General features: G+C 37.7%; 2 protein-coding genes across 2 annotated transcripts; both read right to left on the bottom strand.

Annotated features, from left to right (window-relative positions):
• Positions 1-12272: 12272 nt before the first annotated feature.
• LOC109149044 lies at positions 12273-26825 on the bottom strand. The gene is made up of 5 exons (XM_019296668.1): positions 26304-26825; positions 26056-26206; positions 24728-25902; positions 12419-12475; positions 12273-12362 (listed from the first exon to the last, which is right to left on the bottom strand). Exons 1-5 carry the CDS (start codon positions 26823-26825, stop codon positions 12273-12275), a joined length of 1995 nt encoding a protein of 664 aa, XP_019152213.1.
• A 9547-nt stretch (positions 26826-36372) lies between these two features.
• On the bottom strand, positions 36373-39012 carry LOC109149043. The gene is made up of 3 exons (XM_019296667.1): positions 38946-39012; positions 36517-37311; positions 36373-36407 (listed from the first exon to the last, which is right to left on the bottom strand). Exons 1-3 carry the CDS (start codon positions 39010-39012, stop codon positions 36373-36375), a joined length of 897 nt encoding a protein of 298 aa, XP_019152212.1.
• Positions 39013-72089: the final 33077 nt, after the last annotated feature.

Below are 72089 nucleotides of genomic sequence, written 5' to 3'. Positions count from 1 at the left end.
ATTCTTGCTTGGGTATTAAAAAGATCTCCTTCGTGAATCAGTTTCTTCGACTCCACCGTGTTCCTTCGCAATTATACGGGTTCTCAAAAAGACATCCTGTCTAAGGTGTAATTTATCTGCTTATTATTGCTTGAGTATTAAAAAGATCTCCTTCGTGAATCAGCTTCTTCGACTCCACCGTGTTCCTTCGCAATTATACGGGTTCTCAAAAAGACATCCTATCTAAGGTTGTAGCATGATGTCATATCCCGTCTAAAACTTTAGCCCGTCTAACTTGTATCATGTCTAAGCACTCCGTGTCTAACATAAAAAATTACTTCAAGTGAGAGTTGAACCATATATCATTTAGTAACATTGCAAATCTACTTCTAACTTCACTAGTTAACCCTTTGATATATCTCATGATATTAATTTCTTTTGTCTCTTCTCTTCACATGGGTTCCATAACCCGTCTAATGGTGACATCATCACCCATCTAAAGTGACGTCATCATCTGTCTAAAAAATATCATGTCAAAAAAAAAAAAAAACTTTTCTTGATAATACTTCATGTCTTGGGTGATAGCACTTCCCGTCTAACATGGATTGATATCACAACCTGTATAACCATAGCTTGTCTAATGTTTTTAGACAAAAATGCTCTCGATAAGAATTAAACCATAAATCATCAAGTATCAAATATGCTTCAACAAGTTTCTTTCCATCTCATCCATCTCAACCTTTGATGACTTTAACGCTTCATAAATCTGTTAACCTATGATCCCGCTTACATTTATTCTTCTACCAATAAGGTGTTCACGTAGGCTTCATGGCAAGGGTGCACCATACTTTGTGAACCAGAACTGACTCAAATAAAATAAAGAGTAAATACCCAAAATGGTCCCTCGACTATAGCTAAATTCACAAAATGGTCATCGACTTTCAATTTCAACCAATTAAGTTATTAACTTTGCAATTTTGACATGATTTGGTCCTCCATCTATTTGACCGTTTGTTGACCGTGATCGACGATCTCCAGAAGAACCTTCAGCTCTCGTCGGAGCACGTGGAGGCTTCCAGGATGATGTTGCACTGGTTCGAAAACACACCGTCTTCTTTGCTCTGGTACGAACTCAACTACATTGAATCCAAAGGGAGGATGAAGAAAGACGACCGAATTTGGTAGATTGCTTTCGACAGTGGATTCAAATGTAACAGTGCGTCTGGAAATGCAACCAGAACCTTAAAAAACTGACGGTGGACCATGAAATTACATATATATCCTCAAAAATCACAGTCAACAAATGGTCAAATAGATGGAGGACCAAATCGTGTCAAAATTACAAATTTAAGGACTTAATTGGTTGAAATTGAAAGTCGAGGATCAATTTGTGAATTTAGCTATAGTCGAGGGACCATTTTGGGTATTTACTCTAAAATAAAATTGGGGACTACAAAAATACATTTTGGCTCATCAAAACTTTACAATATATTCCTAACTCTCTCTCTCTCTCTCTCTCTCTCTCTATATATATATATATATATATATATATATATATATATATATATATATATATATATATATATATATATATATATATATATATATATATATATATATATATATATATATATATATATATATATAACTAAATAGTTTTCAATTTGGTTTACACGAAATATTAGCAACCGATTATGAAGAATAAACATAATCGGTTTGATTCGATTCAGTTCATATAACCCGAATCGAAATGTGTTGACTCAAGGAGTCATTGTCAAAATTGTGTGCAAAAAGGATTACCAATCCTAATAAAGACAGTAAACAGCAGATATTCCTAATCTTAGACAGATTAGGATTATCAAGCTTTGTTCACAAATGAGTAGGGAGTATGTATTATAAATAGGAGCAACTCTTCATCACAAAGACTCACGCATTCAACATTAATCTTGTGAGGTATGAGAGTCATTGTCAAGAGTTACTAAATTCTCCTAGAAAGTAGTACATGTGTTTAGGTTATAATAGTACGATAGGAAAGATCATCTATTGTGTAATTTCTGATTTCAAACAATGTACTTTCAATACTGAGCTTTTAGTGGATTTAGGCAAATTCTCAATTTGAGAAGTGACTCGCAGATTAGGGTTCTTGCCCGAACTACGTTATAAACTACATGTGTTACAACTTCAGTTTCAACATCACTGTGTGCTGCATTTTACAAATTTCAATTAGTATTAGAGCCAAACTGCTTAAGTTATTAGCAGGACCATGATGGAATTTCCTAGAGAAGGCATTTCGAACAACAGACCACCTACTCTAGTTGGACTAATTTCTCCTACTGGAAAGCTAGAATGAAAATATATATTTTGGCACAAGGGGAAGGTGTCTGGAGTGCTGTAGAAAACGAGTGGAAAAATCCAGTTGATGATAATGGTGATCAAAAACCTAAAACACATTGGAGCGAAGAAGAACGAAGAGAATATGATTACAATTCAAAAGCCATGAATGCTTTCTATGGAGCCGTGAGTGAAGAAACCTTCAAACTAATTGCTACCACTGGTATAGCAAAGATTGCATGCGATATACTATGTGATCATCATGATGGAAATACATCTGTTAAGCAAACCAAGCTGCAAATGATACAAACACAGTTTGAGAACTTAAAAATGGAAGAAGATGAGAATATTTCACAGTTTAGTGCAAGAGTTTTGGGGATTGCTGGAGATGCGTTTAACCTAGACGAACCTATTCATGAACCTAGGCTCTTTAAAAAGGTTCTTCGTTCTCTACCTGAAAGATTCATGATGAAAGTTACAGCCATTCAAGAGAACAAAGATCTAAACACTTGCAAACTTAGTGATTTAATGGGAAATCTTCAAACCTATGAGCTTGAGATGCTACAAAACAAGAAGAGTAATGGCAAAGCAATAATATTCCAATCAAAACAAGAAGAGAGCCCAGAAATTGATATCGAGACCATGGAATAATCAATTGCTCTCTTAACAAAGAACTTCAACAGAGTACTCAAAAAATTCAACAAATTTAGAAACAAAAATTCTTCGAACAATCAAGGGAACTTCCCAACTGGACAAAATCACTACTGCAAAAAGAAGGGAGAGCCCAAAACCTGAAGAAGTACAATGCTATGAGTGCAAAGGGTTTGGACACATTCAATCCGAATGTCCAACATACTTAAAAAGAAAAAACAAGACATATGCGACAACCTTATGCTATAACTTAAACATTGAAGAAGAAACCAACACTAATTTTGTAGCTTTCACTGCAAGTCATGAGAATGATAATAGAAACGAAGATGATTTATAAGAACTGCTAGTTATATACTCAACTGCACGTAAAATGAGAACAAATCATTAAAGTGAGTCTAGGTCTCATGCAAGAAAATCAGTTTCTAAAGAATGAAAATGAGAGGGAGGGAAAACTCCTTAAAGAAGATCAAGAAGAGCTAATAAAAATACAAAACAGAGAGGCCAAACTATTATAAGAAATCAAACAGCTCATAGAAAGGCCTAAATCACCAAACTCAGCATCTGGTGAAAGTCATACAACTGAAAATTCTGAAGTGTCACAACATCACTTTCAACACCGAAGGAGAATCAGATGTTACTATTGTCATAGACTGGGACACATAAAAGCGTATTGCTATAAAAGACAAAACAACAGATATTGGGCAGTACAGAAGAAAAATAACATCAAGAAAATCTGGGTAAGAAAAGATCAAACACAGACTATTGCATATACCTCAAAAACTAGCAAAGAGCAAAATGTTTGGTACTTTGACAGTGGGTGTTCAAGGCATATGACTAGAAATCTAGAACATCTTGAGAACATCTAGTACAAAAGTGAAGGACATGTTACTTTTGGAGATGGAGGAAAAGGACATATTATTGCAAGTGGTATCTTGAATGTACGTGGGCTGCCCAGGTTGCCAAAAGTCTTTTTGGTACAAGGCTTAAAAGCAAATCTAATCAGCATAATTCAACTTTGTGAAGATGAACTCAAAGTAGAGTTCTCTAGAGACAGTTGCAATGTTTTTAATCAAAATCACAAATGTGTTATGATGGGAAAAAGGTCTACAAACAAATGTTACACATTGGATGATGATCTAACTTGCCTACAGATAACCATCAATCAAACACAATTATGACACACCAACTTATGAGACACATAAATTTTCATGACATGAAAAAGGGGTTAAAGAAAGGAGTTTACAGAGGAATCCCAAAACTCAACATTGATGAAAATAAAAGGTGTGATGCATGTCTTGAAAATAATATTACAAAAACCTCCCACAAACAAACATCAGGGGTTCACACCTCCAGAATTATGGAGTTACTTCACATGGATTTATTCGGACCTACTCAAACAGAAAGTATAGGAGGAAAAAGATACGTATATGTAACTATAGATGACTACTCACGTTTCACATGGGTACACTTCCTCAAAGAAAAGTCAAGAGACATTCAGATGAGAACTGTAAATAATTGTATTAACAGTGATAAATTACAAGAGTACAGGGCCTAAGTATATATACAAGAGGAGACAGAGGGAGACTGGGATTGGGAATCATAAGTAGACTCAAATACATAGATAGAGTCTTAATACCCCTCCCCCTCAAGCACAGGGTGCGGATGTGACCTGTAGCTTGTCTCTAAGAAAATTAAACCTAGGACCTACTAAAGCTTTTGTAAATATATCAGCAAGTTGATCTTTAGTGGAGATAAAGTTAACTTGAATCTCTCCCGTGAGAACTCTGTCTCTACAAAATGATATTCAATCTCAGCATGTTTAGTACGAGCATGAAAAATAGGATTAGCACATAGATATGTAGCACCAAGATTATCACACCATAGCTTTGGAATAGAAACCCTAGTGAAGCCAATCTCTCGTAAGAGGGAGAGAACCCATATTACCTCAGCACAAACATCATTTAAACCCTTGTATTCAGCCTTCGTAGAGGATCTTATCACAATTCTTTACTTCTTGCACACCCAACATATAAGATTTGACCCAAGAAAAATAGCATAACCACTGGTTGACTTACGATCCTCAGGGCAGCCAGCCCAGGCTGAGTCAGAGAAGGCATGCAATTTTCTAGACTTAGATTTTCGAATACGTAAACCATAAGATAGAGTCTCCTTGACATACCTCAACACACGCTTGGCTTGTTCCCAATGAGTGGCCGTTTGAGCATGCATGTGTTGACAACGTTGATTGACTACAAAAGATAGATCTGGCCTAGTAATAGTAAGATACTTAAGAGCTCCAGCCAAGCTTCAATATTGCGTTGGATCATCATATAAATCTGTAGAGTGAGCAAGAGATTTCGAAACAGGTATTTTGGGGTGGACAGAGGTTTGTAATCAGTCATACCAGCATGTTCAAAATATCCATCATATATCGTTGTTGAGATAGAAGAATCTCATCACTACATTTAATGGTTTCAATGCCAAGAAAGAAACCTGGTTCACCGAGATCCCTAATCTTGAAAGTAGTAGATAATTTTGATAATAAATAACTCACAAGATTCAGATCACTGCCCATCACCAAAATATCATCAACATAAACAAGAAGATAAACATAGGTGGAACTCTGAGAGTAATAAAATAGTGACACATCTGTTTTCAAAGCCTGGAATCCAACATACAATAAAAAGCATGAAGACGGTTAAACCAAGTTCTTGGGGCTTGTTTCAACCCATACAAGGATTTCTTCAACAAACAGACATGATTAGGAAATTGAACATCAATATATCTAGGTGGTTGTCGCATGTAAGCAGTTTTAGTCAAATTACCATTGAGGAAATCATTATGAACATCTAGCTGTCTCACAATCCAACCAGAAGATATAGCTAAAGAAAGAAGTAACCTTACTGTGGTGGGTTTTACAACTGGACTGAATGTGTCAATAAAGTCTTGACCAGGAACTTGATTAAATCCCTTTGCTACCAACCTGGCTTTGTATATCTCAATTGAACCGTCCGCTTTTCTCATAGTTTGAAAGACCCATTTACAACCAATCACATTTTGATTTAGTTTAGAGGGAACCAAACACCATGTCTGATTCAGTAATAAAGCATTAAATTCCTCATCCATGTCTTGGCGCCATTCCAAGTGTTTGACAGCCTGTGTGTAACAAGTAGGATCAATGGTGCAAACCTGAGATTTCAAAAATGTATGGCGTGCGCGAGATTGGCTCTATGTCTCCATGTCATGCGTGCGAACTTTCAGTCGAGTAGACCAGTTACGTGGGCGCCCGCGCAAGCGAGCCGCTGCCATCGAGACAGCCTGCTGTGCATGAGGAGGGTGGAATGGGTGGATGCCCACTACCTAGTGTTGGAAGGTAAAGCTTTTGATCTCGACTCTTTTTCAAGTTCTTTGTTGGAAATGTTGAATTATCAGGGTTTGTTGGATGGGTTTCTCGCCATTAGGACCGAGACTTACCCAAGTTTGGTGAAAGAGTTCTACCGTCACATGACTTTGACTAAAGATGGTGGAAGGTTGGAGGTAACCTCTAAAGTGAGAGGTGTAAAGATTGTTTTGACTGAGAAAAGGTTGGCTCAGCTTCTGAGTTTAACAACTACGAGAGTCTCGCAGTATAGTGGGGACTCTTGGATTGGGACGGACAACATGAGTTATCGGGATTACCTGAGTTACTTGTTGGGGAGAACTAGTGGTTTTACCCAGGCCACGAGACCGGAGAGGAAGTGGTTATCTGCTGAGCAAAGGATTTTGGTTATGCTCATTTCTGACTGTTTGTTGCCCAATAATAATAAGAGTCGTTTGTCTGAAGAATATGGTGAAGTTCAACTTACCTGCGTTAATGCTGCAACACATGGTCTTTTGTCGAGATCATAACCGCAAGAGTTTGCCGTATGGCATGGTTTTAAGTTGGATCTTCTCTAAGAAGGGGGTGAGTGTTGTTGGTTGTGTGCCTAAGCCGGTGGGCAAGATGGTTTTGGACTCCACAAACCTCCGCAGTTGCAACCTGTTTCAGCTTGATGATGGTGAATACGTTACTCTTGAGGAGGTCACCAGAAAAGCCCCTACTGAGAGGAGTGCGTTGGTTGCAGAGCTCGAGATTCCTGTTGGGAAGTTGAACTTCGCAGTTCAGAGCCTGGGAGGAGATGTTGGGAACGAGGGAGAAGAGGAACGGGAAGAGGAAGAAGATGGAGAAGAATCCTAAGAGACCGAGGAGAGTGACTCCGAAAGTGAAGAAAACTTAAGGAGAAAGGAGGTGAGAACCAAATCGGAGCATGATGCTATGAAACACGAGGAGTTATGACACACGAGGAGAGTGTGGTCACCCTTCTTCGTCAGCAGAACCAGATGATAACGGAAGGTTTCGCTTACATGAAGACTCAGTTCGTCACTGTCAACCAGAGGTTGGATCAGTTAGAGGCCGGTTCTAGTCGTGGTGGAGCTGAGAAAGAGTCGGACGAGGATGCCGAGGAGTCAGAAAGTGAGTCCTTCTAGATCGGAGTTGGGGTAAACTCGTGCCTTTTCTCGTTTTGTTGTTGTCGTTCTGTGGTTGTCGCTTTTTGGCTGCGCTTAGTTGCTCGTTCTTGTTTATCTTGCTTGTTAGTTGTTGTTTGGGTAGTTGGGTTGCTTTGTTAGAATCTGGATGTTATAAGTTTAGGTGCGTTTAGAAGGCTCCTAGTTGTTGTCGTTGTCTTGGCCTTAGCGTTTGTGTTGCTTAAGAAGTTCTTTTGTGACCTTTTTAAACCTTGCAATTGCTTAATTGTTGCAAACCTTACACCTTTGTATCCTCAAATTTTTGGTTAAATGGTATCCTTGCTTTCTTTTGTCACATGGCTGATTCGTGTCTCCCGTTTCGTTTGAACTCGTCGTGCCCAAGCTTCAGGGACGAAACTTCTTGTTAGGGGGAGAGGATGTGACACCCCGTAAATCCAAACTCTAATCAAGGATTAATTAGAGAATTAATCCTAGTCTCATTGTTAATTTATTCCCAAAAATCCTGGAAATTCAATAGTCGAAGGACTAGAATTTGACTAAAGGGTTGTACCTTATGCTTATTGGGTTGTGCCCTTGTTTCCTTATTCTTCCAACTTTAGTAAGGGCAAAGATGTCTTTCTACGTAAGGTTTGTGGTTCAAGCTAACCTAGCAACATCTCTTCATTTTATTCACCAACAATCTAAACACAAAATCTCTAACTTCTCTCTAAGAAGTGGTAACTTCTTCTCCAAGCTAGAATTTGGGCATCCTAAATCTTGCAAGTTGTCTTCCAAGATTCCTACTTTCCTTATCTTGAGCATAGTGGAGGGTAAGATCCTTGATCTTTTGGTGTTTTTAACCTCCTTTTAGATGTCTTTTTCTAAAGATAGAATCTTTGTTGTCTTTTGGTTTGTTTATGAAGTTGGTGTGGAAGAAGAGCTTTAGGAGAGGCTTTCTAAGGGTGAGAAAGAGAAGTTTTCGGCTACAAAGGTAACCCATGCTTTACAAAACCTATTTTCTTATTTATATGATGATTTCTTGGCTTCTACTTGTGATTCTTGTGTTGAAATGTGAGATTTGATGCATTATCTTGTGGTGATTCATGTTTAGAGCTTGTTCTTAGGGTTCTTGTATGTCATTGCTTGGCTATTTCTTGGGTTAAGGTCATATTGTTGTTTTGAATGAGATTTTGGGTGTTTTAGACTTGAATTTGGACTTATTGTTGGAAATCCCCGAAGGGATTATTTTGGAGTACAGGGTGTACCCGCGAGCGGAACGGCGGGCAGAGGCCTACCCACCGCCCCACCCGCGGGGAACGTGGCCGCTCGGGTTGTGTACCCGCGGGCAGAACCTCGGGTGGTAGTCCACACGTGGCCCCACCCGCGGGGAACATGTATGATGATGGGCGGGGATTTGTTCCCCGTGATTCTTTTGACTCGGTATTGATGTTTTGACCTCCCGATGTTGTTTTATTGGGCTATTTGTGAGTCTTCTTGATGTTTAGTATGTCTAGAACGGTATGTTAGGAATCCATGTAGGATTTGGTGTCTTGAATCGTGCTAAGGGTCCAACTTTGTGATTCGTTGGACTAATGTGAGTCTTGTATGTTCTATGGAATTACTTTTGGTTTACCCGTTTGATAAGCATGCTAGTTTGATGTTGAAATGCTAGTGTGTGCGGTTTTTTCTTTCTTATTGAGATTGGCAACTTGTCTTGACCATCTTTTGGTGTCGGATTGTGATCCTTCGTTGTTGAGTATGGTTTCATATCTTCGTTGTGATCCATTGATTGATTCCTATGATGTGAACGTATGTAATCGTTGTACCCTTTGATTGATGCTTGATTAAGGTTATTGTTGAACCTTAGTCTTCTTGGTAATAATGATGACTTGTGTGACCATGATTGAAATTGGTGATGTGTTACCTGAGCAAAGGCTCATATGTTGGAGGCTATGTGATTGAAATTAATGGTACCCTCGTGTACTGAGAGTTCGGCGGTATGTTGGAGGCTATGTTGGAGGGGGGACGACGGTCCATGGCGGTACAAGGTTGGACTCAGAAGTACAGGGTGGCACTCATAGGTAAAGGTTGGAACTGAAATAAGGCCGGGGGTAGCCATAAGGTTGGAACATGGCATAAGGTTGGAACTTGGAACTATGATACTTGTGACATGTAGTTGTCACTGTGGCATGTAGTTGCCAATGTGTGATTGTGTACTCTTTGCTTTTGAGCATGTCTTGATGTATTCTACTTTGTGATCAGTAGAATGCATCTCGAGTTGTTTTGTCTTTCATGATTATTGTCTTGTTGTTGTCGTAAGGATGTTGACTTCCTTTTCCTTTTGAGAGTGTGAATGAGTCCTTGAAGTTGACTTCTCTCTATGGCTTTTGAAATGATATATACTATATTCTGTTTCGAAAATGGTTTGACTTATACTTATCTATATATGTTATTTAACGCGTATTGATGGGTTACCAGCAATATTCGTTGACCGGGTGTCATCCCCATGTTATGTTTTCCTTATTCTACAGGTTTTGAGTAGAGACCGAGAGCGCTAAACTTGGAGCATTAGATAGTTTTGTCCTTGTCTAGACGTTTTGTTGTTGGCCTGTGAGCCTTTTGAGCGGCCTGTGTGCCTTGACTCTTTATACTTTGATGAATGGTTTAGTTTTTCCTGCCTGTGCATCTTTTAGTATTTAAGATGTGGCATAATGCCCCCGTATAGACTTGCTTCCGCTTAATGTTTATGGTTTATTAGATTGTTTTTATCTTGCAATTAAGTTTTAAGAATATGGTAAAATCGGGGGTGTTACACGTGCGCCCTTGAGGCTCGGACACTCGGCCTCGTTACGATGCACTAGTAGAAGTTAGTTTCATTTGATTTGGAGTTAGAAAGCATGATTTACAATTTGAAATGTGAGAAATGAATACTCTATTGTTGTTTGTCTGTGAACTTGCATCAGAGAGTGAATTTGCTAGCAACTGAGTATGTTTTGAGTTGAGAAGCATGTCTAAATACTTGATTGTATTTATTGGGAAGTTTTACTAAGTGTTGATTTCCTTGTTTCACATTGAATGAAATGCAAAGTATATTTTCATAGTAAAGAGCATATTAGTAGATTTCTTTGCTTAAAGTGCATTATTGGCTCTAAGTAAAGCTTAAGTTCTATTTCAAAAACCTATATCTATTTTGGAAACTCAATATCTAGTTGCATTGAGAAGGTTGCATGATATTTGATTTCCAAAATGTGAGAAAGAGAAGTTGTTGAGAATTATATGCATGAGTAGAGTTGTTGCATGAGAAAGAAGTTGCATGAAATATATTTATATGTTATTTATTGTGAGAAAATAGTATTTTGGAGGCCCGTTAGGACTTGGTCCTTTCGGAAGAAAAGATAAAGAAAGAAAGTTTGAGAAAGGAAAAAAACGGTCAAAGAGGATCGACAGATTTTATGAAGTAACTTGGTCGATATTCCCGGGTTACTAGGTTGGATACTACCCGCCACGCTTGGAATCCTGGTTAGGGCGTGCGCACACTGACAAGTACGATACCTGATTCCACAGAGATTGAGATAAGAACCAAGAGAGTGGTTCTGTGGGCGAGATGAGTATTAGGCCGGCTAGATGCCGAGCCCGGATAGGTTCGTTCACTATTCGTGAAGTTCCTACCTCGCCCACGAGTACTGAAAGAAAGCAAGAAAGTAAAGAAGAGAAAATCGAGTCGAGAGACTCAAGAGAAAGATGAGAAAAGTGAGTCTATGTGACTCAACAGAAACCTCCATAGAAAAAGTATTTCTTTTTACATAAGAGCGAGAGTATATCTTACTATATAAAATAGCCACACCCCTAAGGAATCGTGTTAGAGCAAAAAACTCCCGCCTAGCAAAAACGCAGTCGTTTTGGACTGCTGTAATCAGAGATTGATTATTTAATGTTGTTCACATTAGAATTAAGAATTCGATGAGTCTCAGCCACTAATTGTATTGTTTTGTACAATAATTTTAAAATGCATTGTGTTACCCATGTATATAATATCTGAGTAATTAAATGCATCGTGACATTTCCAAGGTAGAATACATTGAAAAACTAAGTAAATATAATTAAAAATATATACACTATACCGTGATCACGTGTATATATATATATATATATATATATATATATATATATATATATATTACAGTATGTATATACTTTTAATTATTACAGACCAGGTAATTAAAAATAAATAAACAAATGAGATAATCAAATAAAATTTAAATTTAAAGCAACAGCATTTAATTCAAGCTTGCAATTCCAATAAGGTGGTTGGTCTTGAAAATTGTTAAAGGGCAGCAATGTAATATGGTCTTTAAGCCTATAAAAGGCTCACTTCAGAGATCAAATTCGTCCAGATTTTCAGCAGTTTTCATCAGCACATTGCATCTTCACCACCTGCAGAGATTCCTAAAAATGCCTTCGGTGTTTGTGCCTGTAAAAGAAATCCCTGAAGTGAAGTGAGATTAAGAGCACGTTGGTGTATGAAGTGCCTGAAACAAGGGGAGAGGCATACCGGCAAGAGCATTGAGTGTTTGCTTCATGATGATCAGGTAATGTTATCTTTCTTTATAGCATTTTCAGACCTGCTCAGGAGTGAGTACTTATTGTCCACCTACTGTTCTAGATTGGTTGAAAAATGGTAAGAAACATTTTAGGATGATAACCCATTTCTCTTTTTAGTATTTTAGGCAAATGAGTGAGAGTATTGGGTTTGTGAAGGAATGAGTCATAAAATGACTACAATGAATGTTAACAACATTCCTGAGAATTTCATGGATATTAAAAATTCAAGAAAGTAAAGCAGCTAAATATCTCTGAAATAGAAGACCCTTTACAAGATTTGAATAGGAGATGTTGTAATCCAACCTAAAATCAAACTGGAGCAAAGAAAATGAAATTCAAGCAAAACAGAATTCAAAATCATACCTCATACCTCTTCCCTCTTTTTCATTTCAGAATCACTAGCTAGAAACTCCTGCTCCTTTGAATCCTGAATTTATAGAAGAAAATAGATTGTTAAATCAATATATACACTCTAATAAATCATGAAAACATAACATACAAATTCTTTGATTCGTGGAAAACAGTGACATCAGATTGTTATCTCATTTGCCCCAACCTAAAGTATTTAAAAACAAATTATAGTAAGGCATTAAATTAAACTTATCTTCAAATTTTTTTTTTTAATGCCGGCAATGTTTTCTAGCAGAGAGTATGTGCTAGGTTTTTTGTTTTTGGCCCCCCTCATCTTATTCGGCCTCTGATTATCGCGTTTTTGCATTTCAAGAGAGAGGAACCTGTATATTTGCAATACAACGCCGTAGTGTGTATCGGTATATGTGTAGGGAAGATCTGAGGTCTAGCCAGCTATTGAACTCGAAAATCTGGGTAGAGGAAGGAAGAAGATGAAACCCATAAGCTACATAAAAAGGAACATACTTGAGAAGAAGAGCTTCGTTTGAGGATTGGTATCGGTGATTACGGATGTAAGGTTGGAGTACAAGCCGAGCCTGGTCACATGTTAGTTGGAGATGAAAACCCTAAGCGACAGGCGAGAGAATGAGAGCTGCAAAGTTTAGAGTGGAAAATTCGTGTAACTGTTTTTAGGCAAGTTACAGTTTATTATTGTGTAACTGTCTTAAATGATTATGGACAAAAAAAAATTAAAAAAAAAAATTTAGAGCAAAAAATACAATTGTGTAATTGTTTTAAGCAAGTTACATTTAATTATTTAGCTATTTAATGAAGAGGTAATAATCTTCAAAGTCACTGCATCTCTATTTTAATTAAATGTAATGGGTGTAATGGATGTTGAATGATTTATTATTGTGGAATAGAATAATATTTACATTACAGTTATATTTTATATTAAAATATTTGAAGTTATAATACAAAGTCTTAATTTATGAAAAAATAAATTATTTTAGTGAAGAAATAAAACTTTGTGTAATGGGTTGGAGAGAGAGAAATTTGATGTAAAAATATACTGAGATTTTTTTTTTTTTTTTTTTTTTTTTTGTGTGTAAAATTTGTTGTAGAAATTGGTGCAGAGGGTTAGAGATGGTCTTAATGTTAAGAGAAAACGTTTTATTAATGATTTTATTGGGTTCGGGTTAAAGGCTACATTAATGCGTTAGTTTTGGGCCGGATTATTTAAAAAAAAAATGAAAGAAATAAAGCTTATGCCAAGAATTTATTATATTAAGTACTATATTTGTTAATTTAATATTATAAAATAATATTGATGTAATGGGTTGGAGATGAAAAATTAGCTGTAAGAACATATGAAAAATATTTCTTTTAGTGTAAAATCTGATATACGAAATAAAATAATATTTTACATTATAATTAAATTTTATATTAAAATATTTAAATTTATATTACAAAGTCTTAATTTATGTAAAGAAAAACAAATTATTTTAGTGAAGAAATAAAACTTGGTACATAATTTTGTATAATGGGTTAAAGATAGAAAAAAATATACTTAAAATACGACTAAGAATACCGTATACAAAGACGTTTTCATTAATGTGTAATACAATTGCTAAATTTCATTTTTTCTTTATTTTTTAATTATTATTATTATGTTATATTGTTTAACTAGTAATTCACCCGCGCGATGCACGAAAAAATTTATGTTATTATAAATATAAATAAAAATAGAAAAACTAAAATATTTTAAATTGTTTAATATAATAATATTTTTGAGCTTCTATTGGTCAAGTTTTTATTATTTTTATAGAATACAAAATTACAATTAAAATTAAAATTAAAATTTTGTATGGTTAATATAATCTCTAATTATGTGCATATTCAAATAAACTTATAGAGAGAATTTACATAATTACATTGATTTATTTTTAATTGTATTTCATCTATATTATAATTTTCACAATATGAATAATAACTAAGATAATTACATTTGGAAAGCAAATTTCAAATTTTGTATGAGTAAATTTAAACTCTAATTGAACACATTTTTTATATGATTATATAATATATAGCTATTTTATTTTTCAAAAGTACATTTTTTATAGGATTATATAATATATAGCTATTTTATTTTTCAAAAGTTGTGTTTTTTTTTTGTTTTTTTATAATAAAGGATGTTGTGGCATTAATTGTAACATTAATTACTTCCAAAACCATATAGCTTTATTATAGTTAAGATTATAGAGTGAATTCCATTTTTGGTCCTACTCTTATAGGGGCGTTTCTAATTTCAGTCCACTTTTATTTTTTTGCCACTTTACAACCACTGTTATTAAATGTGTTCCACTTTTAGTCCACCGTTAATATTTCCGTCAAGAGGCCGTATAATCAAATGGTATTTTAGTCTTTTTATGTTTGTCTCTTCTCTTTTAATCTAGGCGCTTCGTCCTCCTCCGATATTCGAAGATGGCTCTTCGAACAACGAGAATGGGAAGCCAAAGCTACATCGTTTCGTTCGTTCCAACATGGGCCGGCGAAGTTTCTTAGGTTTTAGGTTTAATGTTCTCATTTCTTTAGTCAAACATAGTCTTGGATGAGAAGAAAGGTCAAAATACCCCTAGATATTACACGGCCTCTTGATGGAAATACTAACGGTTGAACTAAAAGTGGAATACATTCAATAATAGTGGTTATAAATTGGCAAAAAAAATTAAGGTGGACTAAAATTGAAAATGCCCATATAACAGTGGACCAAAAATGGAATTCACTCTTAATTATATTATTATTTTTATTATTATTATCTATGGTCGTGCATCGCACGGGTGCAAATACTAGTGTATATATATATAAATATATATATATATATATATATATATATATATATATATATATATATATATATATATATATATATATATATATATATATAGCATCTTGACATTTCCTGTTGTATGATTTGCATATAGGGTATGATGAGAAGTACAATACTTGTTGTTGTTTATGAGTTGGCATGATAGCATGAGCTTGCTTGTTGAGTTTTAAATATCTCTTTACCTATCAATTTGAGCATGAGTATTACATGATGAGTTATGATTAGAGATATCTGTTTAAAGCATGAGAATTGTGTTTAAGTTGAGTATTTGAGAAGAACTTGTTTATATGAAGCCTAGGATTCTAGCATATAGAGTTGTTTATGAGCATGTATTGAGATTGTTGTTTAAGTGTTTCAAAGTACTTGAGATTATGTGTGATTGTCAAACGTTTTCTAAATCTATATCTACCGTACTTTACAGGGTTGAGTGGCTTTATACTGAGCATTAATTGCTAACGGGTTTCTTTTCCTACTTGTTTTAATAACCTCGTTCAGGTGGGCCCAGTGTTTGAGAGCGTACGAGTTAGATTAGTGCGTAGTTATGTGATGGTAGATTCTAGCTTAGATTCTACTTTAGACATTGATGTTTAGATGTTTGACTGATCTTTTGTTGGTGTTTGAACACCGGGGTTTGTTCCCCAAGTATTGATGATGATTTTGATGAGCTTGACTCTAGATAGTTATCTTTTTGTAGCCTATGCAGTCACCATGTGGGGTAATTGTGGCGGTGACACCTGTATCTTTTGGTGTAACACCCCCGATTTCCATACTAATTTAAACCTTAATCATGCAGATAACTAGCCATAAAAACATACACAACGGAAGACTAAATATGGAATATATGAAAAACATAGGGTGCTATGTCACGCCCACCCAACAGTGAATGCACAGGCGTAAACGTCTGCAACATAATCCACTATTCAAAACAAAGCCAACGATAAGGAGTCTAAAGTCTAACAACGGCGCACAGGCCAAAACCATCACAAGGTTCAAGGGAATCTACACTATCTGTCACTAGAACGCGCTCTCGTCTACTCAGCACCTGAAAGAAAGACATAAATATATGGGACGACGCCCAGTCAACGAATAATGCTGGTAACCCACCAATACATGTGAAATATCATATGTATATAGCTTATTTATATAAAATCATTTGCGAAACGGATATAGTATATATATAAGTTCAAAGCTAAGAGTAGAAGTCAAACACAAGACTCTTATGCACTCACAACAAAGATAAGGGAACACATCCCAAAACAAAAAGAAGTACAACGACACACAAGAACGGCTCAAGGCGTAATCTACCATCACATAGTAGATTATCACCCGACATGCATAACACAAGAGAATAAGGATACAACCATTGGCAACACATGCCTTTGTGACAACACATGTCACAAATAGAGAATCACACACACAATGGCTACACAAGCCTTCCTGACATCACCCATCACGAATTGATATGCCTTCCTTATGCCCGGTTCCAACCTTATGGCTACCCCCAACCTTATAGCTAGTTCCAACCTGTACCTCCAGGACCCCTTATTCCCCCGAGGACCATCGTCCCCACTCCGACAATCTCCAACAATACCACAGATTTCATAGTACATGAGGGTACCGATCACACATGGCAACACATGCCTTGGTAACACATGTTACCCTTAACAAATACGTGAACCTTACACAAAGGTCACAAACTCCATAATCGCGTCATGGCCACCACGAGGACCACTACCGTACCTTGGTGACTAATGTCCCATACCATTAATCGTACAATCCAGGTACAGCCACACACACCACACCATGATAGGAATCAATCAACAGATCTCAACGAAGATATGAAACCACACTCAACAAGGAAAGGATCACAATCCGACTCCAACGATGATTAACACAAGTCATCATCCACAATAGGAAAGGACAAACAACACACACGCTAGCATTTAAACACCGAACTAGCATGCTTATCAAACGGGTAAACCAAACATAGTTCCGAAGAACACACAAGACTCATCACGGTTCAACGAATCACAAGGTTGAACACTTAGCACGATTCAAGACACCAAAACCTACATGGAATCCTACCATATAGTTCTAGACACACGAAACATCAAGAAGACACTCAAATAGTTCCACAAAAGAACATCGGGAAGTCAAAAGACCAAATACCGAGTCAAAAGAATCACGGGGAACAAATCCCCGCCCAAGTCCACATTGTACCCCGCGGGTGGGGCCACGGGTGGACCCCCACCCGTGATACCGCCCACGGGTACCACACCCACCAAGCCATGTACCCCGCGGGTGGGGCGGCGGGTGGTGCACTACCCACCGTTCCGCCTGCAGGTACATCCCTGTACCACAATTAATCCCTTCGGAGATTTTCAACTCCAAGCTCAAATTCAAGTCCAAAACATGCCAAATCTCACCAAATACAACAAAATGACTTGAATCAAAGGAATAGCCAAGCAATGACACACATGAACCCTAATAACAAGCTCTAGATATGCATTTTCACAAGACAATGCATCAGCACTCACATTTCCTAGCAAAATCACATGTAGAATCCAAGAAATCATCATATAGGTAAGCAAAATAGATTTTGTAGAGCATGTGTTACCTCTTGAAGACTCAACTTTCACTTTAACCACTCCACAAGGCTCCTAACAAGGTCCCCTCTCCACACCCACTTCAAGATTATACCAAAAGATCATAAAGATTTCATCTTTGAGAAAAGACACCTTAAAAAAATACTAAAAACACAAAAGGAACATAGATCTTACCCTCCTAGATGCTCAAGAGTAGGAAATGTGGAATCTTGGAGACAACCTTTGAAGATTTTGTAAAGCTTCAACTTGGCTTGGAAGAAAAGCTATCTAACTTTTAGAGAGAAGGAAGAACTCATGTTTAGAAAGTGTAAGGAAAAGAATGAAGGGTGTCTTCTAGGTTAGCTTGCAATACTAACATGAGGTGAAATGTCTTTATTACCCTTACTAAAATAAAGAAGTGTAAGGGAACAAGGGTACAATCCTCAAGGCTTTAGGTACAACACTTGACTTTGGTTTGACTAGTCAATTACTAGTACCCAACTATTGAATTTTCAGGAATTTAAGGAATTAAATTACCAATTGGATTAGGATTAATTACTTAATTAATCTCCTAATTGAATTTGGATTACGGGGTGTCACATTTGGATTAGTTGGTTTTTAAGTTAATTAATCTTACTTATCTATCTTGTTTAAGTTATATATTTGTGAATTAGATTCTAGAAAAGTGGGGTGTTACAACAAACTCGGAACTGGTAGTGCATATAACCCACCAGAACTATTGCCCCGAAGAAGAATCTCCTTGGTGTTGGTATCCTTCACAACAAAAAAAAGATGGTGAAATTCAAAGAATACTTTATTATCAGCTGCAAATTTTTGAACCAATAATAAAGAGGTAGATAATGTGGGGACATGAAGTATATTAGATAAATGAAACGACCTAGAGGGGGTATGAAAAGATGCATGATCAATATGACTAATAGGCAAATATGTACCATCACCGACACACAATGTGTCATTACCATTATACTCGTCTGAGATAGAGAGTGCCGCTATATCTGGAGTCGCATGATTTGTTGCACTCGTGTTTGGAAACCAAGTGTGAGAGTCTGGTGAGGATCTGAAGGAGTTCCGTGATAAACCATATTAGCCTGTGGATCCTTTTCATACCGTTTGTAACATGTATGCGCAGTGTGCCCTAGGATCCCACAAAGTTGACACTTAGGTTGGTGATTGACATTCCTACCACCATAGCCATGACCACCATTCCCGCAATGGCCGCCACCATCGCCACGAGACTGCCCGGACTGCCCGGAGCCACGCCCACCACCACGCGACTGGCCACCCTTGCCGCGTTGTTGCTAGCCGGTTTTCTGGACGGAGAATGCTGCCAGCGATGAACCCCCACTACCGGCGATGAACTCCTTGGCGCCAACGAGATTCAAGAGTTCATGAAGCGTTACTAGTGTGCCTCAAACATTGAGGGAAGATACAAGACTCCGAAATTTAGGCCGCAAACCCCGAAATACATAAAGGTTTTTTTCTTCAAGTGGAAGGTGCCGGCCAGCGAGAGTTAGGTCTTCAATGAGAACCTATGCCCAGCCGATATAATAAGTGACAGAGGCATCACCCTGTTGGAGCGTCTGAAGTTTCCCGGGAAGGTTCATCGAGTGAGACCGAGACGAAGAGGCAAGTGCGGACGTAATGGCAGTAGCCAAGGACATAACTTCATCAGACAACGATGACATGAGCATAGAGAGAAGTGCCTGATCCTGACGAACCCATGGATGATAAATAGGATTCGGTAAAGGCGACGCTCCCTCTTCGCCAGACGGGATCGTGGCCTGCGGGCAGGGATTGGTTCCATCGATGAAACCCATTAGGTCATGTTCGATGAGAAAAGGAACAACTTGAGCCCTCTAAAATAAGAAGTTCTGATGAGTCAATTTGACACTAATGAAGTGATGAGTCGTGGAGAGGGTGGTTACGGTTGAAACAACCGATGAGGGAGGGGTATTAGAAATGGTCCATTCAGAGGAATTGATATATCCGTCGGCCATTGGAAAAAACCTTAGCTAGCTGATACCATATGAGAAATGTAAATAATTGTATTAACAGTGATAAATTACAAGAGTACAGGGCTTAAGTATATATACAAGAGGAGACAGGGGGAGACTGAGATTGGGAATCATAAGTAGACTCAAATACATAGATAGAGTCCTAATAATTCATTGTATTTAAAACACTCATCATCAAGATACAGAATGAAAAAAGATGGAAAGATAGGGAAAATCATCCGAATAAGAAGTGATCACGAGAGAGAATTCGAAAGTTCCCAGTCAAAATCTTTTGTGAAGAAAATGGAATTCACCATGAATTTGCAACCCCAAAAACACCTCAACAGAATGGAGTAGTTGAAAGGAAAAATTGAACTATTCAGGAAATGGAAAGGGTTTTACTAAATCACAAAAGGATATCACCAAGGTTTTGGGCAGAAGCAGTAAAGACGACATGTTATTTGATCAATCGAGTATACATAAGGAGAGAAATCAATATGACACCTTATCAAATCTGGAAAGGAAAAATACCAAATCTAAAGCATACACAAGTATTTGGTAGCAAATGCTATATATTAAAAGACAGAGAACCACTGGGTAAATTTGATATTAAAGGGGATCAAGGAATATTCCTAGGCTACTCATCAAACAATAGGGCTTTTCGGGTGTTTAACCTCAGAACAAACAGTGTAATGGAATCCATAAATGTGGTCATTAATGACACAATTTCAATAGGAATGAAACACTAATGATGATGAAAACCCAGAAGTTGATGAAACAACTGTTCCAACACCTCCGGCTACTGTCACACAGGAATACAAAACAGAGACAGAATCTGAAGAAGCAAAGGAGACAGAAACCAAAAAGGAATTAGAGGAGGAGGAAAATTGGATTCATGAAGGAACAGATTCTGAAAGTGAAAGATCAAGAACTCATGCAATTTTCAAGAAAAGGAGAAAAGAAAAATGTCTGCTAAAGAAAAGGGAAAGAAAAAAGTGGAGCCTAGCTGAACTATTGTACAAAATTGGGAAAGGGTTCAAGATCAACATTGGAAACATCATCCACACACAGATTACAAACCTTGATGAAAACAACATGCCTAAAACCTCTCTCATCTTCCCAAATTTGATCTACTCAGTTCTGTCAACACCACCATCAAATTGAAGTAGGGAGGACACCAGAATGATCTAAAAACCACAGCTCCAAAAGAGAACCCAACAGATCAGCAGACTCTAATTAAGTATTTTGAAAGAAGACTGGCTGAATTGGAAGTCTTAGAAAAAACAGATCTTAAGGAAGCAAATGAAAATCAAAGAATAGAAAATAGAGGTTTTACAATGGCTCAAGGCTTTAAAAGCAGAAAATGAAGAAGAAAGTCAAGAAGAAAGCCAAGAGGAAAACCAAGAGGAAGGTGTTGAAACTTCTGCTTCAACAGCCTCATAATCATTTTAGCCAAAAAGGGGGAGAATACAAGGAAGTTGTGATGATCTGGTCAGTGATGTTTTTGTGGTCTATCTAGATCTTGTCAGTGATGTTTTTGTGGTCTATCTATATGTAGCTAGAAGAAATTTTTTTTTTCTTTCCTGTGTTGTGTGAACATAGCCTGTGTGCTCTTTTTATGTAAACTCTAATTTATTTCTCCTGCTAGCCTACCACATGTTCTAAGGAAGAACAATATTATTTTGTTTGTTCTGCATAGTCAAAGACAGCTCTATCAAGAATAAAAGATTCAGGGAAACAATTAAGGGGAGAAGTGTTAAGTCATCAAGCTCTCATCAGATCATGGTTTTTGCAAAAAATTGACAAAGGGGAGGGGGAGAGTGTTGACTCAAGGATTCATTGTCGAAATTGTGTGCAAAAAGGATTACAAATCCTAATAAAGATAGTAAATAGCAGATATTCCAAATCCTAGACAGAGTAGGATTATCAAGCTTTATTCACAAATGAGTAGGAAGTAGGTATTATAAATAGGAGCAGCTCTCCATCACAAAGACTCACGCATTTAACATTAATTTTGTGAGGTCTGAGAGTCATTGAGAAAAGTTACTAAATTCCCCTAGAAAGTAGTACAGGTGTTTAGGTTACAATAGTACGATAGGAAAGATCATCTATTGTGTAATTTCTGATTCCAAACAATGTATTTTCAATACTGAGCTTTTAGTGGATTTAGGCAAATTCTCAATTTGAGAAGTGCCTCGCAGATTAAGGTTGTTGCCCGAACTGCGTTACAAACTAACTGTGTTACAACTTCTGTTTCAACATCACTGTGTGCTGCATTTTACAAATTTCAAAATGCCTAGCTGTACTCTAGAACATTGAAATATTTCTTCTAGTTAGATGTTTTGAGGGTAAAACTTTAAGGTAAGAATGTAAATGCGTGTCTATTTCGTATAGTATGAAAATGAAAATATTCAACTAAAAATAAAATTTCAAAATATAATGTAATGGATCTCAGCGTTGCACTATACTAACTTTCCAAGGGGTCACCCATCCTGTGATAGCTGTAAGTCAAGCTCGCTTAACCATATTGTTCTTTGGCTATCTGGTTGTCATATCCTACTTAAAACCAATTGGTGATAAGTAGGTGGACATTAACCATTTAACCACATCCCTCCACGGTAAGCCACAACGCCGCATCTCCAATCGAGCAGGGGTTGAACTAGGCCAACCCAGCCCCCTCCCAGCATCTGCCGCAACCATTGAACACCAAGCCCAGTTGCGCAGCATGCCTGACTCGGTCCTTAGCTTTCACGCCCACGGCCAACCCAGCCCCCTCCCAACAGGGGCCGCAATCCTTGAACACCAAGCGCAGTTGCGCAGCATGCCTAACTCGGTCCTTAGCCTTCGCGCCCACGACCAACCCAGCACCTGCCGCAACCTTTGAACACCAAGCCCAGTTGCGCAGCATGCCTGACTCGGTCCTTAGCCTTCGTGCCCATCATCCCCTCCCGGGACTGGACTTGGCTCGACCTACGCCCACATCTCATCTGGGACTGAACTCGGCTTTTGCCTCGCCATCGATTCGAACCCGTGACCTCGGCTCTGATACTAATTTATGGATCTTAATGCTGCATTATGCTGACTTCCCGGGGGTCACCCATCCTGTGATGGCTGTAAGTCAAGCACGCTTAACCACAGAGTTCTTTGGTTATCTGGTTGGCATATCCTATTTAAAACAAATTGGTAATAAGTCGATGGACCTTAACCATTTAACCACATCCATCTATGGTAAGACACATCGCCACGTCTCGAATCGAGCAGGTGATGAACTCGGCCAACCCAGCCGACGTCCAACATAATGCAAATCTATTTTTCAACTTTTTTTACTAACAAAGTAAAAGATTCAAATTCAATCCAATAAATAACTAACTTTTTAAAATTTTAAAAAACAACATTCTAAAGATTAATATTTCATATGTTTCCTAACGTATTTCAGTTAGGGCCTGCTCAGGACATCTTAATATCTTATGGTCAAACCAAAATAAATAAACTTATCTTCTTTGAAATAGTGTCTTCTTTAAAACTTAGAAGTAAGATAATTCTGATCCCTACATTTTTATTTTCCGGCCTGTTTGAACTTAGCATGGAAAGTCCAAACCATTTCATTCATTTTTTTTTTCCCCTCAAACAATGCCGGAAAGAATTGCCACAATTGTACGTAAATTTTTCAACTATTGTTCATGTAAGCTTTTGTTGACAAATTTTAACCATTTGTACTTCTCTTCTTATTAATAATATAATATTTTGAAAGCAAATTAAAATTGTAGAAATGTAAAAAATAATCTAAAAATGAATAAGTGTGAATGAATGTTATAACCTTCATTTATGTTCATTTTTCCTTATGTTTTTTTATACATTATGATATAAGAGTTGTACTATACAATATTTTAGACAAACATATCACTACCGTTATAACTTCCGTTATCTTTTCCACTATTATTACCATGCACATGCATCCACCATATATTTTCTTATCTTCTTCAATAATAATAATAATAATAATAATAATAATAATAATAATAATAATAATAATAATAATAATATACACATTATTATTATATTATTTACAATAATATAAATATTTAAAATTTAAATAAATCTAAAATTTTAATATAAAATATTAATGTTGGACATTTATTTTTACACATTGTACATAAAAAAAAAATACTAGTAGAATAATAAAAGTATGTTGATAACTTGATATAGTAGTATAGTTCATTTTAAAAGTAGGGGAGAATTGTTGAGCATATATGGAGAACTAATAAATGGATTAGTGGCTCATGACTAAAGGATGAAAATGTAATTACACATTTAATATTTGTACGCAATTATTATGGCAGCGAAATATTCGGGGCATTTGTCCACAACTTTTACTGGCGATGTGCTTTTACAGTTTTTTTTTTTTTTTTTTTTTTTTTTGAAAGTCAACCAATGGGTTGTATTTATAGATAAGCTGAAATAGCATCAGGTGGGATATCATCCCAATACATAGCTGTATCATACTGAGAAGCTGAGGCTGCTAGACTATGTGCTAAGTAATTTTGCGATCTAGAAATAAAATGAACATGACAATATGTAAAAGTAGTAATATGGTTCCTGCATCCATCTAAAGCATAGCCAATATATGATCTTGGTAGTTGATACGGTGGTGTCAAATATTTTTGTAGCGTCTGACAGTCCGTATAAAGCTCAACAGATTGCACTCCCCGATCACGTAACCATGACAGGGCCTCCTTGCAAGCATACGCCTCTGCCATCAATGGTGAATAACAATATGGTAATGGCGCAACAAAAGCCGAGACAAAATTACCGTTCAATCCCATAAGTACCGCACCTACCGAAGCTTGATTGGACCCATCGAAATAGGCCGCATCGACAAAACATTTGTTGCACTGTTGCCGTTGTCCAAGTGGGTGTGTTGAATTGCTTTGCACGGCAGTAAGTACTCCAGGCGGTTGGTTGTCGGCAGCAACATTTGGAGCAGCGGCAATTGGTGGAGGCAGATGCACCTTGCGCCATATATTTACCGCAGCATGTATCATAGCCATCGTCTTCCTCGGATAAGTCAAACAAGCGTCCCATACTGCTCCATTTCGGGCCTTCCATAGGTAGTATAGTATTGCAGCTGCGTAGGGAATTCCATAAGAGTCTAAAATATTCAACAATTCATCAAACCATTCATAAAAAACATTTGTCACAATGCTTGGTGATGGTAGGTTAGATTGTGTCCAAATGGCTTTAGCATAGTCACAGAAAACCAATGCATGCATAACATCTTCATTTTCTACCCCACACACGGCACACAATGGACTCACATCCACCCTTTTACTACGCAAGTTGTTAGTAGTAGGGAGGATATCATTTATGGCCTTCCATATAAACATTCTCCATTTGGGCGGTATTTTTTGTTTCCATAAAGTGAGCCATTTATTAAACCCCGGGTTCATACTACTCTCATAATTTCCAATAATACGTCTGTACCCATCTTTAACTGAGTAGCAACCATTGGGGTCCCCATGCCAGTACCACTGGTCCTCATATTTCTGGGAGACTGGTATTTTTAAGATTCTTGACACATCTTCTGGCTCAAAAATATCAATAAGCAAATGATAATCCCATGTTCCTGTCCCCTGATCCATTAAGTTGGCTACTCTAATATCAGCCAGCTGGGGTGGCATTTCTGTTTGGATCATGGGCTCCTCTCCATCTTGCAACCCAGGATGGTTCCACACAGAGGTAGAATTTCCATTCCCAATCCTTCTTCTCACGCCACTACATACTAGGCTTTTTGCAGCCATAATACTCCTCCAGCAATGACTGGGATTATTCCCCAGTTCTGCTTCCATAAATGAAAGTCTAGGGTAATATCTGGCTTTATAAACTTTTGAGACCAATGATTCCGTGTTTGTAAGTAATCTCCATGCCTGCTTACCCAAAAGAGCCACATTAAAAGCCTTAAGATCTTTAAAGCCCAATCCACCATATTTCTTAGGGAAACATAGCTTATCCCAAGCTGTCCAATGTATTTTCCGGTCAGTCCCAGATCCCCACCAATATCAGTTCATAAGACGCTCAATAGCAGTACAGACAGACGCTGGTAATAAAAACACACTCATTGAGAAGGTAGGCATAGCCTGGGCCACACTTTTCAATAGGATCTCCTTACCAGCCTGTGACAATAATTTCTTATTCCAATATCCTATTCTCTGCCGGATCTTATCCTCAATGTAAGCAAAAGCTGCTTTCTTATTCCTCCCAATAAATGATGGCAAGCCAAGATATTTTCCAAAATTAGGAGCCTGCATTACCTCCAACACCTGCGCCACATTATCCCTTTCTTCATCAGTTGTATTCCTGCTAAAACATATACTCGATTTCTGAAAATTGACCTTCTGTCCAGACAACTTCTCATACAGTGACAGGCAGTTTTTTTATCTCAATAGCCTCCTGGCCAGTTGCTTTAAAAAACAAAAGACTATCATCAGCAAAGAAAATGTGTGAAACAGCGGGGGCACCACGCGCTACCCTGCATCCATGTATTAGACCCCTATCTTGTGCTCTCTGCAATAGCAGTGATAGGCCCTCAGCACAAATAATAAACAGAAAGGGAGATAACGGATCACCTTGCCGCAATCCTCTAGTTGGTATAATTGCATCACTTCGAATTCCATTAACCAAAAAGCTATATGAAACTGTAGAGACACACATCATAATAAGATCAATCCACTTAACATGGAAACCCAGTGCCACAAGCATACCCCTCAGAAAAGGCCATTCCATACAATCATAGGCTTTAGCCATATCCAACTTCAGTGCACTCCATCCTACCGCCCCACACTGCTTCCTGTTCAAATAATGCCCTACCTCTGAGGCTACCAAGATATTATCTGTAATCAATCTGCCAGATATGAATGCACTTTGTGACTCAGATATCATTCATCAGGGGCTTCATCCTCTGTGTCATCATTTTAGCCATAACTCTATAGACTACATTACTGAGTGCAATTGGTCTAAGGTCAGAGACCAACTCCGGATTATCTTTTTTTGGAATTAATACCACATCAGTGTCATTGAGCCCCGGGGGAAACGAGCATGTATTCAAACAATTAACAATAAAACTCGAAACATCCCCACCTACAATATCCCAAAAATTCTGATAAAACCCTAGATTCATTCCATCCGGGCCCGGTGCTTTTACAGTTAATCATAGACTTTACTCAATAAAAAATTAAACTTAAAAAATACTCGTATTTTATTATTATGTTTGGAATAAAATATAATAATAATAATAATAATAATAATAATAATAATAATAATTATTATTATTATTATTATTATTATTATTATTATTATATTATTATTATTATTATTATTACTATTATTATTAGGATCATACTTGTGTGCGACCGATCCTTATTAGTGAGATATATCGTGTTATGTTAATATGAAAATATAATACTTATATTGAAAAATGTAATATTAATTAGTAATTAGAAATAAAGTGTTTGTTACTTAAAGAAAATGTAATACTTTTGAAGAAAAATGTAATAATTTTAAATCAAAATATAAAAGTATTACATTTTTCCTTAAAAGTATTATACTTTTCCATATAAGTTATAATTTTATTCATTACTAGTATTAAGGGATGGTATACTAAGCTTACTAAATGAACCGGCCTAAGAAAGTAATTGGATCAAAGAAGTCAAAGAAGGTGTGACAACCCAAAATACTTTCTTCCAATTTTTATTTTATAAAATTCTAAATAAATTATTTTTACTCCTACGATAATTTTTCAAAAAGGGTGTATGGATAAAATATTTTTAATTCCTTATTTCTAGCAATTTAACACCAAATATTCATACATTTATTTAAGATTTTAAAAGCCCTATTCCATGAGTATAATTATGTACTCATGTTTTGACCCAAAAAATCTATCGGAGAGACACCTGAGAGAAACATGTGAAACTGATAGCCAAGTTTTTGACCCAAACTTGATTTCAAAATGAACCTAACTCATTCCTATATTTATTATATCGTATTAGATCTAAACTTGACTCAACTTTTGACCCAAATTTACAACCCGAGATTTTAACCCGCGAAAATGACCCAAAACCCTCCTAGTCGTGCACCTCTAGAATTTAGGGTTTTGTGCCCTATAAAATAGCACTATTCCATTCATTTCCTGATCTCTCCATTCTCTGCCTCTCCACTTCATTTTCTCTTGCAAGGAAGACACCAACAAAAGACTCCAAGCTTTGTAAGATTCATTTCTTCTTCTCCCTTTGTCATTCTCCATTTCCATTCAACTCCTTCTTCTTCTACTTCTTTCCTTTTCCTGCTACTGAGTATGTTCATATATGTGTGTATGTTGTTGTTTGTGTGGTCATGGAGTCTTAGGTGGTGAAAGGGAATACTAAGTTTGAAGATAGAAAGGAAGGATTTTTGAGGTAGAGGCTAGCAAGCTCAAGGTATAACCCATGAAAACCTAAACCCTAACTATTTTTCCCTTAAAAATCTGTGAATGGCTATATAGTTTAATGTTGATGTTTGTTGCTTGATAATGATGAAATGTGTGGTGTTTGATGCTTGTATGATGTGGGTATGATGCCTTGTTGATGTATTAATGATGTATTGATGCCATAATGTTGTTGTTGAATGTTTTGGAAGAGTGTGGTGGTGTGGAACTGGGGTTTTCGGACTGGAAATGGTGTGTCCAGAGCTCAGAGGTCACTGCATCGTTGAGAACTTGGCCTAGCGGAGCCAACCAACGAATCCAAGTGGGATCCGTTGGCAAGCTCCGCTAGAGGGCGGAACTGGGTGGTGGACCCTATTGTGATCCGCCACTCAGTGCCGTGGCTTGGCGGAAGCAAGTGACGGAGCCCCTCAAGCACGATCACTTAGCTCCGCCAGGTCACTAGGTAGGCAGGTCCCTTTGAGGCTCAGCCCACTGTTGGTTGTCCTGGACCGGGAATCGTGAGCCCATGAGGGTCGGAGACTCAGGACCACGACGACATGCTTGCATAAAATGTGCCTATTTGATTTGTGAGTAAAGCCCATTTATTTTTCAACCAAAGCATGAGATATAATTTTACTAAGTGTTTGAGTACATAGGTTTGTGACCATTGAGCATATATTGACATTAGTGTTGAACCATGAAATGATGATGGATTTGTTTAAGTGTCCGAGTTGTATTGAATAGTTGCTTTATAATCAAGTTGACATGATTACATGATCATTTGTGCATAAATTGTTACACATCATTTCACATATTTAAACGCATGACTTTTGAGCAGTTTGAGCTACATTTACTTACGAGTATGAAAGACCTATATTATAGCCTTAAAATATTTTCAAAACCTACACACACACACACACACACACACACACACACACACATATATATATATATATATATATATGTGTGTGTGTGTGTGTGTGTGTGTGTGTGTGTGTGTGTGTGTCTGTGTGTCTGTGTGTGTGTGTATGTAAGTAAGTATGTATGTTGAACCTATATCTATACTCTTGAAAATGATGCATGTCATTATGATTCCCGCTATAGAAAATGGAGTTTTGTAACACCTCACTTTTCTTAATCTAAAACCCGATTACTTAACTTAACAAGACAAGCTAAAAAAGAAATAAAGAAAGATTTCAATAACTTGAACCAACTAAAAACCAACCAACGGGTGTTACTGACACAGTCACCACTCGAGGTGACTGCACAGGGTAAAAAGGGAAATAAACTAAACAAGTCAACTTCATTAAAAACCTTAAAGATTGGGGTATAACCCCGGTGTTCAACACCAACAAAAGATCAATCTAAGTCAACAGTTAACAAACATCTAACATCAAACATCAATATCTAGTCAAAAACATCCAAACAGATACTATCTAAAATCTAACAACTCATCTACGCACTACAACTACTCGTGCACGCTCAACAACTGGGCCCACCTGAAAGGGGTTATAAAAACAAGTAGAAAATAAACCCGTTAGCAAAATAATGTTAAGTATAAAACCACTCAACCATGTAAAGTACTATAGATTATAGGTTTGAAAATCATTTAGCAAGCACACTTAAACTCAAGTACTTTCAATACTTAAACAACAAACTCAGATCATGCTTATAAACATTTCTATATACTTGCAACCTAATCAATCATAAAATCAACACAATAGTCATGCTTTCTCAAGTATTCAACTTCACACAAATCTCATGCTTCAACAATAAATAAAGAGATACTAAATAACATAACAACAATCTCATGCTTTCATGCTAAACAACAATCAATAACAAACTAAACATCTCAACATACTCTAAATGAAACACATTCAATCAGGTGTAAGGAAAAACCATGATGCTATAAGTAGATATATACTCTCACACTAAAAAAAAATGTATACTTTTCTTTGGAGGTTTCTGTTGAGTCTCAAAGACCCGCTTTTCTCTTTCAGTCACACAAACTCACTTTCTCTTCTTTCTCTGAGTCACAAAGACTCACTTTATCTTCTTTTCTCACGAGCGAGGCAGGAACTTCACCACGTGTGAACGGACCTGTCCGGGCTCGGCATCTAGCCGGCCTAATCTCAATCTCGCCCGCAGAACCACTCTATGGGTTCTAAACTCAAACTCTGTGAAATTAGGTATCGTACTTGTTAGTGTGCGCACCCCCTAATCGGGATTCCAAGCCCAACGGGTAGTATCAAACCTAGTAACGTGGGAATACGCCTCGTTACTTCATCTCGGACCGCAATATCCATAACTTTCTCAAACTTTCTTTCGTTCTCTTCTCTTCCGAAAGGACATAGTCCTAACGGGCCTCCGAAAAACCTATTGACCTCACAATATATATATATATATATATATATATATATATATATATATATATATATATATATATATATATATATATATATATATATATATATATATATATATATATATATATATATATATATATATAGTTATGCCTCATGCAACATCTTTCTCATGCCACACTCATGCACAAATAATCTCAATCAACTTCTCTTTCTCACAATTTTGGAAATCAAATATCATGCAACTTCTCAATGTAAATAGATGATGATTTTCCAAAATAGATATAGGGATTGAAAATAGTTTAAGGCTTCACTTTGAGCCTTTACTTTACTGTACTTATACTTTAAAAGTGGCAAAATGACCTTTTCAAATGCAAAGTTTCTAAAACAGTGACTTATGCAAGAAATCTCAAGAATCTCAACAAATCTACTATTTAAGAGCTAAGCCAAGCAATTAGCACATTTAATCAAGCAATTCTTGTAAGCAAAAGCCAAACTGATATTTCATATCTTTGATCTCAAAAGCTAAACAAATACTCAAGGACTAAATTCATACTTTGTCTACTAACATGCTTCTACTAAAAAATCAAACAATTACAACTCATACAAGCGTGTCGTAACGAGCCCGAGTGTCCGAGCCTCAAAGGCCCACGAGTCCCGGTTCGAAACAACACATGGCTGAGCCTCAGAAGGCCCGACCTTCTCCTCAAAACCAACAACACATAATAAACACATTATCATGCATTCACAAACATCTCTAAACATCAAATCTCAAGAAAACTCCCACTCAAAGGGTTAAAATAATAGATTTGGAAATCCATGGTTTATACCTTTAACCGAGCTCCAAAGCTAAGCATTCGATTTCTTGAGCTCACTCCCGAGCTAGCCACTTTAACGAGGAACCTGTAGATCAACCGATTCTATTTCGTTACACATACTATTATTATTAACAATAATAACATTAGAATATATCTTATTTTCATGAATCTAATATTCTTTCTTTATCGTTATTAAACTCATAATCCCACTTAGTCTCCACCCCTTTATTATTTACTCACCACTTCAACACCCACAACATAAACCTCATCATTTGAACTCCATCTATAGTCACCCATCACAACTAACATTATCATCCTTGTCATAATATTATAACCCAAATCATTTAACACCATCTTAATCATCCATAATCCCCACAACTTTGTAATGATAAAGGAAAATATTATATGTTGGCAACAAGATTTGAACTAAAGCTCTTCTCAAAGTTAAACACAAGCTTTACCAACTAGTCTACCATTATTTGTTAACCCATAACACTAATCACTATTGATAGAACTTTAATCATTAATACTAGCCATAACTAAAATGTTGATAGTAAGATTTGAATTTGGGCCTTCACCATATCAAATCAAGATTCTAACCACTCCACCATTTTAATTTATTTTACCCTTTTTAACCCATCACTGAACACTATAATAATATTAACAATAATTCCCTTACTGTCATAAACACCATCTCCGTTAACAAAGCTTAGTCTTCACATTTTCGACAAACACAGCATCATCAACTCATAACTTTCAACAACTAAACTACATTCATATCAACACATTACTACTCCACTTTCCTCATTCATTAAACTCCATTAATACACTAGCTTTAATACAAGAATAGAGCTTTACCCACGGATCCACTGTCCGCCGCGAGCCTCGCCGGAAAATAGAGGAGGGAAAAAAAAAAAGACGCCGGAGCTGCTGCTTCGACCCGCCTTTGCCTCTACCATGCCGAGAGTCCACCATGGACGCCGTACGGCTCTGCCCCTCCGCCGCCGCTACCATCCAAGCTTCTAGTTGCCAGAAGGCCTCTTCTCACCCTGCTGCTGTCGCTATGCCCAGATGCTGCCATCGACGAGAGTAAATGGTGAAGGAGACGAGTGGGAGGGTAAGCGAGGGAGGGAAAGATGGAGGTCATGTTAGACTAAAATATCACATGCATCAAAGAATATGTGATCATAGGATCGACTAACCTCCAGCCATAGTTTCGGTTACGGTTGAGCGATCCGGACTGCTGCAGAGATAACGAGTATTTTGTCTCTCACTTTACTCAGCTCTCTCTAGATGGTGTATGGGGTATGTCATGTGAGCAGTGAGAGGACTAGTGACCTTAAATAACCACTGGCCATCATTGTGGTTGATTGTCTTTAGGTCTCCTAAACCCTAACCAGACTCCTAATCATAATGGTAGTCTAGTTATTAGGTTATTAGTGTTGCACCACATATCAAATACTGAATATTATCATAACTTATCCTAATGTTATAATAATAGTAACGGATAAACGTTACATTCTCCCACTTGGTGCAAGCACTACCACTCAATAACAGAAATACACCAACCATAATGATATGTTCTCATTAGCACGAGTAGTTTCCATTATGATCAAATGCAAACTGCCATTGAGCACTTAATTAGGAAACAAAACCCAACGAAATAAACCCTATGTTTATTCCAAGTCCCTGAAGTACATTTTCTCATCAATATGAAGCAAATGAAGGTGTACACACTTAATTGAGAAAATGTCTGAATGCCAAAGAATTTTAAACTGAATGTATATACAAATTCCATAGTGGGAAAAAGTCCCATTTTCTGAACCAGATCCTTGAATTTAACTGAAGGCATGCATTTAGTCAAGGGATCTGCTGACACCAACTCAGTATGAATGTGTTCAAAGAATACAACTTCATTTTTGACACGCTCCCTAATTGCTAAGAACTTGATGTCGATGTACTTAATTCGACTCCCACTTTTGTGGTCTTAGCTAGGAAGACTGCAGCTGAGTTGTCACAGTAAACTTTTAATGGCTTAGATATAGAATCCATAATTCTAAGCCCATAGATAAATTCTTTAGCCAAACACCCTATGAAGTTGCCTCGAAACTGGAAACGAACTCGGCTTCCATGGTAGAAGTAGCTATTAAGGACTGTTTAACACTTCTCCATGAGATAGCCCCACTGGCCATAATAAAGACGCACCCTAAAGTTGATTTTTGAGAATCAACACAGCCAGCAAAGTCCGCGTCTGAATAACCGACAAGATCTAAATTGTCCGTCTGCCTAAACCCAAGCTTGTAACATTTGGTTCATCTTAGATACCTTAGAACCCTCTTTACAGCTCTCCAATAGTCTAACCCTTAGCTATGGGAGCAACATTAGATGAACAATTTTGCACATGAAATCTCTCTAAAACTTTGTTTATATAGGTTTCTTGAGATAAACCCAGTATACCCCGGGACCTATCTCTACGAATTTTAATGCCGATAACGTAAGAGGCATCACCCATATCCTTCATATCAAAGTTCTTAGAAAGAAATTGTTTCACATCACGAAGCATCCCATTATCATTGGTGGCAAGTAAGATGTCATCCACATATAAAACAAGGAAGCAAATTTCACTCCCACTCACCTTCTGGTATATACAGTTATCTGAGGGATTTTCAACAAAACCAAATGAAGAAATTACCCCATCGAATTTGATGTACCATTGACGGGAGGTTTGTTTTAAACCGTATATGGATTTCTTAAGCTTACATACTAAATGCTCACCACCCCTAGAAGAGAAACCTTCAGGTTGTTTCATAAAAACCTCCTCTTCTAGATCACCATTTAGGAAAGCGGTTTTCACATCCATTTATTGCAACTCAAGATTGAAATGTGCAACTAATGCCAGAATGACCCGAAGTGAATCTTTCTTTGATACAGGAGAAAAGGTCTCCTTGTAATCGATTCCTTCTTTTTGAGTAAATCCCTTGGCAACAAGCCGGGCCTTGTATCTCTCAATGTTGCCTAATGAGTTTCGTTTAGCCTTAAAGACCCATTTACAACCAACGGACTTGGCCCCATTAGGCAACTCAACAAGATCCCAAACTCCATTGTCCTTCATGGAATTTATTTCAAACTTCACGGCTTCTAACCATAAGTCAGACTGTGCACAATTTGTGGCTCGAGAGAATGTTTCAGGATCATTTTCAGCCCCTATGTCAGATTCTTGTAGATACGAAACATAATAACTAGGAACTGCTGATCGCCTTACCCGAGTAGACCGTCTTAAGGTTGGACCCTCATCACCTTGTACAGGCTGCGGGGCAACTACCTCTTCAGGAACTGGTGGCAGTTCTTGAATCGGTTCAGTCTGCATCGGCTCAGAATCTTGCTGTATATCCTGAGTTGGTTCAACCATTGGTTCGAAATCTAGTTCAGGCGGTTGCTGCAAGTCCTGAACTGGTTCTTCCAAAGGCTGATCCTCAACAGTTTGTGGAATCTCAACGGTAGGTGGTATATCTGCAGGCATAACTAAAGGAGCACTGCGGATAAGTACAACCCCACCAGATGACATAGAAGGTTGAGAGTCAATATGATCGAAGGAAGGAACTAAGTCCTTAAACCGATCACTCCCACTAATCAAGTCATCTTCAAGAAATTTAGCATTCCTTGATTCCACTATCCTAGTAGTATGAGATGGACAATAGAACCTATAACCTTTAGAAGATTGTGCATATCCAATAAAGAAAGCACTAATCGTCCTTGGGTCAAGTTTCTTCTCGTGTGGGTTATATATCCTCACCTCAGATGGACATCCCTAAACACGCATATGTTGCAAACTCGGTTTCCAACCTTTGAATAACTCAAACGGTGTCTCAGGGACAGCCTTGGTTGGAACACGGTTTAATATATACGTTGTCGTCTTAAGTGCTTCATCCCACAACGACTTAGGAAGCTTAGAGTTGCTAAGCATACTCCGCACCATATCCAGAAGGGTCCAGTTTCTTCTTTCAGCTGCACCATTTTGGTCCAGAGAACCAGACATGGTGTATTGGGCAACAATCCCATGCTCTTGAAGAAACTTAGCAAATAGACCAGGTGCTTGCCCATTCTCATTGTATCTACCATAGTATTCACCACCCCTATCAGACCTAACTATGTGTATTTTCCTGTTACATTGGTTTTCAACTTCAGCTTTAAATGATTTAAAGGCATCCAATGCTTCATGTTTATGATGAAGTAAATACACATAGGAAAAACTTGAGAAGTCATCAATAAAGGTGGTGAAATATTTCTGACCAGGTATTGTCATATCAGGACAACATATGTCAGTATGAATAATTTCCAACAATGTTGTACTTCTATTGGCACCTTTCTTTGACTTGTTTGTCTGCTTACCCTTAATGCAGCCAACGCAAGTCTCAAAGTCAGTATAGTCTAGAGTAGAAAGTACTCCATCCTTTACCAACCTTTTAATACGCTCAAGGGAGATATGACCTAATCTCCGATGCCACAACATTGAGGAATTGTCGTTAATACTACACCGTTTGGTGCCGTTTTGAACATGTAAAGAATTGTAAACTGAATCATTCTTTAATTTAAGACGGAAAAGACCATTAGACAATGTACCAGTACCAACACAAGTAGAATAACGAAATAACTTGAAATCATTGGCATTAAATTCCAAAGAATATCCGAAGGGTACAAGTCTAGATACTGAAACTAAGTTCCTAGAAAAACTAGGAACATAAAAAGTCTTTTCTAATGTCAATACAAAGCCATTGTCCAAAACTAAATTGCAAACTCCGACAGCTTCTACTGGTGACGCAATCTTGTTTCCAGAGAAGATGCTACACTCAGTTTCCTTTGGCTGTCTCAGTTTTGTCATATCCTGCAAAGAGTTTGCAATGTGGATTGTTGAACCAGAGTCAACCCACCAGGAATTAGTATTAACTTCTGACATGTTAGATTCGAAACAAACGAAAGAGATGAAATGTTACCTTTTTGGGACATCCATTTCTGAAACTTGATACAATCTTTCTTCATGTGTCCCTTCTTTTTGCAAAAGAAACACTTTTGTATCTTCTTAATGTCTGCTTTCGGGGTTAGTTTCTCCTTAGCAGCTATGGTAAGTCCCTTAGGTTTTCCACACTTTCTTTTAGGCCTTGTTGTGGCCATAAAAGCACTTTCCCCAAGCTCAGTTACAAGTCGCGTTTCCTCTTGAGTACACATGGTAATCAATTGATTGATAGACCATTCATCCTTATGTGTATTATAGGAAATCTTAAAAGGATTGTACTCCTGAGGGAGGGTATCAAGTGCAAAAAGCACCAAATAATCATCTGGTAGAATGATTTCCAACTCCTTTAATTGAGCCGCAATATCCCTGAGTTGCATAATGTGTTCACGCGTTCCCTTGACAGTGGAAAGACGCAAATTTCTCAACTTCATGATTAGAGTCATTGCCAAAACTTTCTTTGATTCAATGAAGTTATCATCGATAGCTTTGAGCAAGGGTTTCGCTTTCTTAATGTCCTCAAAGCAAAAATGAATTTTTCTGGAAATTCTTGACTTAATGAAGAGCACACATAATCCATTGGATTTCTCCCATTGTGCGCGAAGCTGCTTGGCTTCGCTAGTGCTTTCTTCAGTAACCTCAGTGGGTTCCTCATTGAGAACAGCGTAATCCAACTCTAATAATCTTAATTGCAAGAGAATAGCATCTTTCCACTCTTTGTAGTTATCTTCATTAAGGATTGGAACATTAATTTGTGTTTGGGTGACAGGATGAGTTGCTGTAAAGAATAATAATTAATGCTTGGTTAGAATTTTCGAGGCACAAAAAATTAGAGAGAGATACTGAAGTACATAATATTACCAATGTAAAATTATGCGAAGGATAAATTCGGATGCCATAAAAATTGCCTGTGTGCTAAATTTTTACGCATAATGAATTTACCAAAACTGAATGGTGGAAACGGAATAGGTGCGATTTTAATTTTTCCACTCTTAATGACAAAACTACCAAAACTATATGCCGATACATAATCCCTGTGGGCAAATTATGTTCATAGTATGGTATTTCATCCTAATTAACCCTACAAATATAACAAAATTGCCTGTGGGCTAAATTTTGCCATATCACACAGAGTGAATTACAATATTCTTGCATTAACTTTATGTGAGTAAAACTTAATATGTAATTTTGGAAAATTAAAGATGCTGTGGCTACTCTTTAATTAACCAAAGAACATAATCACATTAGCAAGAAAACCTAATAAACAAACAGATTAAACCAAAATATGATAGACAATTCTTAGGTATACTCCCAGGAAAGTTGGTCGAGGCGAAGCTCGGTTAAAAACCAACTCCTTAGACAGAGTAGCGTCGCAAGGGGACTAGTAGCAACAAGGCTTTTAAGCCAGGGCCATAGAACTAGTATTCCTCCCCAAGAAACTTCCCTAATTCATGTGTTCTCATTTTTGAAGTAAAATCGTTTGAGAGATCTAAAGAGTGTAGTTTCACCTATGGATAAGGCTTTGAATAGGGTAAACTACAATTTGTTTATGTACTTTATGTGTTTTAGGAACATTATAAAACACGAGTGGAGTAATAACTAAAGAGTGAGTAATAATATGCATAATCTAACCTGAAAGGCACTAATTCACCTAAAGGTACTAAATCATGCAAAGCATATAATTCAGACCTAAAAGGCTCTAAATTTTTCTTAATGAACATGCTTTTCTACAGTCATAATTATAACAGTCAAATAATTATTGCAATAAGGAGATAAATAGCATGCTCAGATTATGCATATTACTCACAAAATACTCCACAATTAAATTGTAACACTTAATACAATTTAAACTGAAAAACATTATTAAATTAAAATTCAACTGAAGAATTAAAACTGAATAATTATTCAAAGTTGAACAATAATTTAATAATAGACTTAATAAAAAAAAATTCAATTGGATAATTTAATTAGAAGAAGTCCAAATATGATGAAGATGTTAATCTGAATGAATTGATGTAGTCCAAATATCAATTCAGATTTGGCTCAAAACCATAATAGGCCCAGATTTAAAAAAAAATAATAATAATTTTTTTTTTTTTATATAGGAGCCCAGGTCTGGCCCAATTGGGCCAGACCCGGCCCAATTCACTTAAGTCCATCATTCATCATCTTCTTCATCTATTTCACGCAACAGCAGCGCAGACCAGCAAACGCACAGCCATGGAGGACGAATTAGCAGTCTAAAATGTCGCCGGCGTCGCCAATAGGGAAGTAGATAGCAGCAACGTTGCCGGAAATCCAGCTCCGCCGCCACCACCTGGCCTCCTCGCAACGCTAGCACCTCCGCCGTCCGCCCCCGCAGCCACGTTGCGAACTAGTCCGGCCGTGACGCAACGCCAACCGACGACATACAGAACACGACGCTCCTTAAGGTCGTGCCATCGTCATCGTTGATCCATGCCATCACCGGAAACACCATTGTTGGTGATGATGAAGGAGGACGACATATACAGTAACTTTTTTTTGAAATTAAATGTGTCCTCCACCAACAACAAAGAGTTTCTGGCAATTTCAAAATAAAATGGCAATTGGAATTGCTAAAGAATGGCGCAGCAGTAGGAAAGCAAATCCAATAAAAAATTTTTTTTCTTATATTTTAAATTCTTAATGCGGAAAAAAAAAAAAAAAAAAAAAAAACTTAATTTCCAGCAGTCCAGAAAATTTAATTACGGACTCAAGAGTATTCACATATGTATCTCAATTATACAAAATTGTATACAACATATGTAAATATTTAAGCAATTAAAAAAACTAGGCAGAGATTATTTATGACGACTGATACCAACTGTTAGACTAAAATATCACATGCATCAAAGAATATGTGATCATAGGATCGACTAACCTCCAGCCATAGTTTCGGTTACGGTTGAGCGATCCGGACTGCTGCAGAGATAACGAGTATTTTGTCTCTCACTTTACTCAGCTCTCTCTAGATGGTGTATGAGGTATGTCATGTGAGCAGTGAGAGGACTAGTGACCTTAAATAACCACTGGCCATCATTGTGGTTGATTGTCTTTAGGTCTCCTAAACCCTAACCAGACTCCTAATCATAATGATAGTCTAGTTATTAGGTTATTAGTGTTGCACCACATATCAAATACTGAATATTATCATAACTTATCCTAATGTTATAATAATAGTAATGGATAAACGTTACAGGTCAAGCTGCTGCCCTGCCTCCACTGCACCGCCGAGCTCCTCCGCCACCGCCGCTCGCCTAGGCTGCCGTCGCCCGAACTGCTAAACCGAGAGAAAGAGACGAAAGAAAGACACGGCTAAAAAAATGAGGAAAGGGGCTTGGCATTTTCTATCTGTAGATATATATTTATATGAAGATATATTTAGGTCTATTGTGGTCAAAGTTGTATGAGGAAAGGTGCTTGGCATTTTGTATCTGTAGATATATATTTATATGAAGATCTATTTAGGTCTATTGTGGTTAAAGTTGTATTTAGAAAGTGGGCTAGATTATAAATTATAGTTGGGTAAAAATATTGGACTAAACTAGAGTTGAATCAAATATTTGCGTTTGGGTTACAAATAGATATATACTACATCTATTTTGAGTTTATAATAATAAGTAAATTTTAGGTAATTAAAATCGGTTGTTATATCATGCACCGCGGTGCATGATCAATCATGCACCGCATGTCAGACACTACAGTGTGTCTAAACTGACACTGTCTCACGTATTATTTTTATATTATCAAATGAAACTACAGTTATATTAAAATGATACTGTAGTTGTGGTGAAATGAAACTACAGTATATATAAAATGAAACTGAATAACATTTCACATATTTGAGTGTATATTGTATAATGAAGCTGTAATTATATTGAAATGATCATGAAGTTGTGTTTTAATAAAATTATAGTGTATATAAAATAAAATTAAATAATATTTTCACATATTTGAGTGTATAAATATTGAATGACATTGTAGTTATATCAAAATGAAACTGTAGTTGTATTGAACTAAAACTGCAATGTATACAAAATGAAACTGAAGAACAAAATTATTTTTTACGAAGATTCTGTTTCTTTTCATTAAATAAAACGACATCGATGTAGACACACTATAGTGGCAATTTATATCCTACACCGCGGCGCGCGTTGCACTATGCGCCCAGATGCAAAACGACGTCGTTTTAATTATTTTTTTTTTGAAATTTCCCGCCCCAGTGAATGGCAGTAGTTTTTTCTTAAAAAAAAAGCCGCTGTTCAAGAATGTACATAATGTTATACTAGAATACACATAATGTTATACATGAATGTACATAATTATATAACAAAATATACATACTCTTTTTAAAAGATAATACACATAATCTAACATAATACATAATAAACAGAAACTTTTAACATAATACACATCAACTCTTAACATAATACACACAAATTTTCTGATTCGGATGTACATAATTGTATAAAAAGAATGTACATAATTGTATAAAAAATACACATAACTGTATGAACCAATACACATAACGTTGTGAACAAATACACATAACGTTGTGAACAAATACACATAATCTCAGCAACTTCCTACCGCGCCTCCCAACACTACTCCAAAACGACGTCATTTTGGGAGGCGCGCGGCGCACAGTGCTATGTGCGCCGTGGTGTAGGATATAACGATTGCACTATAGTGTCTGACGCAAGGTGCATGATTGATCATGCAATAATTTGCCATTGTTCTTACTAGTGGATTACTACTTCAGTCCTCCTAGACTGAGTAATGGGCGTAGTCCACAATGGGCTTGGCCCAATAAATCCCAACAAAAACCATTTATTTCACAAAAGCGCCGCTTTTCTTTTATTTTGGTTTTGGCTACGTAATCATGGCAATTTATATCCTACACCACGGTGCGCGTTGCACTATGCGTCCAGATACAAAATGACATCGTTTTATTTTATTTTATTTTTTTTTTTGAAATTTTCCGCCCCAGTGTATGACAGTTAATTTTTCTTTAAAAAAACCCCTGTTCAAAAATGTACATAATGTTATACTAGAATACACATAATTGTATACATGAATGTACATAATTATATAACAAAATATACATACTCTTTTCAAAAGATAATACACATAATCTAACATAATACATAATAAACATAAACTTTTAACATAATACACATCAACTCTTAACATAATATACACAAATTTTCTGATTCGGATGTACATAATTGTATAAAAAGAATGTATATAATTGTATAAAAAATGTATATAACTGTATGAACAAATATACATAATTGTGTGAACAAACATACATAATCACAGCAACTTCCTACCGCGCCTCCCAAAACGACGTCGTTTTGGGAGGCAGGCGGCGCACAGTGCTACGCGCGCCGTGGTGTAGGGTATAACGATTGACGTAATCATCAACATTATCAAACTTCAATTCTTGATTTGTTTTAGACACAGGTACGAGGTATATATACATGCATGTATATGAATGGCAATCTGTCATGATATGCATGATATGATGCAAGAATTGTCATTAACCATTTAGACTTAAAATCTCAATAACATTATCTTTGTTGTAAGAATAATAGACCAAGAAACGAGAGGGAAGGTTGAGATTCTCATTCATCGTTAGAATCCTTATACAAAGGTATCACCAAATATAAAGTAATTACAATACATATAAAAGGTAGTAACCTATCAATTACAATTACTACCATATATACAATAATGTCCATAATAATAATATTTATAACACTCCCCCTTGGACATTATTTGACATGATCCTGCCTTGTAAAAATTTGTTAGGAAAATCCTGGACAAAAGAGTATAAATGTATATATTCATGCCTCGTTAAAAACTTCACTAGGAAAACCACGTGGAAAAAACCTAGTTGAAGAAAAGAGTACATGATATTTGTAAGAACATATTTTGTACTGATTGCCTCATTAAAAACCTTAACTTAAGAAAACCCTGTGGGAAAAAACTTAGTTAAGGAAAAAAGAGTACAACCATAACCTTCAGGGCACAATCGACATAATCTTCAGGATTTTGGGGTTTGTCTACTTAAGCAATTATTTTACAACTTTTCCCCATTTACATTATTATATCATACTCATGTCTCGTTAAAAACCTCACTAGAAAACCCAGTGAGCAAAAAGAGTGCATGATGTATGTGTATTCTTTTTAGATTTAGCTGCCTCATTAAAAACCTTAGATTTAAGAAAAACCCCCGTGGGAAAAAACTTAACTAAGGAAAAGATCTTTAGTCATCTAAGACCTAATCTTCAGGATTGATTCATGTAAAATGATACTCCCCTCAAGATAACAATCTTTAATTCCCATACATCAAATTTCCAAACTGTATAGAGGGATTTTGTAAATAAATATATACAACTGTCATTTGAATAAATATACTCTATAATAATCTCGTGACTCTTCTGGAGTTCACGTGGTATAATATTGATATCATAATATCTAGTCAAAGGGATTTCATTATATATCCTTTTATCATTTGTGCAACACAATCTTTATTGATCCTTTATGGGACAATGGGGGTAAATATAGTACAACCAGTTTTGGGACTTAGCATTATGGGGATACAAAAATAATAGCCAGTACCCAAGTAGCCCATTGTATATTGGTTTGTCTAAGTATCCAATCAAAATCATATATTGGCTAACTGGTGTATGAAAATTTCTTCAAAGAAAAACTCGATCTTCAAGTCGAGATAATACTTAGCTTTCTCAAGCTTTTGTTTCAAAATCTCCGTCTTTAGATATGGGCTGACATCATCAAGCCCTTTATATATTTCATTGATGTTTTCCACCATCAATATTGACTTAGATAATAAATAATAAATAAGTTCATTATCAACCCTTTATCGAGCACACAATGGTACATATTATTCCTTCAATGAGGATATTAACTCCATTCGCAACCCTTTAAAGAGTAAATATAATGACACTTAAATTCTCATTTCCGGAATTATAAATCCATCAGGGATTTCTCAAAATAAATATTAACTATTTCAGGTCCTATAAAGACCTTAATATTTTATTGTGAGATTCACTTTTTCTCATTTTTAGAACTTAAAATCCTTCGGGGACTTTTGAATTTAATATTAGTTGCATATCTAAAATTTATTATTCTGCCAATGATGTAGCGGAACTTAATGCCATTTATCGTGGGAAAATATGTTTGATTAAAATCAATCAAGGGTATCTGCGTGAACCCATAAGGCTACAAACTCACTTTATATCATATCACCTCATTATTCATATTTCCCTTTCGTGCACACCCACTTGTAACCTTCGGGGTTAACTCTCAACGGTATATTGTTATAAAGAGAATTATTAATAATTAGCGAGTCGAGCTATGCCTTAATTGCTCCTTTATACGTTAAATAGTCATGGCACTTCCGGTGCATAACTCTGGATCCATATTAACATATAATGGAGCAATTTGTACAGGCTATTGTGTTGTCGACAACTATAATACTTTCATAAATCTTTCCCATATTTATAATTATTTATGACAATATTTAAGTCAACCAGATTCTAGACATTTCCCAGAACTTATTCAGATCACATATGATTGTCCCGCATCCCTAGTATTATGATTGTTTGGTGCACCTATAAATTGACTAGGGTTTTTCGTCATCTGGACGAGCGTCTCCAAGACCTAATTTATTCAAGGTATATCAAGAGTGACAATGTTTATTTACTAGATCTAGTATAATGATTCTTATACCTTACACCGATAGATCTCCTACACTTCTGGCATCAAGGAGTATCGATAGGATATATTTGGTTCAAATTGGGGATGGTATATGGACCTAATCACTCTTTTATGATTAGTATGATCAATAGATGTATTTAGGCAAATTGTTTGCTAATATCGCAAATATATCATCTTCTGAACTTTCAGTTCAGTTTAACTAGTACATGGATTTAAATAATGAAGATATTTTCATTTATGTAATTTCTTGGCATTCTATTAAATTTGAATCTTATCTCCCCCTAATGCCGAGAAACGATCTTCGTTAATTAAGTATGCAGTCAACGTACCTAAGGATATTTATATTAGTATCCTATCATGTGCTCTTGGCATTAATTAATCAAGAGACTAAGGCTTCTTTGGTAGCCTTTTTAGAGGTACGATGTGATGGTGATATATTGAAATAGACTGCGCACTATAAGTAATAACGCAGATAGGGAAATGTTTATTTTGAAACCATGTACTAGGTATAACAATCCTTGAGGGATTGATTTGTGATATGCAGTGAGTTAGATTTGGATTTCAAACAAAAGTATATCCCCAAAACAGATAATTCAATAATTTCTCCTTCACACATGCTCTATAAAATACTCATGTGGATAAGAAATTGTAATATCTAACTCATTATGTTTGCCCTCAATGACCCAATTGGTCATGCCATAATTAAAAATTGGATCTCTAAAATGTAAAGATTATCGCAACACAATAAGTTCTCAAATGTATATAAAATTTACCACAAGTGGCATATAAAATCATATAGGGCAAGCATACACATTGAACAAAATGAGTGAAACATTCGAACGCCAAAGGAAGTATATATGTTGAAAAATTATCAAATATTAACAATTTGTTTGCTTCAGGCAAACCAACATGATGTGACTCACTTTTGGCGGTTAAGCACATAGCATTTTTGCATAGTAGCATATCATTCAAAATAGAAGTTGCAGACTTCATTCATGAGTCATTGGTCACTCAAAGAACTACTACTGGAGTACAATGTGACTATCATAAATGGCATGCAAGATAACAAGTGACAGATAAATTAACGTTTTAAGTTTACCTTCTAGGCAAAACTATATTAAAAATTAGGTACTATCCTTTTGTTTAAATACTCAAATTTGAGATTTATTTCAATGTCAAAGACTCGTGTGAAACAATGCTATAATAAATTAGCGCAGCCAATAAACTTGAACTTTGGACAAATAACAATTGACTTTTAAATCAATACCAAGTCAATTTTATATTTGGGGAATTTGTCCTAGTGCTATTATCATATAATTGGCACAATAAATTCGCCTTCGAGGCAAAGCTATATTCAATATTTATGCTATATATCACAATATTTATACTTATATCATCTAATTGATATCACAATATCAAATTAAGATTTAGCAACGACAGGTGCAATCTAATAACCATATTGAGAATTCATGTTATTATCTCATTTATAAGTTGCGTGATGAATCACAATAGCTATGGCCTATAGCAAATAATTAATTGCCAACAAGAGAAATAACAAATTCTCTTATATGAGCCTAATCGAGAGATTATAGGCTAAAAATTAATTAATGATAAGCATATTCAATATGTGATATAATTGTCCCTTGTGTCATGGACACCAAAAACTCGATTAAGTCATGCACACCACTTTAAACAAAGAGTATCATGTGTGGTACACACAATGCATGACATGAAAAGAGAGATTCTATTAATTCATAAATTAGAAAATAAAATGAGAGAAGTACCATTCGCCGAAGGGTAACGAGCACATGTTCGTTGCTGGGCCCATTCATTCCTATTTCGGGGAGTCAAAAAAATATTTTTCCAACTTCCAAGCAAGCTCTCATTTTATCTCATGGTTTCATACAAGCATGAAAATATCACAAAATAGCAAGATATACAAGCTGAAAACAGCAGAAATTTTCAGAATTTTAACCTGGATTGCAGAATTTTCTGAGAAAAAATGGTAACACATTTTGACACAAAATTTTGCAGATATGTAGTTCAGCGAGTCTAGAACATACATAAAAATTTTCATGCCAATCCAAGGTTTAGAAGTATTTTTCCCAAAATATTTTCCAACATTGCGCCAGACAGAAAAATAACTTGCAGCACACTGTCAGAACTTTACAGAATTTTTCTGGAACAACCAAAGCATATTTTTAAGAAAAAATTTTCACAGACATCAAATACCACAAGTCTAGGTTCTCCAGAAAAAATTTTATGCCAAAAGGAGTTCAACAAGGATTTTTCATGAATTTAGTTTTCAAACTACACCAATCTGAATTTTCAGGCATGCATTGACCAAAATTTTCATGCTCATATATAACTAAATGGTGATTTCAGTTTTGCATGGCTCAGATGTAACTATCAAATATCAATTGCCATTTCCATACAAAATTACAAGCAAAACCAGGAGCATCAGCTTCAATAACTGGTAAAGATGGCGTAGAAGAGTAGTATCATACTCTCACAAGCATAAAAAAAACGTACAAGTTTTGTCATTCTGTGGCATGAACACAGTTGAAAAGTATACGACTTTCATGGCATTTGAATTATATTCGCATTATGACAAAGCTATATGCAATATTATTCAAAAGATATATCAAGTTATTGATAGATTAGCACCATCAAAATGATACATTGCATATACTACTTCATGACGACAGAGAATTTGAATATTCAAAACTTTAATATAAATGATGGTTTTCATCACCATGAAACATAAGAAGCCCCAACTTTGGCGAATTGGCAAACAAAATGGCAGATAATAAAATCATAACTAGTTTCATCTTTTGATGCAAGACTCGAACCATTATCATTAACACCTTTGAGATAATTCATGTATATATGAACAGGTAATGACCATGGAGCATAACCAACTATCATATTCATATTGGCATTTGGAGCAACAGATCTTTCAGTAGAAACCAAAATTCATTGAGTATACAAGCACACTTATTCTACTCTACTCCGTGCATCATATCCACCAAATCAAAGTGGAGAATTGCTTATTGTGCAATATAATAATGCAGCATCAAACGTCATTCAACAAATATTTTGAAAAAAATATCATTAAGAATTCGCATCTTACACATTCAAAAAATATCATTAAGAACTTTGCACAGTCAAAGAATTAGGATCATACACATTCAAAAATTAATACCATTGTTGAACCATGAACATGCATAGGATCCAAATCATGATTAAAGCTATGCAAGTATAATAGTCCAACTATTCAAGTATAAACCCAGGAAAGCTAATTTGATGGACAAGTTATTATAATAGTCCAACTATTCAAGCATGCTCAAAATCTTAGATCTGAAAAGTTTAATTATCAAAGTCTTAAAACCAAACAAGATTAAGATGATGATAAAGGCAAATTCATATGTTGATTTTCACCAAATAATCAATGGCATAAGAACACTTAGCTTTTGGGTTCCATAATTGGAAGAGATGGACATTTCGCCGGTGGAGTCGGCCATTCTGGAAGATTTTGGTCAGAAAGTCGATCTGACACGGAGGATCCGGGAGGTGCTACTGAAACGGAAATCTCCTCCGCGAAATGATCCCGCCATTGCTGTAGCCGACGAAGATGTTTTGCGTCGATGCACCGCCTTCAATGATCGCGTGATCGGCCGGTGGAAATCCCTCAGCGCCACCGCCGATGCTCCGGTCCTGGCGATTGTCCTTTGGTTGGGTATCGGGTGGTCGATGGATGACCTTCCTATCAATGAACAAATCATTGATTCTTTTGGTTAGAGCAAAATGCTGATAACGTGTTGTAAGAATAATAGACCAAGAGACGAGAGGGAAGGTTGAGATTCTCATTCATCGTTAGAATCCTTATACAAAGGTATCACCAAATATAAAGTAATTACAATACATATAAAAGGTAGTAACCTATCAATTACAATTACTACCATATATACAATAATGTCCATAATAATAATATTTATAACAATCTTATAATAAAATTCCAGGTTGATTCAATCTTAAATCGATTTGCGATCATCACTTCTAATTTTAACTAATTTGAACACAGCAATTAAGCAAAGGGAAGAGACGGATACATGAGAAGTGATGGTTATCAATATTCCACAGCGCATCTTATTACCTTTTGGACTTCACTCAAAAATGAAAGAACAAAAAGCAGATGAGATCTATCACCAATGAAAAGCTGTCTTCCATTATAGGGTCTAATCTGATGGCTACTTTCCTGAATTTGTCTCTTAATATAATTACGACGCTTCAAAGGAAAGAGGTGAGGGGAGGTCGAGGTCTCTAATCTGATGGCTACTTTCCTTAATTTCAATTCAATTATCTACTTGCCTCATTTCAATTATCTCCATCAAGAGGTTTAGTTGCACTCTAGGCAATTGTTATGCCATTATTGCCCTGGACCCAGGTCCAAAACCACACAGTTTGTGCATCTGAAATAACGGTGTCGTTAGTGACACCATTTCTTCACTCAATGATTTTTTTTTTAATTTTAATTTTTTTTTTTTTTTGTGAATATAGAGTTCAAAAATTGTGTTATATTGTTAATATAATTGTGAATATAGAGTTCAAAAATTGTGAATATTGAGTTATGTAATTTTGTATATTGAGATCTAAAATTGTGAATATTCAGTTCTAAAATTGTGAATATAGAGTTCTAAACTTGTGAATTTAGAGTTCAAAAATTGTGAATATAAAAGAACGAATTATGAAGAGAAACAACAAGTTAACGGCAAGGTAGGACGCAATTCTTTTTTATTCAGACGGCTTCAAAGTGACGCCGTTTTGAACACGGATCCACATTGCAAGGTGGACCAGGGTCCACATCATAATTTGCCCACTCTAGGCAACCCAACAAAGTTGGTCTAAAGTCTCAAGTTTAACTCCCATTGAGAACTGTCTATTAACCTTATTGGTTTGAGTAAGTTATAAGCAACTTAAGTTGGTTTACCTCTTACTAAAGTTAGAAAGTGAATTTTACTCATAACACACTCTCGGAATTTCCTGATAAGTCAAAGATTTAGCTGTGGGCTGGACAGGATTACGATGTTTAATGACCATCGGATTAACAAATGGGTCGTTATATTGTGCACCGCACGTCAGACACTACAGTGTCTAAACCAACACTGGCTCACGTATTATTTTTATATTATCAAATGAAACTACAGTTATATCAAAATGATACTGTAGTTGTGGTGAAATGAAACTACAGTATATATAAAATGAAACTGAATAACATTTCACATATTTGAGTGTATATTGTACAATGAAGCTGTACTTATATTCAAATGATCATGTAGTTGTATTTTAATGAAATTATAGTGTACATAAAATAAAATTAAATAACATTTTCACATATTTGAGTGTATAAATATTGAATGAAATTTTAGTTATATCGAAATGAAACTGTAGTTGTGTTGAACTGAAATTGCAGTGTATACAAAATGAAACTGAAGAACAGAGTTATTTTTTGCGAAGATTATGTTTCTTTTCATTAAATAAAACGACGTCGTTTTGACAGTGTCAGTTTAGACACACTGTAGTGTTTGACGCGCGGTGCATAATCGATTATGCACCGCGGTGCACAATATAATTTGCCAATTAAAATCATTTGGGCTAAATATAAATGGTAGTTGGATCAAGACCCAATATAAAATGTATTTGGGCTTAGGAGGATTTAAGGAAATCAGGATAGACTTTTGGGTCAACATTTTAGAAAATAAATCATCGTGGGAATACAATACTTTTATTTTGAAACTTTATAAAATGGGAAATTGGGAAAAATATTTTGGGTTGTCACAGTTTTCATGACCTATACTATTACTATCTTTTGAAGTGAGGAAAACTTATGTTTTGGAGGCCCCCGTTAGGACTATGTCATTCCGGATGTATTATGAAAGTTATGAGAAAGAGAAAGGTCCGGTTGAAAAATTCCGGACGAGTATGATAGAAGTAGCTTGGTCGAAAAATCCCGGGCTACTAGGTTGGATACTATCCACTGGGCTTGGAATCCTAGTTAGGGGTGTGGACACTGAAAATATGATATCTGATTTCAAAAGAGATATGAGTTTGTGGGCGAGATGAGTATTAGGCCGACCGATATTTGTCGTGCCCGGATAGATTCATTCACGAATCGTGAAGTTCCTACCTCCCCACCGTTTGATATGATGAGAATGATGAGAAAGATGAGAAAGATGAGAAAGAAATGAGAACCATGAGATATGATGAGTTTGATTGAGGTCCTCCCGTACTAAAGCTATATTATTATGTTTTAAGAGTGAAAGTATCTAAATATATGATATTTATACTTACCGAGCTTCTTTTTCAGCATTTCATATATCTTACAAATGATTGCATGAGAAGTAAAGTACCTATTCTTGCTATCCTAGTACTAGTATGAAAGTATACATTTGCATTACACTTACCTCTTCCATATGTTATGAAAGTCAAAGGTATCTTTGTATATATGTCGCATCGTAGGTACTGTTAAAGTGTTATAAGCATGTACATGGAACGCGGGTATATATGTACATGTATATGTATGTAAGTTTAGATGGTTATATATATGATATGTGAACTATCCATACATGTGATACATTGATTGACCGTTGTGCTTATCTTTGATCCTATGTGGTATACTTGTGAATGCCAAATGATTTTCCAAATCTATATCTATATTATGTTACAGGGTTGAGTGTTCTTATACTTATTAACATTTTTATGCTAACGGGTTATTTTCCTATGTTTTCTTATAACCATTTTCAGGTTGACTTGATGCATGATGAAAGCGCACTTATCGGTGTTGTAGTGTGTAGCTCTAGATTGCTATTTTGGTAGTTAGCCTTAGTAACCCTTGCCCTTTATTTTGGAGACTATTGTTAGTGGATTGATGTAGCTAGACTACCTTGTATTGTCGGTGCTTAGTCACCGGGTTTCGCAAACCCCTTTTGTTGTGTATAAAGCTTATGACTCTAGTTTGGTGTTTGATGTTAGCCTGTGCAACTACTCAAGGGTGGGTAGTTGTGGCGGTAGCATCCTCATGTGGATGATTTGGATTTAATCTATCTTAACTCTATCTCTATTTCCCTTTCTTTACCCTTAATTGACTGTTAGAATATAGGCTCAAAAGTAAGAAAAAATGGGGGTGTTACATAAGGATACTCGATACGGAGCAACTTAAGAGTTTAATAAGGATTGTGTTCAGTATTTATAATGTAATAAGGATTAGTGCTTAATATTCATAATGTAACAAGGACTTTATGCAATTTATATCGTGGACCAAGGCCCAAATAGCATTGTGGACCCTGGATTAAAACGACGTCGTTTGATGTTTAAGCTTTAACAGACTCCGTAACTTTTCATTTATCATGTTTTAACACAAATTTTAATTTATGTTAGGTACAAAATCCTTACGCTTAATATACAAAATTGCATAACATGATGTACATAAACGCATAACATGAGATACATACACATGTTTTCTATTTTACGTATACTCAAATCTTATTGTCCAATAGGCACATAATGTGATAATACAAGACATAAATTTGTAATATAAGACACACAATATGTTTTGTGTTATACAACTACTAATCAATTTCAGGTACAGAATCTTTACGCGTAATGTACAGAATTGCATAACATGATGTACAAAAACGCATAACATGTTATACATACACATGTTTTCTATTTTACTACGAGATACATACACATGTTTTCTATTTTACTTATTCTCATATCTGATTTATGTAAATAATTTATGTCATATAGGCACATATTTCATAATAGAAGACATAAATTTGTAAAATAAGACATAATATATTTTGTGTTATACAACTACTTATCAATTTTAGATACATATATAATCATTACGCTTAATATACAGAATTGTATAACATGATGTACAGAAGCGCATAACATGATATACATAAACATGCTTTACAGTAAAAAAAAACTTATGTAACGCGAACTGAACAACAAACGAGTGCCATTAAAATTAAAGTTCAAAGCGATGTCGTATTGGACCAAGGTCCACAATATAACGATTGACTCCCAATATGAGACAGTTTGGGATTCTTATTCTTTATAGCGCTCTAGGCCCAATAGACCGTCATACATGGGAAAAAGGATGAAGCAATTTTTAACATCTACAAGCAATTCTTAGTAATACAAAATATTAATTCTCTCTAAATTTTACTCATACACTCGTTATTTTAACAATTGTGTTGACCAACCGTTGACTGTCCAAAAAGCATAAAACTAATAAATATTATATTTTTCAGTGTAAGTATTATATTTTTATCTTGATTCAACCCGTCTTACGGGTCTCACACGAATTTTTACTTTATTATATTATTATAATAATTATTATTATTAGGATAAAATTCAAATACGCCATGCATTCTTTCAAAAAGTTTCAATTAAATTCATAAACTCTTAACAAAATGTAATTAATTTTTTTAAAGAGCATCTCCAACTCACATTACACCAAAACACCAAATTCTACATTAAAATAATTTGATTTCTCAATTATTAGTTTAAATTTAATTAGTTTAATAACATTTAGTTTGAATTTAATTAGTTTAATATAAAATATAACTTGTTATTTAAATAACAATTTTTATTAACATTAATTTTTTTATTGTTGAAATTTTTTAGCTAAAATGACATTTTTGACGGGCTATTTTGTGGTACAAATATATGTAGGTCCACTACTGATTTGGGCCGGGTCAAAGTGAATTCGGATTCTTCGTAGTGAGACAAAGAAATTGATATATTGTACGCTAAAAATGGATAATAAGTGAATGAGAAATTGATTCTCAAAGTGAACCTATTTGGGAGAAGTCAAAATGTTGAATACATTATGAAAGGTGGCTTGGTTAATTGGGTAATTAGCAATTAATTCGCTAAATTGCTAATATCAGCACTTTTAATTTTTGAAGCTGGTGATGATTAACATTTAGCATAGCTCGTGTTTTGAGTAGCAAAATTCGTGGTTCATGTGCATAGTACGATTCGTGCTTCATTACTAAAGCACTGGTTCGTGCTTCAATCTGATGGTTCTTTGTTGCACCGAATTGATTAGCACGAGTTGGTACTTAGTTAAGTATTGATTTGTGTTTTTATTTCGGGTGCTTCGGTCAGCTCTGAATTGTTAACTTAGTGATTCTCGGTATGTCTTGAGTTAAGTTGACGAATGAATGATAGTGTGTGAAGCCTTTCAAGTGGAATTTTGTATCCATTTGTTGCCTTTGAACAGAAAGGACTTCAAGAAGAAATTTCACAGAAAATGCTTAAATGGCTTAACGGTCATATTAGTATGTAACAAAGGTGTTACATGTTGAAATCTCGTAAAGGACTTCAGTTCTAAATTTCAAGTATAGTCAATTTGTCAAAATTGGGTTTGCTATATAATCGTGAACGTCAAAGCTCAAGTGTATTGAATATTTTAAATAATATTCTTAATACGATTATATAAGCTTGATTTAACTAGTTGGAAAATTTGGTTGATATAATCTTGTTAATTATGTGAAATTAACTTGATTAAAGATACCAAATTATACTAGTATAAAATTAATTTGTGACAAATGACGGAAGTGTTGGGACAACAAAATAAATCTCGAACCACCTAACTTGCGAGTAATGGTGTAATGATTTATAAAGTTGTCACTACTGTGGTTTAAGACAAGGTTTTGTCTAAATTTGGAATGAAGGCATGAGTTAATTACTAATTGGGCTATAAGCTCGGTGTAATAACTGAAATTAATAAAAATATTATTAATTTGGTTTTGCCTGGTTGGGTATTCGTGTTTGTGGCACGGTAGACAATGTCATGGTAATTTTTAATCTATACGTAGATTAATTAGCATGAACCATATTTCAAATTTAATGATAATCGCAAATATGATATTTGTGATGTGGCAAAACCACCGAGAAGTGAAGTGCACATCTCGGGTATGAGAAGTGCTAGAAGCACATCTAGGCCATGTGATCGAGAAGTAAACTTATCTTCTGGTCATAGGCGAGTTATCGAGAAGTGGAGGTACGTAACCTTCCGGGTACCTTTTGGGTGACATCTTGGATGTACTTCTCGGAGTACCAATGATAGCACTCAGTAGTGCTAACTGAATTTTGCTTGAGAGCAAAAACGATGTTGTTGATAAATTTATTCTTTATAAGAATAAAGTGGAAAACCAACTTAATCGTGGAATTAAAGCGGTTAGAAACGATCGATGTGGTGAATATGAAACACCTATTGGTGATTTCTGCGTAAGCGTTGGTATCGTACTCGAGCGTACGACACAATATTCACCTCTATCAAATGATGTTGCCGAACATGAATATCAAGACGTTGATAAGTTCGGGCATACCTCAAGGTATGTGGGGTGAGGCAATATTTTTGGACAAGCAATACGTTTTAAATAAGGTTTCCCGCATGAAACTCGATAAGACTCCTTACGAGTTGTGGATAGGTAGGAAACTTTCCTACTAATACCTGAAATGTGAGGGTGTCTTGCCGAAAGGGTTATTGGTTCTTAGTACACGAGTCCTATGGTCTGGATGTACATAAGAACACATTAACTATAAATTCATCATTCTTTGAAGATCTTTTTCTGTGAAGGTCTAATGAGGGACTTAGCACGTTGAAATGAACATCCGACGCAGCTGAAATTGGAGGCTCTGAAAAAGAACCCAAGCTCAAAGCTAGACGTAGCAAGCTAGTTAGGATTGAAAAATCCTTTGGTCTAGATTTTTTGACGTACATGTTAGAATGTGATACACATATTCTAACTTGTTTACTAGAAAATGAACCGGATTTTCTGACATGTTTGTAAGAAATGAGCCTCGAACGTATGTAGAAGCTGTGACTTCTATAGATGGACCAATGTGAAAAGGGGCTGCAAAAGTGGAGTATATTCTATCTTAGAGAATCAAAGTTGGAACTGGTTGTTCTTCCTCCGGGTTGTAAAACCTTTGGATTTTAATAGATCACGAGTCGAAAGATAAAACCGGATGGTTTCATTGAAGTACAAGGCCGAGCTTGTAATTGAAGATTACATGCAACGCGAGTGCCACGGTTACTTCGATGTGTATTCTCTCGTGATGAGAATAAAATCCATTAGAATGATACTTGGCATAACTGCTTAGTGAGACTTGGAAGTTCATCAAATGGATGCAGAAAATCGCTTTCTTAATAGACATGGAACGACCTGAGGGTTTTGTGGTTCCGCGCTATAGAAAGAAAGTGTGTAAGTTGGTGAAATCATTGTATGTTTGAAACAATTGCCTAAGCATTGGCACATGAAGTTTGATCATGCAATGATAACCAACGAGTTTAGTATAAACGAAAGTGACAAATGTGTCTATGTAATGGATATGATAGACGGTGATATCACTATTTGTTTATACACGATAAACTTATCGTGGGTAGAAATGATCAAATCTACTAGGAACATGTTAAATTTGAGATTTGACATGAAGTATATGGGTTTGATGGATTTAATCCTCGGGATTAAAATCATGAGAAGACATGATGGTCTCGTGGTAAGCCAATCTCATTATGTTGATAAAATCCTTGCAAGGATGATAATCAAGTGGCTTGGACACCGTTAGATAATAACGTACAACTATCCAAAATCACGGAGATTGTATTTCTCAGGGAGAATACATTCAGATTATTGGTAGTTTAATTGTATCTAATGAGTTGTACTAGGCATTATGTTGCCTTTGCGGTAAACTCTGTAGTTATACGCGTAACCCCAGTGATACACACTGGAAGACTATAGTGAGTGTTATGAGATACTTAAGGTATACTCGTGACTTTGGATTGCACTACGTGTGATATCCAGTTGTACTTGAAGAGTATAACACGTTAATTGGATATCAAACGTTAAGTCCATGAGTGGTTACATGTCCACGTAAGCCAGTGTAATTGTTTGTGTGAAAATTCTTGAAACAATCTGTGATAGCTAGATTCACGATGGAATCTAAGCTGAAAGCCTTAGACATGTGTCATGAAAAGGCTGAATGGCTACGCCATTTGTTCGAGTATATTCCTATTTGGGAAAACTTGTACCTCTAATGTGTGTGCATTATGATAGTCAAGCCGCAATTAGAAGAGTACAAAGTTATATGTGTATGGTAAGTCTAGACTTATAAGTCGTAGACATAATACCATTAAACAATTTCTCACAACTGGCGTTGTCCCTGTTGACTAGTGAGGTCAAAGGACAACGTAGTGGTCGCTAACATGAGGGTAACAAATGGTTGTTGAGAAGTTGGCACGAGGAATGGGTTTGAAGCCCTCGGAATAAAAGTTATATAGTGGACACCCAACCTAGCTGGCACCTAGGTTCAATGGGACAACTAAATTATGAAACGAAACATGTCACTATGGGGGTCTCGGACTCCCTACCATTCCTCGTTTTAACAGTGACTCCCGCACGAGGTTAGCATGTGGATGCTTTAATGATTCGAATGTCGGTTGACATGTGTGAGTATGCAGGATACTCGGTAAAGAATCACCTATGTGAGAGAGAAGAGGGGTCGCTTCAAAGGAGAATTGACGGGCTCAGTTCTTTAGGAACTCTCGCAGAACTAGGAAGGTGACCCATGACCCAAACGGGCACACCCATGAGATTATGACAAAGGTTGAAGGTTCCTGTGTGGGATGTCATTGTCTACACAAACGACAGTTGGTTCAAAGACATCAAGTTCTACCATACAGCTAGTAGAGTAAACATATCTTCACAAGGCAAGGTTCAAAGGGTAACACCTACCTATGCTATGCAGGGATCGACCATTGAGCACGTTCGTGTCATTTTTTTCCTTGTCCTGAAAATCATTTTTCATTCATGTGGGCGATTGTTGAAATTTTTAGCTAAAATGACATTTTTGAGTGGCTATTTTGTGGTACAAGTATATTTGGGGTCCATTGCCGATTTGGATCAGGTCAAAGTGAATTCGGGTTCTTCGTAGTGAGACGAAAAAATTGATATATTGTACGCTCAAAATGAATAATAGGTGAATTGAATCTCAAAGTGAACCTATTTGAGAGAAGTCAAAATGTTGAATACATTACGAAAGATGGTTTGGTTAATTGGGTAATTAGCAATTAATCAATGTGCTAAATTGCTAATATCAGCACTTTTAATTTTTGAAGTTGGTGATGATTAACATTTAGCATAGCTCGTGCTTTGGGTAGCACAATTCGTGCTTCATGTGCATAGCACGATTCGTGCTTCATTGCTAAAGCATTGGTTCGTGCTTCATTGCTAAAGCATTGATTCGTGCATGCACGAACTGATGGTGCTTTGTTGCACCGAATTGATTAGCACGAGTTGGTGCTTATTTAAGCATTGATTCGTGCTTTTATTTTGGGTGCTTCGGTCAGCTCTGAATCGTTAACCTTTTGTATGTACGGACTTCTCGGTTATTCAGATATTTTGAAACAGATTGTTATGGTCAGTATGAATTAATCGTATATTAATGTCGTGTCGATTGATATTATTTCGATAATAAGTATGACCATTTCAAACGTTATAATCCCATTATTAAATTGGATTTATGTTGAAGCCATTTAACATGCTAATTAATTCACTCTTCCGTACAAATACTTGGATGTTGGAATAATGTTTTGAACGTCATTTTGGAAACTCTCAAATCTATCTCTTTTTCTTGTCTACTCTCATTCTTTGTTTCAAAGAAAAAGTTGTTCTGCCAACATCTTTCGTAAAATATCGAAGTGCTCAGCTTGTGTTCTAGTTCGCCGGGCTGTGGGTTGGAGTGCTCGAACGCCAAAGTCATAGTCCGTTTTATCCTGAGAGACTGACGCCACAACGATTCGCTAGCACCCTCGGGAGGTGGCGAATCGGTTTTAAGGAGAGTGTGTGTACACACGACTCGAATTTCAATTAATTTTCTGCAAATTAAATTCCATTTTCGTATATATATATATATATATATATATATATATATATATATATATATATATATATATATATTGCATCTACCAATATCCAACATTAATAACATTATTTTAAAAAAAAAATTTGAATTTAACAATATTTTTAAAAATTTAGTTTATTCCACAATAATAATATAGCATAAAACATCTATTACATTTAATTATCGGAATTATCAGGGCCGTTCCAAAGAAGATTGGGGTCCTGGCGAAAATTTAACATAGCCCCTTTTTGTATAATTGTAAACTAGTAAATTACTCTTGCAATGCACAGATCATTTTTTTAATATATATTTAAATAATAAAATTAATGATGAAATTATAAACAATTCTAATATTTGAAAGTGTACATTTATTTAAAATTATAAAATTTGTATATTAGTGTTGAAATTGATTACATAAAAATTATATTAGGAAAGTCTAAACAAAAAATAGAAGGAAGAGCATGACTAATTGATATTAATTTAAGTAACAAAAATATACTATAATCAAATTAAGTTATATTATATTATATTGTACTAAAATATATAATAGTCTATAAAAAAATTTATCATTCAACTTTGCACTTGAAAAGTGACATTCTTCTTCTTCTTCAGGCATATTTAGATGTAAAATCATTCACCAATCCATTAAGTCTTTATTACAATATACTTGATCATAAGTAAGATTTCAACTACTTCAACTTTAAAAAACTTCTTTATGCGTAAACAACAGTAATGGAAATAGTCAAAACTAGGAAATAATCCTAGCTAGGGTTAGTTATTGAATTAATAATTTTAAAATTTTGAATAAAATTAAAGAATTAAAATATTTAACTTACATACTTGTATCCTTTTATCGTGAAGAATAAAAAAAAAATGAGGATGTCAAATGCACAAATGACGCACTTAAAATTGATGATTACTAAGACCGAATTTCTCCGTTGTGAATACACATCTTGCGGGTATGACTTATAATATAGGAATAAGAGTAACTTTTGACTCTTTATATATAATATTTTTAGAATAGTCAAATAAGCCTGCCTTAATTCCTAAAGTTATAGGACTATAACTCTATACGTAAATCATGTCCTTAGGAATTAGGAATGTAAGATTTGTAGAATTTTAGACCGTCTTTATTTCTTTATACATAAGTTACCCCAACACTAATAATAATCTAATATATAAAACATAAATATATAATAAATTTTTTCTTTAACATGCTCTGGCTGAACATGGTCAGGGATAGCATTGGGAATTACTATATCGTTCTCACAAATGCTCAATCAATGCATTACGGAGTACATAATGAGCCTCTTTATCTTTAATTTGTCTATGCCAAGCCAGAAATTATTGAAATATAATATTCTCATCTCTAGTTATATCAACTTCAAGAGCCGGTGCTTCTCATCCGTTAATTGGCATGCATATCTTTTTTTCACACATATTCAAATAAAAGATATAAAATTTATGAATAAGCTTTATCAAAATTGTTTACAACCGCTAGATTAGATTGCAAAGATCTCATCCGTTAATTGGTATATATGCATGTCTTTTTTCACACATATTCCCATAAATAAAAGATATCAAATCTACTATATATATATATATATATATATATATATATATATATATATATATATATATATATATATATATATATATATATATAGAAATGCACTCTGGTGCGAATAAAGCGCCCATGTGCGAAATAGGAATGCCAGATATTTGTCCACGTGTCCAGATCTAATGGATGAGAAACACTGATTTAAAAAAAAACGCGGTGGCATTTTCATAAGTAATTGAACATCGAAGTGCAAGTAAAATGTATTATAGGTGCAAGTAAAAATTTATACTGGGCATCAATACTAAGTGTACCTATAGTTATAAATAGTTGCACCTATAGTTATAAGTAGTTGCACCTAGGTGCATGAATGTTTGTGGGTGGTTTTCAGGGGTATCACTACCCGCTGAACTCATATCAATGAATGTTAACAAGACAAAATCACATGCACTTGCAGACGAAAGTAGGTGCACTTGTAGGTGAAAGTAGGCACCTGATCAATGAATGCAGACAAAAACTACATGCACTTGCAGGCAAAAGTAGGTGCACTTGACGCGCGCTGATTGGTTCGCATTTCTCTCCTGGGCACTTATTCGCACCTGAATGCGACTCTCTCTCTCTCTCTCTCTCTCTATATATATATATATATATATATATATATATATATATATATATATATATATTTTAATCCAGTGAGACCACCCCAATTAGGTGAGATCATGAGATCCCATCTCATCCATTGATAAAGTTTCAATTGATGGATAGTGATAGTACTAATGTCCACGTATATACGGTCCACGTACTGTACGTAAATGATAATATGAACAAAAGAAGTTATTTCATATATAAAAAGGGAACCTAATACAATCTAAACGACTATTCCGAGGGCTGACTGACTGCGGTCGGGCAACTCTGTAAGTAGTCTATTGATCGTTCCAAAAGTCCCCCTCACTGTAGCCGCCGCGGATATTTATAGCCTTTAGCCGGGAACAACCCTCCGGCCTACCGGCATGTACTCCACGTAACCTCCACGTGCCCCAACCTGGTGAGCACTCTCTGTCAACGCCTAGCGCCGCTACGCGTCTCTCTCTAAAGATACTGCCTTCCCGTAGAACAAAGGTACAGTGATCGAGCAGAACACCGGTAGGGTCCGACCGTCTTCAAGCAGGGAAACAATACAAACGTAGTTGGATGACCGGTACCAACCAGCATTCTGTTGTAGCGCTCGGGTCAATGAATCTTGTACTAACCCATCCGGAGAACATCTTATGGTCGGTCGGGATATATCCTACCAAGAGCCCCTCCAGCCGGGGCGTTTTAAACCGCTCGGGAGAAAACAGCGTGGGATGAGAGGATTACGTCACTCGGGCCTCCAGACCCGACCATCCAGCTGCCCTTGCCCATGCCACATGTCAGTCTGTAGGCTCCTTGAGATCTGGAACGGTCACCTCACAGAAGTGGGTAACATTCCCGCCTAAAGTTTTCCTATAAATAGCCCCTTTTCAGGTTCATTTCAACTTTTACCACACTGTGGAAATTGACCGGAGCATCCCGAGCCATCAGCACTGTAGATCGATCGGGTTTTGCACCTGCTCAACTGCTCAACAAACTTCACTCATCGGTAAGTTTCCTTTCGATCCCTTTACTTTATTTTCCTTACTTCCCGCGTAACACCCGTCCCTACTGACCCCATAACTCGATCGTCTATAACCCGACCACCTCCGCTGAACCGACCGTCTCCTTTATGAAGGGGATATGTCAAATTCAAAAAGCCAAAACGTCTCGGGAGCGGACTACGACAACACGGTTGATGACGGTAGCGAAGAGACGATGGTGGAAGAATCCTCGCCCGAGGTTAATAACATCGGTCGGCGACCGAACGCGCTTCCCGAATCAGGAGAAAACTCTTCGAGCTCGGAAGACTCAACTTCATCAAGTGGCTCGAGCGACAGTAGTGACGATCGCGGTAGTACTTCTACCAGTGGCCGCGGATCCCCAACTCATCTAGATCGGGAAACGCCCACTCGCACAATCGGGGCTGAACATGAGACTCACACCTCTCTTCGCGTCCAAGACGCTTCGCATGATTCGGCTAACGAAGAGCCGACCTAAGCGGCACCAGCAGAGCTCGAATTCGTCTTCCTCAACAGTGAGAGTGTTGATCATAAAGAGGGCCTGTTAACGGCCCACGAAGCGGCGAAGATTTCGGCCCTACTGAACGAGCGGGTAAAGTTTGATACCCGCAGGAGCCTTGGGGGAATCAAGGAACGGCACCAAGGGAAATGGATCGGGATGCATTTCGACTCTCTATTAGCCCCGATCAACTTTCCATTTTCCGGCCTACAAACCGTCTTTTTAGGCTATTACCGGGTTTTGCCCGCCCAGATCTGCCCGAACGCCCATCGGATATTGGCGTGCTTCCCCCAAATTTGTGCTCAGCACAACGCCGTATGCTCGATGGAGCTCTTCAACTACATCTACACCGTCAAGCCCTTAGCCGCCATATACGGTAGTGGATTCCTGATGATCCAATCCCGGGACCACTTATGCTCGATCGATAACCTACCCGGAAACAACCGGGGGTGGAAGAATAGGATCTTCTCGGTCAAATACGACCCCTGGATCTTGCCGGTCGACCGAACGTGGGGTACGCACTATAGGAAGCATGTGCGATCACCGGCCACTCGGGCCCTCCGCGAAGCGACCTTTCGCATTTTACGAATACAAGGTCTTTCGATCGAGAGAGGCATATGACAATGCCCGACTACCGCCGCCCCGATACGACCAAGAGCTGAAGTATAAACCACGACCGATTACGGTATCGATCGCTGTAGCGGCACCTCAAGCTGAACCGACCGACGAAGGTCTAGCACCTATTATACTGTAACACCCCAGATTTTCAGGATATTTAAAACTTATAAAATATAGGTGAAATCTCGTTGAATCCCAAAACATAGTACAAGAGTATGGGGTGCTATGCCACACCTAAGCTAGAGAACTCAGGTGCACAGGCTAACTGACTAATATCCTCAAATAGTATCAGTACTAAATCATGGCACGCAGGCCGAAAGGGAAAAACTATCTAAGCTACGTCCAAGCTTCTAGCGCGCTCCAGTGAACTACTCGTCTGTGCCTGAAAGCCAAATATATCTGTTCAGCGAGAGATGCTGGTAACCCACTCCAACGCGTTGAAATACAATACATATAGAGATATATATAGACATACGAAAACCATTTTAAAGCATGAAGATATATCCTATGAGACTCTAGCTTTTAAAACCGGGAATGACTCGACAGATAAGGCTAGACACAAGCAACAGTTATAACATGCGTATACAATCCTCCACAGGCAAGACAGATAGAGCTGAGCACAATTAATAATCATAACCCAATGTAAACAATCCCCAGCATAGATCCCATAGTCACATTCCCCAATATAATCATAAACACACTCATCCATATCTCATCACATAGCACACTTTGTTGGCGCCACAGGACCAATCGCATGCCCATACATGAGGGTCAGCGCATATAGCTCTGACACGGCCCCGCAGCACCCTGCCCCGTCTCACCTTACGGAGGAGCCGATCGCAACCGACTAATGAACCGCAATTCTATATAATATTTATATACCTGACCGGTCTCTACCAGCCTGGTTAACAGTTGGGATAGTTCTCAACCCATTCAACTGCCCGTATAGTGGACCTTTGTCCTATATAATATTTATATACCTGACCGGTCTTTACCAGCCTGGTTAACAGCCGGTATGGTTCTCAGCCCATCCGACTGCCCGTATAGTGGAACTTAGTCCTATATAATATTTATATACCTGACCGGTCTCTACCAGCCTGGTTAACAGCCGGTATGGTTCTCAGCCCACCCGACTGCCCGTATAGCCCGATTGATCTCAACCAATTCGGGGTGACACGCACACATAACACGTAGCAAGCACATGCAACCCACATTAACACATTGGGAAGGGGGAGAAAACGTATAACAAAACCTATGCGTGATCCTTCACATACTAAGAATAACCCTAAGGGGATCATACTTCTTTCACCTAGGTCAATGGGATACCAATTCTACTAGCATGCAATATATAAGACTCATACGACCTACGAACGGTACCCGAAATATCAAACTAGACATAGGCACGATAGACGGAGTCCGTTGGGACACCACGGGGGTCGGGGAAACATCAAACGGGGAAGCCGAAATCCCGGGTTGGGGTATTTTCCAGCGGGCAGCCGGTGGGTGGGGGTCCACCCGCCGGCTGCCCGCCGGCGTGCACTGTTCCGGGCAGCGGGTGCCCGGCGGGCAGCTGCCTGCTGCCGGGACTGCCCGACTTGGCCGCGGGTAGGTGGCGGGTCCCCTACCCCCACCTACCCCCCACTGACTCTTTTCATCACAAAAATGCCCCGGGAACCATTGTGGAACCCGAAACCATGCTTAGACACTTTACAACGCAATTAACCATCAACACGTAGTCAATTAACGGATCAAATACGAGAAACGTATGACACATAACCTATCATGCTTTTCTAACATAATCGACACCCCAAAAATGCGATTTCCCACCCGATACACCAAGAATGATATCATACGATACAACCTAGGGTTCTAATCACTTTTATACCCACAAGAATACGATTCGTCCTCCAATTACAAGATTCGGTGCAAATAACACATAAGCATCAAGAATGCCATACAATTATCAAGAATGACATATAAACATCAAGAACTCCACATAATCATCAAGAACATCATAATTATCAAGGATCTCCCAATATCAAGATCACCCATGGGATTATCCCATCAATCATCAATAATAATATCGCAAATCATCAATACACAATAATATGGGGAAATCCTACGGGGGAAATCATAGCTATGAAAATAGGTTTTGTTGAGACATGGGTTACCTCTTAGCCTTAATTAATTCCTTGGCTATGAAGGGTCTTTCTTTAAGCTTTCTTGCTTTCTTGATTCCTTCTAGGGGGATTCGTGGAGCTCTTTGGGGTGGTGGGCGTTATTCTTGTGGTGGGGGGTTTCTAGGTGCCCCTTAAGTCCCCTATTTATATATTTAGGAGTCCTAGTTAGGAACTAATATTATGGGCTTGCTAATTCTATTTCTTTTGGAACTAAGGATTGGGTTTAGGGATAAGGGCCCACGGATCATGGTGGGCTTTTTTCCCTAATTAATTATTATAATTTATTCTTTCTCTTGGGCTAAGGGTTAATTAATTAATTGGTTTTAGGAGCCGTAACACGGGGTGTTACATATACTTCCTCGGCCTCTTTACGCCGATGAACCACTAACTCTAACATTGTGTTTCTTTTGTTGCAGAAATGGGTCCCACTCGTGGCTTCTCGATTGCCAGCACTCCTCGAGCCCCCCGAGCTAAGATGAGGCTCGGGAAGAAGGCTACTGACGTTGGGCCAGCGGCCGACCAAGAGGTTGGTGACACCTCCATCCCGACTGCGCATCCACTGGGGGTTTCCACCACCACATCTGAATAGATCCTTCTTACAGACGCTACAACCGACCCACTGGCCCCACGAGCCCCCGGACGGAAGGGCAAAGAGAAAGTGTCCGGGAAGGACGTAAAAGAGGCGGGCGCTCTCAAGCGTCGCCGTAAGCAAAGTTCTCCGACCGAAGTCGTCCTGGGCAGCGGGCAAACGACGGAGAATTGTCCCTCCTCTCCCGGATAAACAATCTACAACCACTCGGGGAGGACATGGGCAGCTGGTCACCGGCCTAGGTAGCTGAGAAAGGGGAACGGGACTTAGTCGAGGTTTGTTGTAACACCCCGTGTTACGATCCCTAAAACCAATTAATCATTTAACCAATTACCCAAAAGAAAGAATTAAATCACAATAATTAATTAGGAGAGGCCCACCATAGTCCATGGGCCCTTATCCCTAAACCCAATCCTTAGTCCTAAAAGGAATAGAGTTAGCAAACCTATAGTAATTAGGCCCTAAGTAAGACCCTTAGATATATAAATAGGGAACATAAGGAGGCACCTAGAACTCCCACCACAATAATCTCTCACCACACCAAGAATTCCAAGAATTCCCCTAGGAGAAATAAAGAAAGAAGAAAGCTTAAAGAAAGACCCTTCATAGCCAAGGAATCAATTAAGGCTAAGAGGTAACCCATGTCTCAACAAAACCTATTTTCATAGCTATGATTCCCCTCTTAGGATTTTCCCCATATCCTTGTGTGTTGATGATTCGTTATAATGATCTTGATAATTGGTGCTATGATTCCATGGGTAATCTTGATGATAAGAGGTTCTTGATGATTATATGATGTTCTTGATGTTCTTAATGATTATATGATGTTCTTGATATTTATATGATATTCCTACCAAATCTTGATTTTAGAAGATGAATTGTGTTCTTATTGATTTAAAAATAATTAGAACCCTAGGTTATATCGTGGAACTCGTATGGTATTATTCTTGGTATATTGGGTGGGAATTCGCATGATTGGGTGTTGATTATGTTTAGAACAGCATGATAGGTTATGTGCCGTATGTTTCTTGATTTTGATCCGTTAATTGTCTACGTGTGTTATCAATTGCGTTTGAAAGTGTCTAAGCATGGTTTCGGGTTCCACAAAGGTTCCCGGGGCGTTTTTGGTGAAAAAAGAGTCAGTGGGGGATAGGTGGGGGTAGGGGACCCGCCACCTACCCACGGCCAAAAGAGGTCTCGCCGGCAGCGGGCAGCCGGCGGGCGGGCAGCTGCCCGCCGGGCACCCGGTGCCCGGAACAGTGCCGCCGGCGGGTGACCCCTCACCCACCGGCTACCGGCTGGTTTGTACCCCACCTTGGGATTTTGGCTTCCCCGTTTGATGTTCCCCCGACCCCCGTGGTGTCCCAACGGACTCCGTCTATCGTGCCTATGTCTAGTTTGATATTTCGGGTACCGTTCGTAGGTTGTATGAGTCTTATATATTGCTTGCTAGTTGAATTGGTATCCCGTTGACCTAGGTGAAAGAAGTATGAACCCCTTAGGATTATTCTTAGTATGTGAAGGATCACGCATAGGTTTTGTTATACGTTTTCTCCCCCTTCCCAATGTGTTAATGTGGGTTGCATGTGCTTGCTATGTGTTATGTGTGCATGATACCCCAATTTGGTTGCGATCAAATTTGCTATACGGGCAGTTAGATGGGTTGAGAACGATACTGACTGTTAACCAGGCCGGTTGCGATCGGTCAGCTATATAAATATTATATAGGGCTGTGGTCCACCGTTTGGTTGCGATCAAATGGATTATACGGGCAGTCGGATGGGTTGAGAACCATACTGACTGTTAACCAAGCCAGTTGCGATCGGTAGGGTATATAAATATTATATAGGGCTGCGGTCCACCATTCTACATGAGCTGCGGTTCATTTCCTGGCTGCGGTCAGATGACATACTTTTGGGCTGCGGTCCACTGTTTGGTTGCGATCAAACTATGATGAGCTGCGGTTCATCGGTCGGTTGCGATCGACACCTCCGTATTATGAGACGGGGCAGGGTGCTGCGGGGCCGTGTCAGAGCTATATGCACTGACCCTCATGTATGGGCCTGCGATTGGTCCTGTGGCGCCAACAAAGTGTGCTTATGTGATGAGATATGGATGAGTTGTGATTATGAGTATCTTGGGGATGTGACTACGGGATTTACGTTGGGGATTGTTTATGTTGGGTTATGATTATTGATTATGCTCAGCCTTATCTACCTTGCCTGTTGCGAACTATATATGCTTGCTATAACTGCCTTAGCTCTATATGTCGAGTCTATCCCTGTTTTAAAAGCTAGAGTCTCTTAGGATATATCTTCATGATTCGAAATGACTTTTTGTATATCTATGTATATATCTATATGTATTGTATTTCAACGCGTTGGAGTGGGTTACCAGCATCTCTCGCTGAACAGATATATTTGGCTTTCAGGCACAAAAGAGTAAGCACGGGAGCGCGCTAGAACCTCAGAGCATAGAAGTAGATAGTTTCCTTTTGGCCTGCGTGCCATGTTATGCATTCTCTTTATTAAGGATATTAGCTAGTTAGCCTGTGCACCTGAGTTCTCCAGCTCAGGTGTGCCATAGCACCCCGTACTCTCTGTATTGTGCTTTGGGATTTAATGAGATTCTACCTTTATTACATAAGCTTCAAAAGTTTTAAAATTTCGGGATGTTACAGTTGGTATCAGAGCCTAAGTTTGACCTAGGATAAGACTCTTAAGACCGGACTTTAGGATACTAGTCTTGAACTCTAGGTATTTAGGAACATAGGATCCAGGAATCTTAGGACGCGTGGTGAGATTGTGAAACATACACCTAACCCCCTCACTTTATTCCTCTCTAACTTAAAGAAACTCCCCCTCCGCTTATTGCATCAAGGTAAGAATGCAAAATAACATCGATCTATGAACACCAGGATGGCACCGAAAAGAAGACAGGTAGGAACACCGGAACTCCCCACGCAGGAATTCTTGACTCAGAATCTGCAACGCCTGGCCCAAATTGCCCAGGGACTGAGTACTACCGTTCCCCAACCTTTATCAACAAACGAGAACTTGGAAATTCACCACCAGGTCTCGGCGCACCAACCACCCACCTACTCGGGGAACGAAGACCCCACGACCCGCGAGGAATGGATCGAGACTTTCGACAAGATATTCAGGGCAACCAAATGTCCAGAAAACCACCAAGTAAGAATAGCCTCCTTCTACTTCAGGCACGAGGCCGATGCCTGGTGGGCTCACGAGGGACCCGCATGTGAATAAAACCACGAATTTTACTGGGAAACCCTAAAAACACGACTACGAGAACAATTCTACCCCAATCATCTAAGAGCCACCATATATGAAGAGTTCCTCCACCTAAAACAAGGTGCAGCCCCAATCATGGAATACTACCAACAATTCCACCGGCTGGCTCGCCTCATCCCCGAGCTAGTACCCACCGAGAGGATCAAGATCAAGAAGTTCATAATAGGCCTTGATCCCGAACACCAAAAAGCCCTGCCACACAAGAGCCAGGAACCCTCGGGGAAGCCTATGCCAAGGCATCCCAACTATAACAAGTATCAAACCAACCCCGGGAGACACGCCTGGGGTACAAAAGGAAACCTGAAGGGGATCACACAAACCCCACCCGAGGGCCTAAGAACCCCAGGGCCGTCTCACCTCACAAGGTCACAACGCCAACCATTCAGGGAAGGATCCTTACTCTAAGCAAAGCCAGGATCGGAGACAGCAACATAGTCTCCGGAACCTTCCTGGTACACGCCACCCCCGCCACTATATTGTTTCACTCGGGGGCTACCAACTCGTTTATAGCAACCGAGTTTGCCACTCAGCTCGGCCTCAACACCAGCACCAAGGTCCGACTTCAGGTCAAGGCGGCTCCGGCGAAATCATAAAATGCGACCGCATGTACGAGAACGTAATGATTACCATCCAAGGGGTGGAATTTCCCAGCAACTTAATATGATTCAAATTGGATGGGGTACAAGTGATCTTGGGCATGGACTGGCTAGGGAAGTTCCAAGCACAAATCCTATGCGGAGAACAAAAAGTGGTCCTACGGGGACCAAACGGTAAAAGGGTATCACACCACGGGACCCACCAGGAATCAGGGATCAAATTGGTAAACATGATGAAAATGAAGAAATACCTAAACAAGGGAAGCGAGGCCTTCCTATACTCGGTCGAGGACCTCAACACCAAAACCCCCGAACCACAAACCATTCCAGTGGTAACCGAATTCACCGACGTCTTTCCGAACGAAATCCCCGGGGCACCCCCAACCAGAGAAGTCGAGTTCACCATAGACCTCATACCCGGCGCTGCCCCGATCTCTAAACCACCCTACAGGTTGGCACCAAAAGAAATGAAGGAACTGAAAACGCAACTTCAGGAATTTCTAGATAAAGGGTACATCCGCCCCAGCACCTCCCCATGGGGGGCACCAGTTCTATTTGTTAAAAAGAAGGATGGAAGCATGCGCCTGTGCATCAACTACCGGGAACTTAACCAAGTCACAATAAAGAATAGGTACCCCCTTCCCCGGATCGATGACTTGTTCGACCAACTAAAAGGGGCAGGGGTGTTCTCAAAAATTGACCTAAGGTCCGGATATCACCAAATACAAGTGGCCAAACTGGACATTCAGAAAACGGCCTTCCGGACACGTTACGGCCACTATGAATTCACAGTAATGCCCTTCGGACTCACCAACGCACCCGCCATATTCATGGACCTCATGAACCGAGTATTCCGACCCCACTTGGATGACTTCGTCATTGTATTCATTGACGACATCCTAGTCTACTCCCGAAATAAGGAAGAACATGAAAGACACCTCTGCATAACCCTGCAAACTCTAAGAGAGCACCAACTATACGCCAAGTTCTCTAAATGCGAATTCTGGAAAGACAGTGTGGCCTTCCTGGGCCACGTGATAGCCAAGGAAGGAATTAAGGTGGACCCCGCCAAAATCCGTGCCGTTAAGGAATAGACCACACCGAGCTCACTCTCAGAAGTCCGAAGCTTCCTAGGCTTGGCTGGCTACTACAGGAGGTTTGTACCCGACTTCACCAGGATAGCCCAACCCCTCAACAAACTCATGAAAAAGGAAACCCCCTTCCGATGGGACAACGACTGCATCTCGGCCTTTCAAGAATTGAAGGATAAGCTAACCACGGCACCCGTGCTCGCCATCCCCTCCGGGAAGGAAGGGTTCGAGGTCTTCAGTGACGCGTCCAAAAAGGGATTGGGGTGCGTGCTAATGCAAAATGGAAGGGTAATAGCATACGCATCCAGGCAACTCAAAACCCACGAAGAGAATTACCCCACCCACGACCTCGAACTAGCCGCTATCGTGTTCGCACTAAAAATTTGGAGGCAATACTTATATGGGGTGCAATGCAAGATTTACACGGATCATAAGAGCCTAAAGTACATCGTCACCCAGAAAGACCTAATCATGAGGCAACGAAGGTGGCTAGAACTCATAAAGGACTACGATCTAGACATCCAATACCACGAGGGAAAAGCTAACATTGTGGCCGATGCCCTAAGCAGAAAGACTAACCACTCCCTCAACACCACCTGGATCCTACCGGACCAGCTGTACAAGGACTTCCAAAGACTGAATTTGGAAATAATAGAGCAAGATCAAATCCACCCCGACGTCCACTTATTCAACACGCAAATCATATCTACACTCTTCGAGGAAATCAAAATAGGACAACAGCAGGATCCGGAACTAGATAAAATCTGTCTCGACCTAACCCAGGGGAAGGAATGACCCTTCGAAATACACGAAGACGGCAGTCTCCGTTACCAAGGTAGGTGGTGCGTGCCCTCAACGCACCCCCACCTGAAACAACAGATCTTGGAGGAAGGGCACAACTCCCCATACTCAGTTCACCCAGGGGGTGACAAACTATACCAAGATGTGAAAAGGTCGTTTTGGTGGCCCAACATGAAGAAGGAAAGCGCAGATTTCGTGGCCAAATGCTTGAATTGCCAAAGGGTGAAGGCCGAACGATGCAAACCCAAGGGACTCGTACAACCCCTTGAGATACCACAAGGAAAGTGGGATTCCATATCCATGGACTTCGTTGGAGGGTTGCCCTCAACAAAAACCGGCAAGGATAAAATTTGGGTCATAGTGGACCGACTAACCAAAACGGCGCGATTCATTGCCATGAAGGAAACATGGACAATGACACAACTGGCCCAAGCCTACTTGAGCCGAGTAGTGAAGTACCACGGAGTCCCCTGAAACATCGTGTCCGATAGAGACTCCCGGTTTCTCTCACAATTCTGGAAATCGCTGCAATTAGCCTTGGGGACACAACTAAAACTGAGCACCGCCTTCCACCCCACCACTGACGGCCAAACCGAGAGAACCATTCAGACTCTCGAAGACATGTTAAGAGCCTGTGTGTTAGACTTTCAAGGGACATGGGAGGAACACCTAGACCTTATTGAATTCTCATACAACAACAGCTACCACGCAAGCATTCGTATGACACCCTACGAAGTTTTATACGGACAAAAGTGTAGAACCCCCTTATGTTGGGAAGACATGGTCGACCCAGTAGCGCTACGGCCCCAATACCTACAAGATACCATAACCAAGGTCAAACACATCCAGGAAAGGGTGAAGGCTGCCCAGGACCGCCAGAAGTCCTACGCCGACCGAAGGAGGAAACAAGCCGAATTCAACACCGG

Source organism: Ipomoea nil, unplaced genomic scaffold (assembly GCF_001879475.1).
Source record: "Ipomoea nil cultivar Tokyo-kokei standard unplaced genomic scaffold, Asagao_1.1 scaffold2149, whole genome shotgun sequence".
Lineage (NCBI taxonomy): Eukaryota > Viridiplantae > Streptophyta > Magnoliopsida > Solanales > Convolvulaceae > Ipomoea > Ipomoea nil.
Note: the sequence above shows the minus strand (reverse complement) of the source record. Positions and strands in the feature narration are given on the sequence as shown.

Bases quoted from the DNA above. Each gene is read 5' to 3' on its own strand.
- LOC109149044 (XM_019296668.1), bottom strand. From the start codon at position 26,825: ATGATATCTGAGTCACAAAGTGCATTCATATCTGGCAGATTGATTACA. The intron at 26,207-26,303 runs GTATGAGAAGTT...AATGTGGCGCAG, and splicing joins TAAAAAAACTGCCTGTCACT to GTGTTGGAGGTAATGCAGGC. The intron at 25,903-26,055 runs GTAAGGAGATCC...TACATTGGACAG, and splicing joins GAAATTATTGTCACAGGCTG to CTTGGGATAAGCTATGTTTC.
- LOC109149043 (XM_019296667.1), bottom strand. From the start codon at position 39,012: ATGGTGTTTCCGGTGATGGCATGGATCAACGATGACGATGGCACGACC. The intron at 37,312-38,945 runs GTATGTCGTCGG...TATTCTTTACAG, and splicing joins CTTAAGGAGCGTCGTGTTCT to CAACTCATCCTGTCACCCAA. The intron at 36,408-36,516 runs GTAACATTTCAT...AACTCTTTGCAG, and splicing joins GAAATGGATGTCCCAAAAAG to GATATGACAAAACTGAGACA.